This window comes from Lutra lutra, chromosome 3 (assembly GCF_902655055.1).
Source record: "Lutra lutra chromosome 3, mLutLut1.2, whole genome shotgun sequence".
Lineage (NCBI taxonomy): Eukaryota > Metazoa > Chordata > Mammalia > Carnivora > Mustelidae > Lutra > Lutra lutra.
Genome location: NC_062280.1, coordinates 50,181,942 through 50,253,731, shown reverse-complemented (window position 1 = coordinate 50,253,731; position 71,790 = coordinate 50,181,942). Strand labels below are relative to the sequence as shown.

Here is a 71,790-nt window from a genome sequence, read left to right as displayed (position 1 = left end):
TCATGCTTTCTTTCTCTCTCTCTCTCTCTCTCCTTCTCTCAAATAAATAAATGAATAAATAAGATCTTAAAAAAAAAGAAAGAAAAGGAAATGGTTGGGCTGTTTGTCAATGTTTGATTTTACGTGAATTTTAACTTTCCTCTTAATGACAATGATGATGATGAAACTAACAACACTATAGCTAAGTTACATTGAGTGTTTAAAAGGTGATGGGCATTGTTCTAAAGGCTCTACACATTTTCACAAATTTAGTCTTTATGACTTGCTCCACCCTCTCTACCCTACCCAGTGTCCTGGGAGCCTGAGGCTTATAGACAGCATTGTTGTAGTCACTTGCCATCTGGCCTTTAGGATGTCTGGCCAGTGGGAAACATGAGCAGGAGACTGGAGGGAGGCAGGAGGAAAGAGCTTGGGGTATGTGTTTCCTGGTCTCTTTTCTGCCAGTTGGAGGCAATTGTCTACATCTTGTGCGAAAAGATATACTGTTGTCCTGTGGCCTTCTGTATGCAGCTACTCTCTGGGTGCTGGTAACTGGTTCTCCCTTTGTGTCCCTGTGATAACGGTGTTCTGCCTGAACTTTTGCAGCCAGTCCCTTTATTAAACCTCCACCATTACCCTCCAGGGTTCACCATCTCTTTCCTTCCAGGATCCTGATTGGTATACTTGATTGATAATTTATAGAATTCTCAGTTCGAAAGAATTCTCCTCGGAATTTTAATGACATCTCTTTATTACTTCCAGCTTCCAGTGTTGCTGTTGAGAAGTTGAATAATATTTTGATTCCTGAATTTCTATCTTCCCAACTCCAGAATCTTCTCTTTGTTCCTGGTGTTGAGAAAGCGCACAAAGTTATATCTTTCCTTTTTTAAAGGAAAGATTTTTTTAAATTGAAGATTTTTTTTTTTGAAGATTTTTTTAAAATTTATTTTACTTATTTTTTTAAGTAGGCTCCACACCCAATGTGGGGCTTGAACTGATGACCCTGAAATCAAGAGCTGTATGTTCTACTGACTGAACTGGCCAGGCGCCACTAGTCTTTAAAGAGAGACTTTTCTACCACTATGTTGGACTGTGGGTTCTTAGAATCTGAAAGTTTATGATATTGTATACTGGGAATTTTTCTTGATTATTTCGCTGCTGATCTTCTCCCCTCTGTTTCCCAAGTTCTCTCTTTCTAGTGTTCATATTACCATAGGTTAGATGTGGAACTTCTTGTTTTACCCTTTAGTTTTCCTGATGTTTTCTCCTGTCTTTTGCATTCCTTTGTCTTTTTTGTTTACTTTCTGAGAGATCTACCTCACTTTATCTTTCAACACTTCTACTGAGTTTTTAATTTCTATTAACTTTTTAAAATTTTCATTTTTTTCTTCTCTTGGAATAAACCATTTTAAAAGTAGGAGTTTGTATTTCATGGATTTGGTAATAACTCCTTTGATCTGTATGAGGATATTGGTTATGTTGGATTTTGAAGTTTTCTTTTCCTTGCTTGGCCTCTGTTTCTTCCAAGTTCCTTTTTGTTCATTTGTTTTCATCATTGTTTTTCATATCAAATGCTTCCCAATTTCTGGTAACCCTTGAGTGTTTGCTCATATTTAAGGATTGGAAGTAAAAAACATGAATGGAAGCCCTGAGTACATGTGTGATTCTTGGAGGTCATGATCTTCATTGTAGGGGGATCTGGCTGAGCTGTGTTGGGAAACCTCTTCAATGTCAGTGTCTTTGGGTCTGAGCTCTTAGACTAGTCCTGTTTTTCAGATAAGGCTTTTCTAGAGACTTGTCTGGAAGGTATAGCCTGGCTGCCATATCTGGGAACTAAGGAAGGAAGACCGAGGGGTGGGGGTGGGGTGAAAAGACCAAGGCCTCATCATTCATTATGCAAATCTTTACTTAATCCCCCTCTCTTTAAGTACAGTGCCTCCACTCTCCATTATAACTGAATTTGTCCTGTCTGGAGATCCTCTATTCTGCCCCCTTCAAAGAAAACAAACAAAAAAACCCCCATGTTCCAGTCTTCTGTAGGGAAAACAGAGGAGCAGTGGCCAAGCTGATCAGGGTTAGGCCATGGATCCGGAAGTTATGATGATTCCTCAGCACACTTCCAATCAATCCTCACATTTTTACCACATTTACAAGTATATGGTACTATCAATTCCTAAACTCTTTTCCCTTTTTCTCTGCAGTGTAATGATTACTTCTCCAATTCCCTCACTTCTAGGGTAGGATCTAGCTTTCTTGGTCTGCTAAGTTAGTTGCCACTTTCACATCTGCTTTCTAGCTTCCAAAAATCTTCATATTAGATAAAGATCTTTTAAAATACATACATATAGTATCCTTTTAGAGGAGTTGCAGGAGAGAGAGAACATTAGAGCATTTGTTAAATCCACCATGTTTACCCATATCTAAAGGTGATTATGACTTCTATTTTTTTTTTTTAAAGATTTTATTTATTTGACAGACAGAGATCACAAGTAGGCAGAGAGGCAGGCAGAGAGAGAGGGAAGCAGGTTCCCTGCTGAGCAGAGAGCCCGATGTGGAGCTCAATCCCAGGACCCTGGGACCATGACCTGAGCCGAAAGCAGAGGCTTTAACCCACTGAGCCACCCAGGTGCCCCTGATTATGACTTCTTATGGCTGAAAAGAAGAGATCTTATTAAGCCTGCTCTTTGTCGCCCGTATACTTCATTTATTTATTTGTTAACAATTTTTTCTAAAATTTTAGTTGAAGTAGAGTTGACATATAAGATTCTCTTAGTTTCAGGTGTACAGAAAAGTGATTCGACAATTACATACATAATGAAATGTTCCCCATGATGTGTCCCATCTGTTACCCTACAGTTACTACAATATTATTGACAGGATTCCCTATATTGTATTTTTCAGGCCCGTGACTGACTCACTTTGTTTTATTTTGTTTTGTTTTATTTTTGCAGGCTTGTAACTGACTTATTTTATAACCAGTAGTTTGTATTCTCTTAATTTCTTTCGTCTATTTCACCCACCCTCTTCCCAGCAACCACTACTTTGTTTTCTGTATTTATGAGTCTGTTTCTGTTTTTGTTTGTCTGTTCATTCATTTGTTTTGCCCTTCTCTATACTTTAAAGCCGTCCCTTCTCCAGGACGACTTTATAATTGTTGAGATTGGTAAGGTGTATTATTCTTGCAAGGAAATGAGTAGTCTTGTGAAAAAGCAGGAGAGACTCAAGAATTCTTCTCTAATATTGCTGTGAAAGCACCATGTTAGCCAGTTAATAACAAGCCCATAGCTGGGCTGGATAATCTTGCCCTTGACCATGGCCACCAAGCAAACTGGCATTTTGTTGAGCACTCTTCCGTTTGAGTAATCTCCCAAGACGTGTATCTCCAGTGAGGGGGTAGTAGCCACCTTGGTCTTGACAGATTCAGAGGACATATGACTGTGGACCCTCCTATTGGATACTCTGTCCTGCATGCAAGGTTACAGAAAGAGCTGTAGGCCAGATTTATCATAGAGACAGAGGACTTGTTGTCCTGTTGAATGACCGTTGCCAGGGTTTCTGTTGCTCATCCTGGTCATAGAGTCCTCCCTGAGATTATTCCCCTTTCTCAAGCCTGGCCATCTGGCCTCCCATCAATTCAGTCAGCCCTGATGACCTTCTAATAAATTGTTCTTTTGCTTCAGATAGCCAGTGATGTTTCAGTTGCTTGCAAACAAAAGCCTTGACTGATAAACACAGCAACCATAGGAAGGCAGCTTGCAAGTGCCACAGGAGGCTGAGCAGCTAGAATGGATAGACACAAATTCAACAAGTCTTCAGAAAATAAATTTAAAACCCTTGCCCCATTAGGAATGGGTTACCGGCATTTTCTGCCTATGAAAGCAATAGTGGATTTTTTACAATCTCTGCTGCTTACAGTCTGGGAGTAGAGCAATGCTTACTTCTGCGCCTCTGAAATCCCATGTTAGTTTCATCAGAGCCAAAGAGAATGACTCACTAATGAGCACCAGATTTGCCTTTGTCTCAAATGCTAAAGGAATTGTTTAATAATATCTGGAGCAACCCCTGAGAACAACAGCATGAATCTAAAAGAGTCTGATAAATTAGGTAGGAAATGAAATTGATTTTCAGGCTGTCAGTATTCTATCATTCCTATATACTCAGTTAAATCTATAGGTCTGATTTCACTTATGGTAGGAGTTATATGATTTTGGCAGCAATCTAACATGCACACATAAAACATACCCTAAGATATCATAAGTATATAGAACATGATGAAAATGCTTATTGAAAAATAATTTCAAACAGTACAGAAATATAAAGTAGAACCTGAACATCTTCTTTTCTAAAACTCACCCTCCCCCAATCCTCCATCCCATTCTTTTCCCTTAATTTGTGTTAACAGATGTATGTGTTTTTCCAGACCTAGCAATAACTTTGTTCCTACATATCTCAACATACGCTTATAGAGCTGCATTTTTACATATGTGTAGCCTAATTATACATTTTCCTCTGTGACATGCTTTTTCCCATTTATCTGATGTATCTTAAAGATAATTTCATGTTAATACATACAGATTCTCCATTATTTTTATTTTTATTTTATTTTTAAAGATTTTATTTATTTCTTTGACAGAGATCACAAGCAGGCAGAGAGACAGGCAGAGAGAGAAAGGGCAGGAAGCAGGCTCCCTGCTGAGCAGAGAGCCCGATTCGGGGCTCAATCCCAGGACCCTGAGATCATGACCTGAGCTGAAGGTAGAGGCTTTAACCCATTGAGCCACCCAGGCACCCCTCTCTATTCTTTTTAAAGGCTGTATGGTATTATATGATATGGTGTTAAACACAATTACCTTGGGGTGTCCCACATTTATAAACTTAAGTTGTTTGGATTTTTCTCTATTATAAACATGCAAACATTGATATCCTGTGTTACGTATTTCTACATGCATCCAAGTATTCTATATGATAAATTATTCCCAGAAATAGAATTGTTGGTGAATGGCTGCAACTTTAACATAAATGATCCTGCCCCCCAAAAGTTTCGTGTGACTTTAATTTATATTTCTATGCTTACTCAAGCATTTGAGCATCTTTCCTCATGCCTTTGTTGTGAGATTGCCTACTTATACTATCTGTCCACTTAACTGTTGGGTTGGTTATTTCTTTCTTATTGATTTACTTGAATAGCATATTCATAGTAAACCACTTTCATGTTATGCAGTAGAAGTCTATAAAGAAATGGCAATTTCACCTCCTTACTCTCATTTTCTTCAATTGAAGCACTATAGAAGCCTCATGGCTTACTCAGCTTTTAAAATTGCAATGCCAAGGAGTCAATCAATGTCAGCCATATGCATTAATCTGCTTTGTCCTATATATCTCAAAATAATTAAAAAAGACAAATAAATGGCTAAACTAATTGAACATTCTCTAGATATCTCTTTTAAATTAAATACATTGGATTAACTTAAAAGAAGGTATTTGTAGACCTAGACAAATTTATTCTAAAAGTTATATGGAAAGACACAGGTACTGAAGTAGCTAAAACTATCTCAAAAAAGACAAAGAGGGAGGAATCACTCTACCTGATATGAAGACCTACTGTAGAGCTATCCTGGTCAAGACAACATGGCCCTGCCTGAGAGACAGGGCAATAGAACAGATAAAGAAACCAGAAGTAGACCCACACAGATATGTCAAATAATTTTTTTTTGGTCCAACTTATTTTTGACAAACATGAAACAGTAATTCAGTTGAGGAAAAATGGGCATAGACTTCCAACAAATGGTGCTGGAGAAATGTGACATCCCTAGGCCAAAAAATGAACCAAAACTTAAACCTCATATCTAATTAAAAAATAACTCAAAATGGATAGTGTACTCAAGGTAAAATGTAACAATAAAACTTTTAGAAAGAAGTAAAAGAGAAAATCTTCAAAATCTAGGACTAGGCAAAATGAAAGACTGGGTCTTTGACTGGGACCCCAAAACACTACTCACAAAAGGAAAATTTCATAAATTGGACATCACCCAAATGAAAAAAAAAAAAAAAAAAAAAAAAACAACCCCTTAGCTCTGTGAAAGATTCTGTTCACAGGATGAAAAACTGGGAGAAAACTTTGAAATCCATAGATTTGATAAAGGACTAATATCTAGAATATATAAAGAACTCTCAAAACTCAACAATAAAAAAAAACTCTACTAGAAAATGGGGGGAACTACATAAACAGAATGTATAATTCACTGAAGAAAATATACAGTTGACAAATAAGCATATGAGAAAGATGTTTGACATCCTTAGCCGTTAGAGAATGCAAAATTAAAACCGTACAATGAGATATCACTATTCAACTATCAGAATGGCTGAAATTAAAAATAATGACAACACCAGGCGCTGATGAGAATGGAGAAAAACTCGAACACTTATACATTGCTGGCAGGCATATAAAATGATAAGCTCACTCAGAAAAATAGATTTCTTATAAAACTACCTATGTAAAAGACAATCCTTACACTACGTGAAGATATTTGCAAGTCATGTATTTTTAAGATTTTATTTATTTGAGAGAGAGAGCACATGAACTGGGGGAAGGAGCAAGGCAGAGAGAAGAGCAGGCTCCCCACTTGAGCAGGGATCCCAACATGGGGCTCCATCCCAGCACCTTCTGGGATCATGACCTGAGCTAAATGCAGATGCTTAACTGACTGAGCCACCCAGACGCCCCTAAAAAAGAATGAATGTTTGATATACACAACAACTCGGATGAATCTCTAGGGGATCGCACGGAGTGAATAAAGTCAATCCCCCAAGTTCACATACTATGTGATTTCATTTCTAAAGTATTCTATAACAAAAATATTATAGAAATGGAAAACAGATTAGTGGTTGTCAGGGTTCGGAGTTGGAGGAGTGGGAAGCAGAAGGAGGTGAGTGAAGCTGTACAAGGGCAGTGTTAGGAAACGTTCTGGTGAGGGAACTCTCTGTATCGTGACTGTATCAATGTCAGTATCCTGGTTGTGCTATTATACTACAGTTTTGCAAGATGTTACCATTGAGGGAAACTGGTTATAGAACACATCCCATCTTCCTGTACTATTTCTTATAACTTGCATATGGATCTATAATTTTCTCAAAATTAAAAGTTTATCTAAAGGAAAAAAAAAAAACAACAAAACCCAGCACAATGAGGGCAGGAGTTTTGTTGAATATTTAACAGAAAACTCAATTAGTGAAAAAATTATGGTAGGTATCTTCAAGTCAGCTTTATATTCGGAAAAGTTCCTTCTTGGAAAGGAAGCACTCTTTTTTTTTTTAATTTAAATTTTTGTCAGAGTCACCCGGCGGCTAGCTGCGGTGAGATCTGGAACCTTTTGTTTTCAGCCTCATCTGCTTCCTGCATTCAGAGACAGCTTGTGACTCTCCCGTGAGATCTGGAACCTTTTGTTTTCAGCCTCATCTGCTTCCTGCATTCAGAGACAGCTTGTGACTCTCCTGTCTTGGTTTTGCAGGGCCTGGCAACCGATCGGGCTGGTTTCTTGCAGTCTCCACCCTCATCCTTCTGTACAGACTTCAGCTCTCCTTTCTCTGGTCTGCCAGGTCAGTTGTCCCGTCTGTTGGGTTGACATCCCTCCCCTGCTATTATCTCCTCTCCCTTTGCTTGTGGATTTTTTAGGTTTTCTTTAAAATAAAGTGGTGTTTTTTTTTTTTAACCAACATTTCAGTGAGGTTTTGGGTAACAGCAATGAGGGTAAACAGATGTTTTACATTTTCGTACTTGAATGGCAGTCCAAACTTTTTGTATTCTAATATAAATATAAATGGTGCTGGCTTCCAGATGGTCAAGCATCTGTATTCTTAGGATGTCCAAAGACAACTGTGGTGCTGTCGGCTAATTGTTCTCCACTAATAACTAGCCAACGGAATATATAGAATTGATCAATACTAATTCTGCTACTTGGAACATAGTCATGGATCACGTGGGTGAAGGATGTTCCCTAGAGATGGCAGAGCAACAAGGTCAGAAATTCGAATCCTTGGGGTGCCTGGGTGGCTCAGTGGGTTAAGCCTCTGCCTTTGCCTCAGGTCATGATCCCAGGGTCCTGGGATTGAACCCCGCATCGGGCTCTCTGCTCGGCGGGGAGCCTGCTTTCCCCTCTTTTTCTGCCTGCCTCTCTGCCTACTTGTGATCTCTGTCTATCAAATAAGTAAATTAAAAAAAAAAAAAAGAAATTCGAATCCTTGACACTGTAGGACTGTCACATCCTTATGCTCGGGAAATGGTGTGGGAGAGGAACTAACTTTCATATCAATTGTGCGCACTTTTCTCTTACTGCTATTTATTTGTTTAGCTTTTTGACACTAAACCAGTATATTACATAATAAACAACAATATTTTTGTTAAGAAAGTCAAGGATATGATATGACAACAGCCATATGAAAAAGAAAGGAAAGAGAACTCATGAAGAATTTTTTTTTCTTTGAGTGATTTTACATTTCGTTAAAACAAAACATTATTCCTTTAAGATTGAGAGTGGAAAATTTTTTGTTCTGCTTTTAGAACCCTTTCAAAAAAGATCTTTGTATCATATCACCTTGATTTTTTAAATATGAAAATGTTGAAGAAAAATATCATTATGTTCTTCTGGGTAGCTGATTAATCTTAGGTTTATTTATTATTACTAGTGAAAAATCGAATGATTTCTTAACAACCTTACATTTTAGTCAGACATGATATCATGCAAGCTGATTGCATTTTAAAATATAGCTTTTCTCTGGTGACTCAACATCTTTCTCATTTATTACTCCAGGATGTCTAGATTCTTGGGTTGGAAGATGATGTTAGACTAATATATTTTATTTAATCTTGGGTAAAAGAATTTAAAATGTTGATATAGATTTTATTTTTAAGAAATAGGACTGGATTACTTTTTTAAGCATGGATTTTTATTTCTTCCTTTATTATTTTTTGTGGACGTATAATTTACATAAAATGCACAGACCTAACATGTTTTGTTCAGTGAGTTCTGGCAAAAGAAGACATAGAACACTCCCAGCACCTGAGAACTTTTCTTCAGGCTTCTTTCCAGGCAATACCCTTCAACCATCCAGACTTAAGTGTTGTTCTGATTTCTATCATCACAGGCGAGTTTTGCCTATTTTGGACTTCATGTAAACAGAATCACATAGTGTGTGTTCTTCTGCATCTACGATTCTTTTTTTAGATTTTATTTATTTATTTGAGAGAGAGAGAGAGTGAGAAAGAGCGTGAGAGAGGAGGTCAGAGGGAGAAGCAGGCTCCCTGCAGAGCTGGGAGCCCGATGTGGGACTCGACCCCGGGACTCCGGGACCATGACCCGAGCCGAAGGCGGTGACTTAACCAACTGAGCCACCCAGGCACCCTGCATCTATGATTCTTTTGGTCATCATTATTGAGTAAGATTTCATGAGATTCATCTATGCTTCTGTGTGTGTTAGTGGTTTACTCTTTTTTAAAAATTACTGAGTATGAGGGACCTGGATGGTTCAGCTGGTTAAGCCTCCAACTCTTGATTTCAGCTCAGGTCATGATCTCAGGGTCCTGAGATGGAGCCCTGCATGAGACTCCATGTTCAGCTCGGAGTCTGCTTATCCCTTTCTCTCCTCATCTGCCCCTACCCCTGCTCACACTCTCTCTCTGTTTCTCTCTTTCAAATAAATAAAATCTTTTTTTTTTTTAAGATTTTATTTATTTGTCAGAGAGAGAGAGAGGGAGAGAGAGAGAGCACAGGCAGACAGAATGGCAGGCAGAGGCAGAGGGAGCAGGCTCCCCGCCAAGCAAGGAGCCCGATGTGGGACTCGATCCCAGGACGCTGGGATCATGACCTGAGCCGAAGGCAGCTGCTTAACCAACTGAGCCACCCAGGCGTCCCTCAAATAAATAAAATCTTAAAGAAAATAAAATTAGTGAGTAGTATTCAATTGTATGAAAATAGTACAGTTTTTCAATCCATTATCCTGTGGATAGGTGCGATTGGCAGCTGCTGTTGTACATTCCCAGTGATCCTCACCTCTTGCTAATCATACTCCTGAGAAATCCCTTTCCTCTGAGCATGGGTTGGATCTCATGACGTTCTTTGAATGAACAAAATATAGCAAACGTGATGGAATGTTGCTTCCAAGATTTGGATGTAGAAGACTTGACTTCCATCCCTCTCTCTTTCTCCCTCTCTTGTTCTTCTTGCTTGCTTGTGCTAATAAAGCAAGCTGCCATGTTGTGAGCTACCCTATGGAGAGGTCTACATGGCAAGGAACTGAGGGAGACCTCCAACCTACAGCCAGTGAGGAACTCTGACCATCATTCCAACAACCTGTGAGGAACTGAATCTTGCCAACAACCATGGAAGTAAGCTTACAAATAGATCCTTTCCCAGGCTGAGCCTTGAGATGACCGCAGCCCAAATCAACAGCTTCATTGAAGTCTCATGAGAGAAGAGACTACTTCTTTTTGCTGAGATTCTTGACCCACAGAAGCTATGAGATAATAAATGTTGTTTTAATCCATTGAGGTTTTGGATAGTTTTTTTAAATGCAGCAATGGGTAACTATTGCAATAGATATTTGGGTTGCTTCCAGGTTTTTGGCTATTATAAATAAGACTGGTGGGAACATTCTTGTAGTCTTTTTTGAACTTGTTTTATTCAAAATGTGTTTCCTGAAAATAGCACATAGTTGGGTCTTTCCTCCTTCCCACCCCCAGTCTGACAATCTTTATCTCTTTTTTTTAATCTTTACCTTTTAACTGGAGTGTCCAGTCTATTTCAACTTAATGTAATTATTGATATGGTTGGATTTAAGTTTACCATTTCATCATCTGTTTTCTATTTATTCCACTTGTTCTTTTATGTTTCTTTTTTCTTGCCTTCTTTTGGACAATATCAATCACTATTTAATATTTCATTCTATTTCCTCTATTAACATTTTTAGCTATAGCTCTTTAGTGTCATTGTTTAGCAGTTGCTCTAAAGATGATAATATCCATCTTTAATTTATCACTAACTTCAAATAATATTATGCTATTTGACAAACAATGTCAGACTCTATAACTGTGTGCTTCTATTTACTACCCCATCTTTTGTGGTGGTGTTGTCATACGTTATTTCTACAATATTCTGCTCTACTTTTTTGTTTTAAATATATTTAAAAACACAAAGTATGTTTAAAGCAAAAAGAATAGTAATGTGTCATGGGCTATAGATTGATATAGCAAGCATGATAGCAATATATATAACTTAAAATGACACCTCATATTTACCTAAGTATTTACTGGTTTTGGTGCTCTGTATTCTATCCTGGAGGTCCAGGATTTCATCTAATAACATTTTCCTCAGCTTTTACCTTAAAGAATTTCTCTTAGCATTTCTTGTAATGCAGATCTGTTGTAGAGAAATTCTCTTCATCTTTGTCTGCCTGAAGATGTCTTCATTTTTACTTCATTTTTCAAGGTTGCCGAACAGGGAGCCCAATATAGGCCTTGATCCTGGGACTCTGGGATTGTGACCTCAGATGAAGGCAGATGCTTAACCGTCTGAGCCATCCAGGTGCCCAGGATCTGTGGGGGGTCCTTTTGTTTTTGTTTTTAATTTAATTTTAGGGACGCCTAGGTGGTTCAATTGGTTAAGCCTCTGCCTTTAGCACTGGTCATGATCCCAGGATCCTGGGATGGAGCCCCGCATTGCATTGGGTTCCCTGCTCAGTGGGGACTCTGCCTCTCCCTCTGCCAGCCACTCCCCTGCTTGTGCTCTCTCTATATCAAATAAATAAATCAAATTTTAAAAAACGTTTAATTTTACAAGGACACCGGAGTGGTTCAGTCGGTTAAGCATCTGACTCTTGATTTCAGCTCAGGTCTTGGTCTCAGGGTTGTGAGTTCAAGCCTTGTGATGGGCTCTACAATGGGCATGGAGCCTACTTTAAAAAAAAAATTAAAACATCTTTTTTTTAAAGGATTTTAAATAAATTTGTGCTTTTTCATGACAACAGTATCTCCAGTGTCTCCTGAGAGTGAGTAGTCTAGATGCGCGTAAGTATTGTTGGTTCCCTGTGTAGACAGGACTTGGTGCCTAAATGAAAACAAGATGTCTGTGGAATAACTTCTGCATTCACAGGTTGGAAAACAGTTCTGAATAAGGCTGGCAGCGGGGTTTCTTCTCTGTTCCAGGTTTTATGGAGGTGCTATTCTTGTACTTTAAAGCAATGCCTGAGCCAAGAATGCTTGCAGAAAGCGTAAAGAAAGAAATGCTGAGGAGTGCAAAACCTGCAGAAAGCAGTCTTTCCAACCAAGTTAGTTTTGTCTCCATGGCCAATCATTGTCAATGTAATTAGATTACTGGCTTATTATAAATGAATATAACTCAGAAACAGCTGGATGGAAGAGCTGCAGAGGGCAATATGTAGAATGGTATGTGGAGCTTCCATTCCCTCTCCAGGTGAGGTGCTCTCCCTGCACTTCCATGTGTTCACCAAATTGGAAACTCCTTTGTCAATTCTTGACCACTAACTCCTCACATACTCATTTCTTTCTCTCCCTTCTTTATGGGGACCCAATGACTTTCATGTTACACTATTTGTAGTCCTACGGCTCTTGGATCCACTCTTCCATATTTGTAACTCTTTTTTCCTTTGTGTTTTCACCTGTGGTTGAGTTGATCCTTGCCTCTGCTATGTCCAGACTTCTGTTGAACCCATCAAATTAATATTTAATATATTTTTTTAAAGATTTTATTTATTTATTTGACAGACAGAGATCACAAGTAGGCAGAGAGGCAGGCAGAGAGAGAGGAGGGGAAGCAGGCTCCCTGCTGATCAGAGAGCCCGACGCGGGGCTCAAACCCAGGACCCTGGGATCCTGACCTGAGCCGAAGGCAGAGGCTTTAACCCACTGAGCCACCCAGGCGCCCCTAATATTTAATATTTTTAAATTTCAAACATTTCTAGTGAGTTTTTTTTTAAAGATTTTATTTATTTATTTGAGAGAGAGAGGATGAGAGAGAGAGAGAGCACGAGAAGAGGGAGGGTCAGAGGAAGAAGCAGATCCCCCACTGAGCAGGGAGCCCAATGTGGGACTCGATCCCAGGACTCCAAGATCATGACCTGAGCCAAAAGCAGTCCCAGTTCTTTTTTTAAAAATAGTTTTCATCTCTCTGAAGACATTCTCCATCCATTCATTCATATTCTCTAATTTTTCCACTAAATTATTGAATATATTTAACATAATTACTTTAAAGTTCAATCATTGGTGTGTAATTTCATATTTGGGCTTGTTGTGTTGACTATATCCTGTCTTGATCTTGGGTCACATTTTCTTGCTTATCTGTTTTGTAATTTTTTATCATACACCAAACATTTTGTGCAAAAAAATGGTAGAGACTAAAGTAAGTAGTATTGCTTCCTTTATCATGCTGCTTGTCTGGTGGGTGGAGTCAATCTGGTCTACGGATTTCACTTTTCCTCTCTGCTCTCCTAATAATGAAAGCAGCTGAGGGTCTCATCTTCTAGGATGGACTTATCACTTTCTGGAATTTAGTTAACTTAAGGTTTTTGTAGGGGAGTTGTCCTTGTTTCTCTGATTTTTTTAAATTGGGGTATATTTGACATACAGAATTATATTGGTTTCAGGTGTTCTACTATTTTTGTTGTTGTTTTCTATTTTTTTTCTACTTTGTAAATTAAATAAAATTCTCAGTAATGCAAATTTCTTTTGTCAATAGAGACATAAATTAGTTTTGTCCAATGGAGATAAAATTAGTTATTGTCCTGTAGATACTGGTCAGTTTTGTGTGTGTGAGTTACTTTGTTTCTGCATTCCTAATTGCCTATATCTGCGTCTGCACTTTGGATTAGCCTTTGAACTGTTGTTAGCTCCCCCTACCCCTTTTTAGAAATTTTCCTTGGATTCCTCATTAATTCATAAGTTAAATAAAAGTCTTTGCTATCTGTTCGTTTTATATATATTTGAGAGTTGCGACTGTATCCATTATAAAAATTCTTTTGTAACCTGGGCCACCTTCCTCTAGGATGTTGTTAGTCTGAAATCTTGTGCTCGGTCTTCTTCTTTAAGTTGCACATGGACCACTTTCTTTGCTGCAGTTTCTGGGCTTCTTGGGCACAGGCTTTCAATAGTATATTATACCTTCCGCTTGAGAATCAGATAAGTGTGCATTAAGCCTCACTTCCACACACCACTCTTTTCCTTTATTCTCTGTAACACTACTACTTAAGGTTATAAAAGGTTTTTAGATTTTATTGAAGGATATGGTAGGTAGCCACTGTCATGTGTGACTAATCAGGATTTTCTTGAATCCCTTCTTCATATTTTGCTAGTTACCCACAGTAGAAATCTTTCCATTTTAGTGGAAAATTCAAAAACATGATTTCCAGCTTCCTTGCTGCTGGGTGCAGATATGTCATCTGTATAATGCCAGTTAGATGCATCCCATGAGACGGGCACACAAATGAGCTACTTGGTAAAAGAGGCAGGACACAGAGGATCCATTTTACTGCCACAAAGCTGAGCAGAAGCAGTGTTGTTTGGGGGTTGGCTGCTGTGACCAACTTCTCAGTCATGACAGGTGTTGCAATGGTCTCTTTTAATAGGGCTGAAAGGGTGCAAGAGATCAGTATAATAATGGGCTTCAGTGAATCACACCCCCGTGCTTCTGTCCCTATTTCATGTGACCTTGCACTCACTTCAACAAGAAATGAGTCTATTTCTCCACCTTCTGGAACCAGGGTTGGCCTTGATCATCATACTGTGAAGGCACCTAGTTTAACCTATTGAAGAGTGTGGGACTTCGTGGAGGAGAAACAGTGCTTTCTAGCCAACAGTCAGCACTGTGGACTCAGAAATGCTGTGAAGGTAACTCTTAACTATGGAGAACAAACTGCTCCGGGAAGATCTCTCTGAGGAGGTGATATTTGAGCTTTTATCTGAAGGATGTGAAAGAACCAGCTTAATAAAGATCAGTGGCCAAATGTGCCACACAGATGAGAGGACTGGGATAAAAGTTATGGGGCGAGAATGGACTTGGTCTGTTCTTCAGGACCAGAAACGAGACCAAGAAGATGGAGCTAACAAGAAGGAAAAGCAGGCCATGGCCAGTACTGTGTGGTTCTGTAAGGCATTTCAGGAGTATGGCCTTTAGTCTTTGTGCAGGGAGATGCTATCAGTTTTTAAACAGGAGATATCATGATCAACCTAGGTTTTTAAAAAATCCCTTTGGAGTGTATTCAGAGAATAACTTGGGATGGGTTAAGAGGGACAACAGGGAGTCATGTAAGGAGGCCACCACAGTTGTCCAGGGAGAGGAGATGGGATGGTGGCATGGACAGTGCTGGTTGTGGTGGAGAAGAAGCAATATTTTGGAGGTTTGCTCTTGAGTTTGATAAGCAGAAGGAAGAGATGGGAGCTTTCAAGGTTAACTGAAAGAGTCCCAAGTCCTTTATTCACCTTCATTATCAGTTAAGCCTTTGTCAAGAAAGAAGAGTGTGTAGAAACAGATTCAAAGGTCTTGTTGCTAGCTGTTGAGTAGAATGTGAAGGTGGAGAATGCTGTGTGCTTGGACAGAGGTTGTCCATGGAAACGTTGAGTATTTCCTTGAGGAAGGGAGTGCCCTGTTTACTAATACTTGCTATGTCCACAGCAGATACTAAAACTGACCAGCAGAAGCTCCACAGAATCTACCCATGCCAGCAATACCAAAAGTTGAAGATACCAACACAAAAAGAACTTCTGGGCTTTATTTTAGGTGCAACAGTGACTAAGATGTGGAGACACCATGGGACATGACTAATGAAAGTAGTTTTGAAAACATTCTCTAAGAGAAGCATCAAGTTGTTGACCAGAGCACTTTTCTAGCCAAGCAGGAAAAGCGTGAGTGCCTTAAGGGCAAGGATCATGTCTCAGTCATCTTTGAATTCCTACTCAAACTTTAGCACTGTACTTGACATACAGTAAACCCTAAGGTTCAACATGTATTGAATGAATAGCTTAAGCAGAGACAAAAGCAGCCATAGTCTTGGATGGTACCCAGCCCCTTGTGCTCTGTATCTTCAACATCAAATTTGCGTCTTGTGGTTTGGCTTTGATCCTATAAATAAATCTCTCTTTCCTTGGAAACATGAGCTCATGGTCAATTTCTTCACTCCATTTGCTTGATTAAGCCCAATTCTCTGAAGTATATTTCAATATTAATTCATGTTTTTTGTTCTGTTGCAAATTTTGTATCATTTGATAATTTATCTCTACCTCAAGTCTGTTTGCATATGTTAATAAACATACTTTATAAATACTTTCTTCATTTGTTGAAGAAATCATAAACCTTAATTGAATAAAAATGAGAAAATACAAATAAACAAAGGTAGAAAATAAAGAGATGACTTTATTTGCAAAGGAACTTTATGTATTTATGTATAAGCTTTTTTTCTTGTACACACACACACATTGGGACAAAAATGCAATCACGCTAGACTTAATATTCTGCAATTGGATTTAGATACTACTTCAAAATATAATTAATAAATGAGAAGAACTTTAACTTTTATTTTGAATGATAGTCTGCTTATTTCCTTTTTTCCCTTTTCCCTGAGAGTAGCTTATTTATTTATTTATTTATTTATTTATTTATTTATTTATTATTTTCTTTGTAAAACTACTCTGTGGACCAAACTGGAAAACATGAGTGAAAAAAATCAGCTAAATAAGATGTCAGCCCCATGTATGGAGCAACTACGTAGAGAGGACTCAAGCATCTGGCCAGCAGCTGAACTAGATGACCTCTGAATTCTCCAGCTCTGAGATTCTGTGGCTGACAGCAGGTGGCAGGAATTTGTAGGTGGAAGGGACTGACAGGACTAATGTAACAGAATTGTGGGAAATTAGATTGGAAAGTCAGACTCAACCCAGTTGCATCTTTATCTCGGATCCAAGACCAGATGTGTAGGTGTGTGTTGGGAGAAACTTGTGGGAATGTATCTGCATAAAAGAAGAGTGCCAGGCCAGAAATCTTCTTCCTTTTCGTCTTCCTTCTTCCTCTTCTCTCTTTCCTCTTCCTCTTTTCTCTACTTTTACACAAAATGAACAAGTTCTTTCACCATGAAATGACTGGAACTCACTTCCCAAATAAGAAGGGGAAGTTCAATGTGAGATACCCAAATCTGTCTTCTCTTTTCCTATCAATCTGAAAACAGTAACTCTTTGTAAAAGCAATCACTGATTTTACCTACATTGTTCTACAATGTAATACAAAGATTCACATGCAAATACAACTAAAATTTTTTTAATACATTTTATTTTTTTAAGATTTTATTTATTTATTTGACAGAAATCACAAGTAGGCAGAGGTTGGGGGGGGGGGGAGCAGGATCCCCACTGAGCAGAGAGCCTGATGTGGGGCTCGATCCCAGGACCCTTGGATCAGGACCTGAGCTGGAGGCAGAGGCTTTAACCCACTGAGCCACCCAGGTGCTCCTCGACTAAAATTTTTAATTGCGGTAAAATACACATAAGTAGAATTTACTATTAACCATTTCTAAGTGTATAGTTTACAATTACTTTACAGTTTAGTGGTATTAAGTACGTTCTTACTGTTGTATAAGCATCATCACCATCCAGCCTGAGAACTCATGTCATTTTCTCAAGATGAAACTCTGTGCCCATCAAACAATAACTCTTCATTCTCCCCACCTCCCCCCCCCCGACAAATATGATTTTATTTTCTGTCTCTAAGAATTTGATGACACTAGTTACCTCACATAAGTGGAATCATACAATATTTATTCATTTCTGATGAGCTCTTTTCTTTTTTTTTTTAAGACTTGAAATAATATCTACACCTAATGTGGGGCTCGAACTCATAACCCCAAGATCAAGAGTTGTATGTTCTACTGACTGAGCCAGGAAAGCACTCCTTGACCGGCTTATTTCATTTAGCGTGTTCTCAAGGCTTATTCATGTTATAGCCTATGTCAGTATTTACTTCCTTTTTAGAGTTAAATAATATTCCATTTGTGCTTATTCATTCATCTCACTAAAATTTTATTTTATTTTATTTATTTTTTTTTTCACTAAAATTTTAAATGATAACCCTGTAATCCTCAGGATTCCATTATCCTGCTTTTGGAGCCTGGAAAAGTTACCACCATCCCACCTGAAAGTTTCCCAACACTTCCAGATTTTATTTCATACTTAGAATTCTTCTTCTTCTTCTTCTTTTTTTAATCCTCAGATATAGCTTCTGTTGTCCCAGGAAGTAAAGCATCTTAGGGCCAGAGCTGTGGTGTAAATAGGAAAAGAGTGAGGTCAGGCCCATAAACTGGTTCATATTACCTTGTTCCATGAATATTCTCAGGCCACGCCTCTATGGGAGGTACCACTTCAGTCACTCTGGTGGTCACTCGTCCCACAATGGCCAGATGCCCACTTAGCGGAGACAGTGGGCATATGTGCTGATATTGTAGGCTTAATACTAGTGAGGCTCTGGGCCACAAAGCCAAGTAGATGTTGAAGAGAAGTTGTGCATTTCAGTCACACACAAGTATTGCCATAAATCAAGAAACAGCAGAAGATTGTCAAGTAACTTTTTAGTCACCCCTCCCCCGCAGCCATGCTTCTGATAGTTTGGTTTTGCAAGCATGTCATCAATTAGCTGCAGAAGAGGACCAGGGAGACTGCTTCTTCTGATGTTCCTCCCCCGAACACCATGAATTTCCCGAGTCTCATGTTACCACCCATTTTTTTTTTAAGACTTTATTTATTTGACAGAGAGATCACAAGTAGACAGAGAGGCAGGCAGAGAGAGAGAGGGGGAAGCAGGCTCCCTGCCGAGCAGAGAGCCCGATGTGGGGCTCGATCCCAGGACCCTGGGGATCATGACCTGAGCTGAAGGCAGAGGTTTTAACCCACTGAGCCACCCAGGTGCCCCACCACCAATTTTTGGTAAGGATCTATCCATATGTTGGGCAGGGCACTGTACCACACAGAATGACGCAGTGAGAATTAATTTTCTCCCTTCAGACACTTCCACATGTTATCACAGTTGTCAAAGCAGATGAAAAATTGGGCTGCTGGTGAGTCATGCCATCCACCCTCTCCTACATGAGTCCAGAGAATTGATGTCATTTCTCCAATGATTTTTTGGGAAATAGTGACTTTTTTAGTGTTTCCCAGTAGTATTACTTTGGTTTGTGGCCATAAAACCGTAAGTTGGCTCTAATTTTAATCAGCATTTATAGAACTATTTTTTCCTTATTTTTTAAAAAGATTTCATTTATTTATTTGTTTATTTGACAGACAGAGATCACAAGTAGGCGGAGAGGCAGACAGAGAGAGAGGAGGAAGCAGGTTTCCTGCTGAGCAAAGAGCCCGACTCGGGGCTCGATCCCAGGACCCTGGGATCATGACCTGAGCTGAAGGCAGAGGCTTTAATCCACTGAACCACCCAGGTGCCCCTCCTTACTATTTTCTTCCAGGGTTCTCCTCGCTATCCATATGTAACATTTCTGTAGTAGTAGTGCACGTCAAGATGTTTCAGACAATAAAAGATTTTATACTTTTTCCCAAAAAATGAAACACAAAAGTATGAAATATGAGAAAGTGTATTTTCTCTAGAATTTCATGTTTCTACCATATCCAGGAGCTTCCCTTGTAAATAAGTTCTTTTTTTTTTTTTTTTTTTTTAATTCCAGAGAGAAGTTTATTACAAGGAAGCTAGTTTGGCTGCTTTGGGGAGTTGATGGAAGTCCATCTCTTTGAGTCATGGTGCGTAACTCAGTGGGAGTCGATTCCACACAGGGTTTCAGTGACGATGATCTCACTATTTTATGCCTCATGTCTACACTTTAATTTATGTACCAAGGTTGCTTTCCCTGATGAATGAAGTCCTGCCTACGGCACAATTGATCTTGCATTTTCATATGTCCCCTTTCCCTTCCAGTTAGACATGAATCACACTCTTCACACTTTGGCATGTGGTACTTGTTAATTAGTTCAACCAGTCAAAGATAGATTGTTACAGCACTTGTTACTTGACCTCTACAAGTGTAATCAGTAATAAGTGCATGTTAGCATGAAACCTTCAGGCAATAGTGTAACATTTCTGGACGAGACTGGCCTCCTACAGCAAGCATGTTGGTCCTGCTACTCTTCTGCCTTCCAGGTAGAGGTAAGGAAATAAACCTTTAGATACCATGAGACCAGAGTGGAAAAGGGATGAGCTCTCCTGAAGTCTCTTCCTTATAGGAATACCAAGATAACACCTAAGTTAAGTCTTTAGTAGTTGGCTGTGGGGCTTTGGTGTGGTCTAAGCCGTTTATCCTGTGCCAAGATGCTTATTAAAAATATTTGGATCCTCTGTGAAGCCCTGCTGTACTCAAGGTTACTTGGAGATCTGACTAAGAATGGGGTTGATGGTGTTCATAATTGATAAAATCAAGAGTATGACAAAAGAAGTAGAGCTTTGAAAACTTCGAGTCCTGGGTCTGCTCATGGTCCTCATGAACAGCTTTACTTGGAGTGCCGGTCAGATGAACTGTCAGTCTGGCTATACTTTTAAGCAGGCTCTGTTAAGTGGGAACATGGAACATTGCTCTACATTTGTGTGTACAAGTGCTATTTCCTTCCTGAAATGAATAGGTGTATCTGTAAGATGCACACACACACACACACACACACACACACACACACACAGTTAATTCCTTCAGTTAGTGCTCTAGTTTCATTTAAAATTTAATTTAAACCATGCTCCTTAGCTAGGTTACATGGACTCTTCAGGAATCTATGAATGGCAGAGGGGATAAGTCAGATAACTGAATTTGAATGCACGATTTTGTGTGGCTATAGATGTTTCTGGGAAGAGAGTCCCTAGCTCTTATCAGAGTCTCAAAGATGTCTGTCACTCCCTCATCCTCTACGTGGTTTGAAATGTCTGGGTTATGGGGCACCTGGGTGGCTCAGTGGGTTAAGCCACTGCCTTCGGCTCAGGTCCAGATCTCAGGGTCCTGGGATCGAGCCCCACATTGGGCTCTCTGCTCGGCAGGGAGTCTGCTTCCCCCTCTCTCTCTGCCTGCCTCTCTGCCTACTTGTGATCTCTGTCTGTCAAATAAATAAAATTTTTGAAATGTCTGAGTTATGAAGTGTATAACTCAGTTCTCTTGTTCTTGATTATTCTCAATTATTCAGTCAACCAGTTTTCATTAATAAATATAGGATAAGTGACTGTTTACGAGAGGTACTGTATTTGACATTTAGGGAGAGACAAAGATATAGTACAACTCTTGATTTCCAACTTTTTGGGACAAATTGCACAATAGTCCCTAAAAACCAATTAACAGTGGAGGGTTGTGAGTGTGCCTAGTAAGTGGAATGGGCAAAACATGCTAAAATAATTTAGCGGGGAGGCATTAGTGTCTCCTGGTTTGTTGGACAGGAGCTTAATGTTGAGCCTGGAGATGAATGAGCAAAGCCTGACTCTGGTGGTCAGCCAGTATACTCTGGGTGTTCAGATGTTAAATAACGAAATATGTTTTTGTGCCAATTGATTGCCATCTTCCTCCATGCCCATCCCAGTGTCTCCACTGCCCTGGCCATACCTGTCCCTCTATCAGGAACTTCTAACACTTTCTCCTCTCCTCTCACTTTCTTAGGATTCAGCAACTGTAGGACTTATGCCTGGCTCAGAAAGAATTCTCTAGGACACCGTTCCAGCTCTTTGGCTAGAGCCTTTCTGATGGCTCAGTGTCCACACTGATCAGTTGTTAATATTTTGGGTACCACCACTGCATCTGTGTTTGTTGGAAGTTCACTTGTATGACTGTGTGACTGAAATAATAAGCAGGAGTGGGAAAACATCTCAGGAAGGGGAGATGGTGGGAGGGGAAAGGAGCCCAGTTCGTTGATAAGAGCATTCTGGAGCTGGATAGCTGAGTAATTTGTTGGATACGGAGAAGGGGAGTAATAAATACTAAAGTTAAAAAGAAAGCTATAGCCAGCCTGTTGTGCAAACAGTTTGGGGTGGGGATCATGGAAGAAGGGTAGGTCTTGCACTCTGGAGTTTGGGCTGGGTATGTTAGATGTCATCGGCAAGGGCTAAGGTGTGGAATGACGTGATAAAAGTAACACTTTTAGGAGAATATTCTGGCAGTGGTGTTCAGGATGAAAGGACAAAGGGAATCGTTAACAGGGTAAATTCCGAATGTAAATTAGCCATCATGAAAATTCTCGGGGAACTGAAACAACCCACTGTGAATTTTAAGGCAAGAATGTGTGGAGGGAAGGAGACACTGACTGTGGCACAAGAATAAAGAACGTTTGAAGTGGGTTTTTTTGTTTGTTTGTTTGTTTGTTTTTAAAGATTTTATTTATTTATTTGACAGACAGAGATCACAAGCAGAGAGGAAGGCAGAGAGAAAGAGAGGAGGAAGCAGGCTACCCGCGGAGCAGAGAGCCCGATGTGGGGCTCGATCCCAGGATCCCGGGACCACGACCCGAGCCGAAGGCAGAGGCCTTAACCCACTGAGCCACCCAGGCGCCCCTGAAGTGGGGTTTTAAGAGAGCTGGGCCATCTCATCCCATTGTCCCTCGGTGGAGAGCAGATCAGGGTGGTGGCCACAGAAGGGAGCTCTGTGAGGAGCAGAGAAGATTGCATTGTTGCCTGAGGTAGCTTCAGGGTAGAAGGACGGAGGAGACTACATCACAAAAATGCCAGTCAGCAATTATGTCTTTCCTATGTAAAGTTCATAAGATAATATGACAAAAATAGTTGAGACAGAGAGAGAATGAATGGATCTTAGGCTTCTTATTTGATTGACTTGTTCTTACTTGTTCTGTCCAATTCTAGACCAGCAACAAAGCAAGTCTTGAATCCCTCCCCAGCACACACTGAGCAATCCTAGGGAACACCAGCAGGCCTTGTACAGTATACATCCCGGGTGGTTATGTATAATTGCCTTCGTGACCCCATGAGATCTTAAATTTTATTTAACTTGTTTAGATATTTTCTCCTACCCCACAATCACCCCTGAAAATCAATTCTTCTAATTGGAGCTTCAGACCAGTAGCCAATATTGATAATATTATTTTACTTTGCATTTACTGTTCAAACAGCATTTTTATGAATATTAGTTCATTAATCCTCACAAAACACCCTATATAATTGTCAGGTAAACATTATTATCTTCATTTTGCATCTGAGGAAACTGAGAAACTGAGTTTCAGAAAGTTAAAAGGGGATATGGTCAGAACTCACATTTTTTTGAGCAACTATTATATGCCAGACCCATTCCATACGCCCAAGTTCACAGAGCTAGGAAGGGTCAGAGCAGAGACTCAGCCTGGTTCTCCTGGTGGTTTTAAGGTAGTGACAGGCAATGTACCAGCCGTTGTTCACCCACCTGAGAAAACTTTGCTTTCAGTATTGGCACCAAAACTAGACTTCTTATTCTTCAAAGGGTTGGAAAACAGCTGAGGTCAACCTCCCAAAAGGCTTTAATATTTCCATTCCAATTCATAAGCAATAAGGGACCAACCAAGCAAGAAGATCCAAAGGACAATTTTTTGTTTTATTTTTATTAGGGATAAAACCTGTTTTTATTTGTAATTTTTTCTGGAGGAGTTTAAGGGCTGAAGGGATGAATTGCCTCTGGTTTTATGTTCCAACATCACCAAAATGCCCCAGTAGATATTATGTTATTAAAATGAATGCTGTGTGTGAGATCATTCTATCTTGGACAATATATTTAGAATAAATTGAAATGAATAATTAATGAAGGGGGAAAGAATGTTTCTCAGATACACTAGTCTTACTCTTACCTTCCCCCCTGCTGACTTCTCCTTACTTCCTCTTTCCAGTTTTTGCATCATCTTGACCTGTTCACCCCCATGGTTTATTCCTTCCTTTCCATTTTAGAATAGCTGTGGTGGCAGCCTCATTGCTGATAAGGAGCCATTGTTCTCTCAAGGAGACAGCATGGAAGACAGGAACAGCTGTTGCTCTTTCTACCATGAGCCCCTGGTAATTCCTAGCCTTCCGTCCATGGATGCACCCACCAGGCTGGAAAACAGGAAAAGAGCCCTATGTTCACTGGCTAAGCCAGGACAAGGAGAGCCCCACAGTAGACAGTACCCTTCCACTGGAATGACCATTTCTGGTCACTCTCTCTTCTTTCAGTGAACTGATTAGTCTACAGCTTCCCTACTCAGAGTACAGTCCAAGAACCAGAATCACCAGTATCGCCTACCAATGTCTGAAATACAGAACCTTCACCCTAAACCTGTGGAATCAGGATCTGCATGTTTGCAAGATCCTCAGATCCATATGGACATTAAAGTTTGCTAAGTATTAGTCTACTGGATGTCCTTTTGCCCACAACCACGTTTTCTCTTTCTTATAATTTGGTACACGCTGCAAGGAAAATCTACAAATATTGTACACTATACTGAGATATATCTTAGTGGAAATTATATTCTTATATCTAACTAGGTTCACTAATACCAAGAAAACAAACTTAATTTAAAACAAGATGTTGAACTCCTTTGCCTGTTATGTTATTTATATGATGATTCCATCAGTGACTTTCCTTGTTGCAATGATTTGACACCTCTTGTGGGTTACTATTTAAACCAAAGAAATAATCAGAAACAACTTACCAAAGCACCACCCCAAATCTTGCTTCTTGGCAATTTCTATAACTCCCCAAATAGCCCCTCAGACATAAACAAACTAGAAATTCCCAAATCAAAAAACAAAAATAGTAAGCAAAATAAATTTCTTCTAACATCTTTAAAGCTGTTTTTAAGCTGTTATGTTTATGTTTATTCATGTTCTCTTAACAGCTGACCTCCCTGATAAGCTACATTAATTTATTTGGAAGCTTTGCCTGACTGATTCTTTCTCATTTGGGAATTTTGGTGATAACACAATCAGAATTTAATATTTTGATTTTCCCAACATTCTGAGGCTATGTTCTTTTAAAACACCCTGAGAATCTCAAGATTCTTTGAGTTTTTTTTCTCTCTTGTGATTTTTAAGTTCAAGCCTAACAGTTTGGTTAATCCTTTCATCAGTTCAGCCTAGGAGAGTTCTGTCAGAAGAAATATTCGGTTTGCAACTAGACAAGCAAAGCAAGAAAATGCCAGCAATATTCTTAGATTTCTTTAATTTCCTTAATATATGATTGAAGTTTACTGTTTGCTGTCCTCCAGGCTTGGATATTAAGAGTTGATGCTTATTTTTGAGCCTCTAGTTCATGAGTAAAACACTTAATTGTTCCCCTTTACAGTGTTGTCAAAGACAGTAGCTTCATTTTCTAAATACTTAAAACAAAATTTTCTAACTGATCAATTATGTTTACATGATAAATGAGTGGCCCAGGGAAGATTCAAGAAGTTAATGTCCTTTTTTCTTTATTATTATTATTTTTTTAAAAAGATTGTATTTATTTATTTGACAGACAGAGATTACAAGTATTCAGAGAGACAAAGAGAGAGAGAGGGGAAAGCAGGCTCCCTGCTGAGCAGAGAGCCCTATGTGGAGCTCAAGCCCTGGACCCTGGGATCATGACTCAGCTGAAGGCAGAGGTTTTAACCCACTGAGCCACCCAGGCACCCCTATTATTATTATTATTATTATTATTTTCCTTGGATTAACTTTTGTTCTGTTTTAAGATTTTATTTATTTGACACAGAGAGAGAGAGAGAGAACACAAGCAGAGGGAGCCAGAGAGAGAGAGAGAAGCAGGCTCCCTGCTGAGCAGGGAGCTGAATTTGGGCTCTATCCCAGGGCCCTGGCATCATGACCTGAGATGAAGGCAGACAGATGTTTAATAGACTGAGCCACCCAGGCACTGCTTAACTTTTTTTTTTTTTTTTTTTTTAATGTTTGATCTATCTCACACTATTTTATTTACTTATGTAAACTTATTCATACATACTAATACGAAAACTCAGACAAAGGGGTTATAACATTGGGTCCAAATATTTAACTTCTCTTCTTGCATCTAACCACTAGTTAGAAATAAGTAGCTATATAGCATGTACTAGGTATAGTTATTGGACTAGTAACTATAGGTGATGGCAAAAAAAAAAAAAAGATTTTGTCTTAGAAGTAGTTCTTTTTTGGGGCGCCTGGGTGGCTCAGTGGGTTGGGCCGCTGCCTTCGGCTCAGGTCATGATCCCAGGTCCTGGGTTCGAGCCCCGCATCGGGCTTTCTGCTCGGCAGGGAGCCTGCTTCCTCCTCTCTCTCTGCCTGCCTCTCTGCTTACTTGTGATTTCTCTGTCAAATAAATAAATAAAATCTTTAAAAAAAAAAAAAAGAAGTAGTTCTTTTTTTTTTTCTAAGATTTTATTTATTTATTTGACAGAGAGAGAGAGAGAGAGAGAGATAGATCACAAGTAGGCAGAAAGGCAGGCAGCAGGAGAGGGGGAAGCAGGCTCCTTGCTGAGCAGAGAGCCCCATGCAGGGCTCTATCCCAGGACCCTGAGATCATGACCTGAGCCAAAGGCAGAGGCTTAACCCACTGAGCCACCCATGTGCCCCTTAAATGTAGTTCTATAGGTGGGAAGACAAAGGAGAAGAAATGTGTAAGAAAAAAAAATGGAAAAGGAAATCTCTTCAGTGTATAAAATGGTAACAGACACTATTTACTGAGCTGATCGTGCGTGGGTCAGGCACTGTGCTTAGCCCTTGACATGTACCATGTATCTCATTTTACAGATGAGAAAACCGAGGTGGGGGGAATTCTCAGTAACTTGAAATTGGCACTTAAACCCCCATCCGATATCAAAATCATGCTCCAGCTGTGTAGTATTGCTTGCTTGATAGAAGAGTAAGGAACAGTATACTTATTTTGCTTTACTTTTTAAAAAATCAGCTACTTTCTATTTTTTTTTAAAGATTTTATTTATTTATTTGTCAGAGAGAGAGAGGGAGAGAGAGCAAGCACAGGCAGACAGAATGGCAGGCAGAGGCAGAGGGAGAAGCAGGCTCCCTGATGAGCAAGGAGCCCGATGCAGGACTCGATCCCAGGACTCTGGGATCATGACCTGAGCTGAAGGCAGCTGCTTAACCAACTGAGCCACCCAGGCGTCCCTGCTTTCTATTTTATCTTTTCCAGCTTTATTGAGATAAAATTGGCATATAAAATTGTGTAAGTTTTAGGTGTACATCTTGTTGATTTGATATCCTCATATATTGCAAAATGATTACTACCACAGTGTTTCCCTTAACACCTTCGTCCCATCACATAATGACCGTCTCTTTTTGGTGGTGAGAACATTTATGATGAGCTTCCTTAGCAGCATTCATTTACTTTTATATATTTCAGTTGCAAACCTCTTGAATCCCTCAGGATCTTGCACAATGCTGGGAGTGTTATAAGTATTCTAATTTCCCCAAAGAGGAACTGCAAACCAGGTCACCAGAATTTTGGCAACAGTATTATAAGCTTGAGGTCCAACACCTTTTCTAAAAGGCAGGGCATAATATAATGGATTTCAGGTAGTTTCCTCATTTGCATGCCCACAAAAGTCTTGGTGCCTCCTTAAATTGTTTCATGCCTCTGGTTTTCACCGGACCCTTGGTTTCAGTTGGCCTCCTATAACTTTAAGAGTTAACTCAATCTCCACTTCTTCTATAGAAGTAACTGACTTCCCGAGATGGAGGGGTGAGGGGGACACCACTCCCTCCTTGGTGTTTCGCTAGTTCCTGTCTGTTACCTCTTCACAGCACACATTATACTGTACTACATAAGTGGTGTGTGTGTGTGTGCGCTTGTGTGCTTGTGTGAATTTATAGAAAAGCCTGGGAGGAGTTCCTTACCATCTGGTGGGGGAGGTAAATACGTAACGTAATAAACATCTCATATCACGCAATGCAGATTTACATGAGATGTCCAGGGCATCTCATGTGTGACATAATATTCACTGACTACTTTAGAGATATTCAATAGTTTTTATATTAGGAGATGGTATAATTTAGTGTAGGGAAGGAAAAAGTTTCCCTGTATGTTCTTAGGGTCCCTGGCTGGGTCTGAAATTTAAACCGACAAAGAGATTAGCAGGAGAAAAGCCTACAAATTTGCCTTTAATATAAGTTTTATGTGACGTGGGAACATTCAAAAAGAAATGAAGACCCAAGGAAACAGGTTTAATGAAGACTGAACAGTCCTGTAGAAATAATGTTAGATCAGAGAGCCTGAGGCAATCATAGTGAATTGGGGGAAACTTAGCAAGTCCCGATTGTTAGGATTCTTCTCAGTGCCCCTTTGTCGCAGATATAAGAATGTTCCCTTCCTCCAGGATAAGGGAAGGCACCTCTCACAGAAGAGTTCCATGACCTGTTTCAGAGGAGAAGGGTGGTGGTGGGGGGAAAGGTCAGAATGATCTTGCTTCTACTGTTTTCTCAAACTCCTCCAGTTTAAAATATTCAATACGCCATATTTTGAAGTAGCATGTCCTGAACCCCATCATTAGTGAAGCATCACTCAAACTGCCCTATTAGAAACTCTGAGATATTAATAGCTGCTCCACGAGAAAAAGAATTTGGTGGTCAAATTAGTTTGATAAATTCAAGGTTGAATAAAGTTAAACTGTTTAATGTGTGCTTTAATTTTTTTCTGCAGTATCTTTCAGAACTCTTACTGTGCTAATGTGCATCGTGAATCATCCAGTATGCAACATTTCCCCATCATATTTGGCCATGGAATTCTTTCTTCTCTAGGCACCGTAGAACACAGTGTGGAGATACTGGATTTCATGGTTGAGAGTAAAATATGGTATCAATGTCATCATAGATTAGTTGCTTGATTTTCATCACCTCTTTAAGCCTTCGTGTACTCATCTACATACGCAGGTAATTCCTATATTTCATACTGTTGGCAAAATACAAGAAGGTTATAAAATGTCCAGGAGTCCTCTGTAGATGAACAATTATGATTGTTAATAATAATATGTACAGCAGCTGACTACTCATTGTTAGACCCCCCCCCCCATCACTTTGCAGAGTTCTGGATCTGAAGACTGTCTCACATGACCCAGCTTTAGCATGTAGGTGGCCCAAAAAAGGCTTCCCTACTATCTGTTATCTTTTGCACTTTAACAGGATCTGAGTCAATATTAGATCAGTCCTCCTCCGGTCTGGTCCTAGTGCTTATCATCTGCTTATGAAAAACAAAAATAAGATAAAGAAGAAATAATGTTGAACAAGATAACCTCTAGAGTTCATGCACTCTAAAATTCTAAGGTGGAACGGAACTCATTCTCAAGTTGCAGCAGATGGGAGTTTTTTTTAAATACTTTCTAACTGGGCAGATGAGAACAAAAGTCCTTGTCATGCACTACTTTATTTTTTTTCACTTAGAAAAGCAACTTTATTCCCATCAGTATTCTTTTTTTTTTTTTTCCAGATTTTACTTATTTATTTGAGAGAGAGAGAGAGAAAGCACAGAGCGAGAGGGAGAAGCAAGCTCCCTGCTGAGCAGAGAGGTGGGGGAGGAGAGGTGGGGCTCAATTCCAGGACCCTGGGATCATGACCTGAGCTGAAGGCAGCTGCTTAACCCATTGAGCCACCCAGGCACCCCTCCCGTCAGTATTCTTGATATAAATGAATTTGACCTTTGTAAATCTGTTTTTTTAGACCACTGTATTGATTATTTTATATAACTCTATAGCACTATATCCTAGAATGTATCATTTTGACACATCCCCTCCCTGACCTCTGTTTATGAGCAAGTGCAGCTGTGAGGTGGTTCTTTGTGTAGGATTAAGAAACACTGAAGTTCTTGAAATAAGCCAGATGTTTTTGTTTTCAAAGGAAAAGATGACACTTAATGAAGCATTTATTTACAACTTCACAACAGAACAGAAGATTATAAGAAAACTTTCAAGAGACATGGGTCATAGAAACCAAGTGAACACGACAGCTTTCCCAACTTCACAGCCCAGAAAATGTTGCAAAAGACAAAAATTGACCTTGCGCTGGCTGTAAATATTTGTAGTTTGAGGTTAAAATGACCAATAAATTACAGTGAGAGTTACTATCTTGAAGAGGGACTTCCACTTTGACCTTATTTGGTTTCTATCCACTTTGTCAACTGTATGTCCAGTAATATACACATAAAAAGAGTGATTTTTAAAAACACGCCCTGAAATTAGTGTTTATGCAAACTTCAGGAAAATGTTTTGGATAATCTCTCTCAAAACAAAAAACCACTTTTATTTTTTAATTTAAGTATAGTTGACTTACTATAGCCTATTCATTTCGGGTGTACATCACAGTGATGGCCCCCATGATAAGCCTAGTTACCATCTGTCACCATACAGAGTTACTACGATATTTACTGTATTCCCTATGCTGTACATTGTATGTTACTAATTTGTTTGGTAACTGCAAGTTTGTACCTGTTTAATCCCCTTCACTTATGTTGCCCAAACCCCTTCCGGCTTCGCTACCTAACAGTTTATCTTCTCTATCAAAAGAGCCGTGTTTTAAAAATCGAAACTGAAAATACTCGTAACTCGTTAGTAATTATTCCCTGCAGACACCGTATTTGGTATTCCAAATTTGGTAACCAAACAGTGGTTAGTTTTAAAGAAAATCCCCACTGGAGCGGAGCTTTCTTTTTCTTCCCTTCTTTTTTGCCCTCTTTCTTCTTTTTTGTTTCAGGAACTCAGCTGTTCCTCTGAGTGACGGGCACACTGGGGAATCCGGCCGCGCCACCTCGGGGACCCTGGCGGCCCGCCCAGCCCGCGGGGCTCCCGGCCACTCGCGCGGGCGCTCGCTCCGCGCACCGCCCAGCCGGCTTACCCGGAAGGGCGGGCGCGCTGGGCTCCCGGCGCTGTGTTCCACCGGCGAGGCGGGTGAGTGGGCGCCCTGCCCGGTTCCCTGGCTGCCGGCCCTGCTCCTAGAGAGGCCCGCGTCGGGGGGAGGCATGGTCCGCGGGGCCCTGCCCACCGCAACGCCGGCAGGGCCCTGCGGGGAGCTCACGGCTCGCTATGGGAGGGGGCCGCCAGGATGGGGGTGGAGGCGGGGCGAGGCGGGCTGCGTCAGTCCCCCCTCTTCCCCGCCCACCCCGTCCCCCCTCCGCCCTTCCCCCTTCTCCCCTTTCCCCCCGCCCTACCCGCTGCCTCTGACCTAGTCGTTCTTCGAGCGGTTTGCTTAATTTCGGAAATTGACTTGTAAAATGGTCTGTGTTTCCCCACTGTTTCAGTAGTGTCTCTCTAGAGAGTTTAGGGAAACTTGATTCCTTAAGGAGATTTACTCTCCCAGGCCCGTGCAGGGTTTGGCAGTTGTGCCTCACTTTTCAGAATACCCAGGGATTTTCTCGAAAGAGATATCTAAAGGAGAATGCGATGTTTTTCTGTCTATTGACCATGCATACTTTAAAAAAAAAAAAAAAACTATATTTGTGTATAACCATTTTATTAATCACCCCCTCCTTTGTTCCATCCCCTCATTTCCTTTCTTTTTGCTGCCAGGCAAGCATGTGGAAAGATTCCATTCTGTCTCACCTGGGACAAAGAGATATGAGTACAGGAAGATAGGTGATGGTGGGTGGTGGTGATAACAATGACCACCAATTTAGTGGCTTAAAACCCGCAAGTTTAGGGACACTGGGGTGGCTCAGTCGGTTGGGCGTCTGTCTTTGGCTGGGGTCGTGGTGCTGGGGTCCTGGGAGCACGTCCCATATCGAGCTCCTTGCTCAGTGGGGAGCCTGCTTCTCTGTCTGCCGGACACTCCCCCTGGTGTGCTCTCTCTCTCTGATAAATAAATAAATAAAATCTAAAATAACAATAATAATAATAAACCAAACAACAACAAGCCACAGACTTATTATTTTAACAGTCTGTAGGTTACAAGTCCAACCTGGATTCCACTGGCCTAAAATTAAGGTGTCTGCAGGGTTGCCTTCCTTTCTGGAGGCTACTGGGGGGAATCTATTTTATGGGTTTTTCCCCCCTTCTTCTATATGTTGCCCACCTTCCGGAACTTAGTGATGCCCTTTCTCCCTATAAAAAGGCAACAACGCTGCATCTCTCTTGACCGTTATTCTGTTGTCACACCTCACTCTGACTTTGATCTTCTGCTTTCCTCTTTTACTTTTAAGGGCCCTCATGCTTATATTGGCCCTACAGATAATTCAGAATGATTTTCATATTGAAGTCAGCTTTAATTCAATCTTAATTCAATCTACAACCTTAATTGTAATTTGACATATTCATAGATTCTGGGGATTAGGCGTAGGTATCTTTGAGAGGGTCATTGTTTTGCCTACCATATAATGGCATAAAAGGAAGCCTATTAGCATACAGTCCACTCATGCAAAGAAGGAAAGTATCCAGACCCTAAATAGACCAGAAAAAGTTCTGGGAATATTTTGTAGTAGTAGACTATTTATATGAGTTAAATATATTGAGAATCTTCATTACAAGCACTTAAGAATATTGATTTTTTTTTTGAAGATTTTATTTATTTGACAGAGAGAGACACAGAGAGAGAGAGAGAGAGAGAGAGGGAACACAGCCTAGGGAGTGGGAAGTGAGAGAGGGAGAAGCAGGCTTCCCGCTGAGCAGGGAGCCCGATGCAGGGCTGGATCCCAGGGCTCGATCCCAGGCCTCTGGGATCATGACCCCAGCCAAAGGCAAATGCTTAATGGCTGAGCCACCCAGGCGCCCCAAGAATATTGATTTTTTTTTAAAGCAATAAAAAAATGTTGCCATTTCTGCTTTCTGGAAACGTAATAACAAACTTCATATGCATGGTATGTCCTGAACAGAATAAGATACCACACAATTCTGTAAATAATGAGAGTTTTCAGTGTGTTTGCTTATATTATGCTCTGAATAGATGCAAGGAGGAGTGGGCATGGTCCTTGGCCTCAAGGTCATGACCATCTAATCATGGAAAGTGACATGGGTACAAAAATAATTGAAGCTCTCTAAAAGAGCTAAAAGAGGGAGAAGTAATGTCCTGTAGGGGAATCAGAATAGGCTTAAAAAACTTGGGGGAAACTTGGGGTAGACCTTAAGAACAGTAGAATTTCATTGAGGTTGGGAGGAAAGGAAGGATATGACATATTAAGGGACAAGAGGGAGAAGAAGGACCCTGTGAGTGTTTAGTGTGGTTAGGGTACTTAGTCTAGAAGTTATCTAAATAGGACTAGAAAATTTTGGTTAGATTGTATAAGACCTTGGATGACTATTGGATGTCATTGTAAGGACTAGGTAGGTGGTTGGTGCAATAGGGAGGTACTGATACATTTTGAAATCATCTCAGACTTACAGAAAAGTTCCAAGTACAATACAAATAGCTTCTCTTTTTCTGGAATTATTTGAGAATAAGATTCTAACTTCAAGACCCATTACCCTGGAATTTCTTGAATATATATTTCCTACAAAAAAGGCATTTTTTAAAAAAGATTTTATTTATTTATTTGACAGATCACAAGTAGTCAGAGAGGCAGGCAGCGAGAGGGGGTGAGGAAGAAGGCTCCTACTAAGCAGAAAGCCCATGCGGGGCTTGATCCAGGACCCTGGGATCATGACCTGAGCCGAAGGCAGAGGCTTTAACCCACTGAGCCATCCAGGTGCCCCCACAAAAGGTATTCTTTATGTAACTAAAATTCAGTAACCAAAATCAGGAAATTAATATTGATACTTTACTGCCATCTAATCCTTGGATCCAGTTCACATTCTGACAGTTGTGCAGATAATATCCTGTATAGCAAAAGGACCCAGTTCAGAGTCATGCATTGCATTTAGTTATGATGAACCTGTAGTCTCCTGACCAAAAGAGTTTCTCAGCCGTTCCCTGGCTTTCATGAACTTAACACTTTTGAAGAGAACAAGGCAGTTTGTTTAATGTTTCCTCCTGCTGAGATTCAGATTATGTATCTTAGGCAAGAATATCATAGAAGTCATGCTGTGTTCTAAGTGCACTCTATCAGATGGCAGATGATTTTGACATATTTCATTATTTACTTTGATTATTTTATTATGGTGCCGTCTGCCTGGCTTCTTCAATATAAAGCTACTTCCCCCCTTTGAAATTTTTTTTTCTTTTCTTTTCTTATTTTTTTTTTTTTAAGATTTTATTTATTTGAGGGGCGCCTGGGTGGCTCAGTGGGTTAAGCATCTGCCTTCAGCTCAGGTCACGATCTCAGGGTCCTGAGATGGAGCCCTGCATGGGCTCTCTGCTCAGCAGGGAGCCTGCTTCCCCCCCCACCCCCCCACCCCCCTCCCCGTCTCTGCCTGCCTCTCTGCCTGCCTCTCTGCCTACTTGTGCTCTCTATCCGTCAAGTAAATAAACAAAATCTTAAAAAAAAAAAAGATTTTATTTATTTAACAGAGAGAGGACACAAGCAGGAGGAGTGGCAGGCAGAGGGAGAGGGAGGGAGAGAGCCGGATGTGGGGCCCTATCCCAGGACTCTGGGATCATGATCTGAGCTGAAGGCAGCCACTTAACCCACTGAGCCAAACAGACACCCCCCCTGCCTCCCTTTGAAATTAATAAGTATCTTATGGGGAAGTATTTTGAAACTAACTAGATGGACATTTTCTCACTAAAATTTCGGTTTGTGTATGTGTGTATGCATGTCAGTATGGACTCGTAGTTTTTCTTTTACTCAGTGGATTTATTTATTTATTTATTTATTTTTTAAGATTTTATTTATTTATTTGACAGACAGAGATCACAAGTAGGCAGAGAGAGAGAGAGGAGGAAGCAGGCTCCCTGCTGAGCAGAGAGCCCGATGCAGGGCTCGATCCCAGGACCCTGGGATCATGACCTGAACCGAAGGCAGAGGCTTTAACCTACTGAGCCATCCAGGTGCCCCTACTCAGTGGATTTAATCATTACTGTCATTATTTTTTTTATGCTTATTTTATTCTTAGACTTGGCTAGTGAGAACTTCTTCAGGCTGGATTCTGTGTTTGTTTGTTTGTTTTTAAATGCCCTCATCATTCTTTGAACACTTTCTTGCTTTCTGGCACCTTAAGGTGCTTGCTTATTTTGTATTTTTCCTGTCCCAGTCCTGTAATCAAACATTTCTCTGAAAACCCTTGGTGCCTTGTAAGGGAAAATGATATTAGAAACCAAATTCTTGGGTGTCTGGGTGGCTCAGTCATTAAGCGGCCTGCCTTCGGTTCAGGTCATGATCTTAGGGTCCGGAATCGAGGCCTGCATCGGGCTCCCTGCTAAGCTGGAAGCCTGCTTCTCCCTCTCCGGCTCTCCCTGCTTCTGTTCCGTCTCTCTCTGTGTCTCTCTCTGTCAAATAAATAAATAAAATATTAAAAAAAAAAAGAAAGAAACCTAATTCTTGGTGCTAGGTGTACTCATTGCTTCCAGGCCCTCTGAGCAGACAGAGTTAGGGATATATACATAGATACGTACAGTGTGTATACGTGTGAGCACACACACACATATCTCCATCTCTGTATCTTTCTCTCATTCTGTCTCATTGGAAGTCATGAGTTTACACTGATAGTTCCATTTCCCATCCACAGCATTCATTCTAGTTTTCTGTTTTTCTTTCCTCTTTTTTTTTTAAATTTTATTTTTATTTGACAGAGATCACAAGGAGGCAGAGAGGCAGGCAGAGAGAGAGGAAGGGAAGCAGGCTCCCCGATGAGCAGAGAGCCCGATGCGGGGCTTGATCCCAGGACCCTGGGATCATGACCTGAGCCGAAGGCAGAGGCTTAACCCTCTGAGCCACCCAGGTGCCCCTAGTTTTCTGTGTTTCTATATTTATAATTAACTTCTCTGGCAATGAAGAACCTCACTCCTTTTATCCTCTATATATTTACTTACTTGAAAATCTTCTTTATGTACCTTTGGCTGCTGGAAGCTCTAGGCTTATCTTGTGTATTTCCTGACCCATAGGTAGAATCAGCCATTGTTCCAGGGAACCCTGGTTCCCTTTATACTGGGAATAGGTTAGAAACCAAGATCTAGGTGCTCTCTGATCCCCTCTGTTTTTGGACATTGCTTGTGTTCACACTAATTTTTTGCCAGTCTTCTGTTTTCTTTTTTTTAAGGAGGAATAAATATTTTTCCTGTTTTTTTTTTTTCTATAGGAGTAGTGAGAATTTAGCTACTTGAAATTTTAGAGGATTATATCACAAACTGGTTATTAATGTGCCTTGAACGCAATAAAAACAGTTATGATATTCCTTGATTCATTTTTGATCTGGGACCTCTCCATCTCAGCAAATTCATATGCAGGCAAATGTTCTTTACTTTTTTGTGCCATGGATTCCTTCCCAGTCTGATAAAGTTCATGGACCTTTAAAAAAAAAAGTTTTTAAATGTATAAAGTAAAATATATAGAATTACAAAGGAAATTAATTATATTGAAATATCATTATCAGAATATTAAGCAAATTTTTAATATAGTAATATATATCAATATATTACATTATATTATAAGACCTAGTAGTGAATTTAATAACTGCCATAATTTTGAAGGAAAATTTTACACAAACTATATTTCAGGATATCTGCAATAGTTACGACTTTTTTTTTTTTTTTTTTTTTTATTTGACAGACGGAGATCACAAGTAGGCAGAGAAGCAGGCAGAGAGAGAGGAGGAAGCAGGCTCCCCGCCGAGCAGAGAGCCCGATGCGGGGCTCAATCCCAGGACCCTGAGATCATGACCCGAGCCAAAGGCAGAGGCTTTAACCCACTGAGCCACCCAGGCGCCCCTAGTTACGACATTTTATGAAAATATTTGTGCCGTCTTGGCAACGTTTGTCGCAGGTGCTGCAAATGCAATGTGGCTTGTTGCCTATATTCGTATTTGAAGGGAATGCTAAATTTCAACCAGAGAGTATTAGAAGTAAAGATGTAATTTTTTTCCTGTTCCGGTGTATGGACTAGGGAGCATCTGTGAAAACTCCAGATAAGAACTTCTGTACATGTAGGGACTCTTGGGTGCCTCAGTCAGTTAAACATCAGACTCTTGATTTCAGCCTGGGTCATGATCTCAGAGTCGTGGGCTTGAGCCTGGCATTGGGCTCCATGCTGGGTGTGGAGCTTACTTAAAAAAAGTTTAGAAAGGGGCACCTGGGTGGCTCAGTTGGTTAAGTATCTGCCTTTGAGTCAGGTCAGGATCCCAGGGTCCTGGGATCGAACCCCACATCAGGCTCCCTGCTCAGCAGGAAGCCTGCTTCTCCCTCTCCTGCTTCCCCCCACCTTGTGTTCCCTCTCTCGATGCCTCTCTCTCTCTGTCAAAGAAATAAATCTTTAAAAAAAATTTTTAGAAAGAACTACTGTACATGTAGAGGAGTTTGGCAGGGGTGCTTTTTAGTCCATTTACATTTGGGAAATACAATAGGAAGAATTGGATGTTTAAACTTTTTTTTTTTTAAGATTTTATTTATTTATTTGACAGAGATAGACACAGCGAGAGGGGGAACCAGGCGCCCCAGAATTGGATGTTTAAATCAAAATCTTTGAAAAGACCAAAATAGTAATCTTTTAAAATGGGGTACCATAGGGGCACCCTGGGTGGCTCAGTGGGTTAAGCCTCTGCTTTCAGCTTAGGTCATGATCTCAGGGTCCTGGGATCGAGCCTGCATCGGGCTCTCTGCTCAGCAGGGAGCCTGCTTCCCCCCTCTCTTTCTCTGCCTGCCTCTCTGATCTCTCTCTGTCAAATAAAATAAATAAAAAATCTTAAAAAAAAATAAAATAAAATGGGGTACCATATATGATTAAGATGTGAACTTCAAAGGAATATTAATAACCTGTCATTTTCTATTATTGTGTTGAAAAGCAAATGATTTTTAGAATGCTTTTATATATTTATAGGCGTGAAAGTTATTTGAAATATAGACTTTGTTCAAATATAAGCCATATGATAGTAAAGACTTTGATGATAGGAAAAAAGATACAGCAAAGAAGAGATGTTTCTTCTTCTGTAAAATAGTAAAAAGTTATTTCTTTCTTCTTGAATTTGTGTATATATACTATTTTTAAAAATATTTACTTTTTGAAATAATTAGGTAATCATGGCAGCCGATGAGGATAACAAAAAACAAGTTCTTAAGGAGCCTTTGTCAGATAAAGAATTTATGAAAGATGAACAAAGAGAGGTAAATATTACTATTAAAATTAATTTTTATCTATTAGTTTTGCAGTGAGGGATGTTTTAGATGTTTTTGCCCAACATTACTTTAAATTTGGGAAGATTTTAGAGTTTTCAAAATTTTTTTCTTCCATTATTCAAGCCTTGTGAAAACAATCATACTTCTGTTCTTTTTCTTACAACATTAGCTGTTTTTTCTTTCCCTCCATCCTTTCTTTGATTTGCACTCTGATGTTAAGAGCTTAGTTAGCAATTATCTGATCAGACCCAAGAGGAGATGGAGGCTCAGGTGGCTTAAGTCACTTACCCAGGGCCGTATGCCTGACATGTAAAGGGAGTGTGTACTTCGGGAATCCAGCAAAAACATTTTTTAATGCCCCCAAGTAACATATGTCCACAATTACAGTGCAGTTTACTTCTTCATGTTTTAAAGATTTATTTATTTACTTTAGAGAAAGCACATGAACAAGCCTGAGCTTGTGGCGAGGAGGGGCAGAGGGAGAGGGAGAGAGAGTCATAAGCTGTCTCCACACTGAGCACAGAGTCCAACACTGAGGGCTCAGTCTCATGACCCTGAGACAATGACCTGGGTGGAAACCAAGTTGGATGCTTCCCTAACTGTGCCACCCAGATGTCCCTCTAGTGCAACTTGAAAGTCATATTGTTGTCACATAGCCAGGAAAGGAGTTGATAAGATTTAGGTCTGGCTCTCAATCCTTGCTCTACTAGAAAAATGTCTAGGACTTTGGTCTAGTGTGAAAGGTAGTTTCCCTGCTTGTATAAAGGAGATAATAATACTTGTCAGAGGTAGGAGAATATGCAGGTGATAGTGTGTTTTTTTGGCTTTTATCAGGGTGATAGAAAGTTAGCTTCTTTAATTCATTAGAAAAATGAGGTCAGGGGCTGTTGAATTTTTGATGTTGTTTGATTTTTTTTTTTTAGAGATTAATTGATGAAATTGTAAAGGAAATACTCAGTTAAAGGAGGAGATCCAAAGGCTTGAAACTGAGTTACAAGAGGCCACCGGAAACTTCCAGGTACCTCTTTTTTTTCTTTTTTTTTTCTTTTTTTTTTTTTTTGCAGGGGGGACTTTTTTCAATGTTATTTTATTTTTTTAAAAACTTTTTTTTTCAATTATTATTAACATATATTTTTTGTTTCAGGGGTACAGGTCTGTGATTCATCAGTCTTACACAATACATAGCACTCACCATAGCACATGTCCTCCCAATGTCTGTCACCCAGCCACCTCATCCCTCACCGCTCCCTCCACTCCAGCAATGTTCAGTTTGTTTCCTGAGATTAGAGTCTCTTATGATTGTCTCCCTTTCTGGTTTCTTCTTGCTTCATTTTTCCTCTCTTTCCCTGTGATCCTCTGCCTTGTATCTCAAATTTCTTACATTAGTGAGATCATATGATAAGTGTCTTTCTCTGATTGACTTATTTCACTTAGGATAATACCCTCTAGTTCCATCCACGTCATTGCAAATGGCAAGATTTCATTTTTCTGAAGGCTGACTATTATTCATTGTGTATATATATCTATATCTATATATCTATATCTATATCTATATCTATATATCACATCTTCTCCATCCATTTATCTGTCGATGAACATCTGGGCTCTTTCCATAGTTTGGCTATTGTGGACACTGCTGCTATGAACATTAGGGTGCATGTCCCCCCTTTGGATCACTACATTTATATCTTTAGGGTAAATACCCAGTAGTGCAATTGTTGGGTCATAGGGTAGCTCTATTTTCAACTTTTTGAGGAACCTCCATCCTGTTTTCCAGAGTGGCTACACCCGCTTGCATTCCCACCAACAGTGTAGGGAGGGTTCCCCTTTCTCCGCATCCTCGCCAACATCTGTTTGTTTCCTGACTTGTTAATTTTAGCCATTCTGACTGGTGTGAGGTGATATCTCATTGTGGTTTTGATTTGTATTTCCCTGAAGCCAAGTGATGTTGAGGCCTTTTTTATGTGTCTGTTGGCCATTTGGGTGTCTTTGCAGAAATGACTGTTTATGTCTTCTGCCCATTTCTGATTAGATTATTTGTTTTTGGGTGTTGAGTTTGGTAAGTTCTTTTTTTTTTTTTAAGATTTTATTTATCCATTTGACAGACAGAGATCACAAGCAGGCAGAGAGGCAGGCAGAGAGAGAGGAAGGGAAGCAGGCTCCCTGCTGAGCAGAGAGCCCAATGTGGGGCCTCGATTCCAGGACCCTGGGACCACGGCCCGAGCCAAAGGCAGAAGCTTCAACCCACGAGCCATCCCGGTGCCCCGAGTTTGGTAAGTTCTTTATAGCTTTTGGATACTAGCCCTTTATCTGGTACGTCATTTGCAAATGTCTTCTCCCATTCTGTTGGTTGTCTTTTGGTTTTGTTGACTGTTTCCTTTGCTTTTTATCTTGATGAAGTCCCCAGTAGTTCACTTTTGCCCTTGCTTCCCTTGCCTTTGGCGATGTTTCTGGGAAGAAATTGTGTGGCTGAGATTAAAGAGGTTGGCTGCTTGTGTTCTCCTCAAGGAATTTGATGGACTCCTATCTCACATTTAGATTCTTCCATCTATTTTGAGTCTATTTTTGTGTGTGGTATAGAAAATGGTACAGTTTCATTCTTCTGTATGTGACTGTCCGTGTTCCCAACACCATTTGTTGAAGACACGTCTTTTTTCCTTTGGACCTTCCTTCCTGCTTTTTTGAAAATTAGTTGACCATAGACGTTGAGGGTCCATTTCTGAGTTTTCTATTCTCCTCCATTGATCTGTGTGCCTGTTTTTGTGCCATCTCAGGTAACCTCTTTAATGATTAGCATTGGTGGTATAGTGGTGAGCATAGCTGCCTTCCAGATACCCCTTTAATGATTTATGTATCACATTTTTAAACTGACACCATTTTTTCAGAAAAACCAATTTGTATATACAAAATTCACTTTTTAAAACATTGTGGTCATTGATGGCACCATTGTTTGTAATAGCCCCAAACTGAAAATAACTCACTGTTCCTCCATAGTAGAATGAATTATTAGTTTGGGGTGTATGCACGCAGTGGAATCCTGCCACAGCAATGAGAATGAATGGACTACAACTACGTGCAGCCACATGCACAAATTTCATAAATACAATGTTGAGCCAGAAAAGATAAAAGAGGGCACATCATTATACTTGCATTTAAATAAAGCACAAAAGGAGGATGTTAGCAGTTAGTATCCTGGTTACATTCGGAGGTACCAGGGAGCCCAAGGAGGCTTCTGGGGTGTTGGTCATATTCTGATTATTGATCAGGGGTTCTGGTCACAATGTGTGTGATCACTTCATAAAATTTCATCTGGCTGTTCATTTCTGATAATAACTTTTTTTTAAGGTTTTATTATTCATTTGACAGATAGAGATCATAAGTAGGCAGAGAAGCAGGCATGGAGAGAGGAGGAAGCAGGCTCCCTGCTGAGCAGAGAGCTGGATGTGGGGCTTGATTCCAGGACCCTGGGATCATGACCTGAGCCGAAGGCAGAGGCCCTAACCCACTGAGCCACCCAGGTGCCCCTGATAATACATTTTTAAAATTTATGTATATATTTTTGTTTTTCTATGTATATATATGTTCGCTCAAAAACAAAAAAAAAGATGTTGGTCATGATCAGTCACTTTTGGATCAAATTCTTGTCTTCTCACTAAGTTCCTTTATTGTTCTTCTCATCCAAGTAATTTAAATGAATTTTACAGTTAAAAAAAAAATTGGAAAAAAAAATTGGATGTATATCTTCACTGTTTAAATTCTCTCCTAAATTTTCCTGTACTTGAATTAGGCAGTCATCCTTTTTTTCTTCATAGCAACTTGTATTTTTAAAAAAATATTTTATTTATTTATTCATGAGAGATAGAGAGAGCGACAGAAAGACAGAGGCAGAGGGAGAAGCAGACTCCCCCAGGAGCAGGGAGCCTGATGCAGGACTCTATCCTAGGACCCTGGGATGATGAACTGAGCTGAAGCCAGGTGCTTAACCGATTGAGCCACCCAGGCACCCAAGAACTCACACTGTTAAAAAAAAAAAATCCTGTCTTTAGTTTTAATGCTTAGAACATTGTCACTTTTTGTTTCTGAAATGGGGGATAAGATACTGAATATCAGGAAGTGGGGTTCGCCATGTTTATGGGACTTAGCGAACACTGTTACAGTTCTGGTTACTTCTCAGACTGGAGAGGAATCACTTAATCCTACAACTCAAAGGGCCTTGGGAACGGAGCCAGCTCAGCTGATCCAATTTACAGAGGACTGAAACTGTGGTCTAGGGAGCATAGGTGAGTGGCTCCTGGCCAAGTGTGCCCAAGACCAGAATCAGGCACTCTAATTCCAGAAAGCTCTCGACTTTTCAGCATTATATTGAGTACTTCCACTGTGTTGGGAAAATCTCTGCTTTTTCTCAGACACTGCCAATTATTTTGAAATTGGATTTATGCTGATGAGAAATTCTATGTAGGTTATCTGTGAAGATACAGAACAAATGTGAGATTAGGTCAAATAACACTGAATATTTCTAACCCCTTTGTGATAACACAAACATTCTCTTTCAGCATATAAAATATGGGAAATAGAAATGCAAACAACAGATTCATTTGTGCATTTATGTATAATTGTATATGCCTGTTATTCCCAATGATTTTAAACAGATAACTACAACCATGTAAATTTATCTTTCAGATTACGAATTTTGCTGATAGTCTCCCTTCACATTTTTATAAATCTAAGTTTGATAATGGTTAAGAAGTTGATGGACAGGTGTTGGGTAAGGGGGAATTTAAATTTGATAAATGTTAAATCTTATAATTCAGGAGTCTTTGTTTTTGGATAAAATTATCTGGGTTTGCTATCAAAATAAACATGGTATATACTCTAGTTTATACTGCTTTGTAGTGAGAGTAAACGTACTGTCTAATGATTCCTTGGTAAGATAGCCTGTTATTGGTGCAGTTTTTTAAAAGGTGCTTATCTACAGGAATGATGTAGGCTTTAGAATCGAACACTATACAATATTGGCTAGTTTAAACATTGATTAGAAAAAGTGAGAGATTATGTATTTATAATTTAATCTGGGGAATAATATTAAAGGATCAGCATCTGATTACATTACTGAGTACTTCCCTAGGAAAAAGTCATTACTAAGGTTATTAAATAAGACCACACTGTATTTTTTTTTTTTTTTTAAAGATTTTATTTATTTGAGAGAGAGGCAGTGAGAGAGAGCATGAGCAAGGAGAAGGTCAGAGAGAGAAGCAGACTCCCCATGGAGCTGGGAGCCCGATGCGGGACTCGATCCTGGGACTCCCAGGATCATGCCCTGAGCCGAAGGCAGTCGTCCAACCAACTGAGCCACCCAGGCGTCCCAAGACCACACTGTATTTTGTGGGATTCTGAAATCAGTGGAGAATGAATTATTGGATGTTCAAATCACATTATCACAAGAAGGGCTTAAGTTATTTCTTGCCTTGATTTTAATCAAACATTTCTGTTTAAATTAGATTAAAGAAGATATTCCTGAAACAAAGGTGAAATTCGCATCGTTAGAGAATCCTGAGAATGACAGCCAGTTTTTAAATATCTCCTGTTCATTTCAAGTGAGCTCACAAGTTCTTTATGAGCTGCAGAAAGGACAAGCCCTTATCACCTTTGAAAAAGAAGAAGGTATGAGTAACGCTAAAAAATTTGACCATGTTACTTTTTGGAAAGCACGGAGACTTTCTTTTTTTTTTTTAAAGATTTTTATTTATTTATTTGACAGAGAGAAATCACAAGTAGGCAGAGAGGCAGGCAGAGAGAGAGGAGGAAGCAGGCTTCCTGCCGAGCAGAAAGCCCGACGTGGGGCTCGAACCCAGGACCTGGGATCATGACCTGAGCCGAAGGCAGCGGCTTAACCCACTGAGCCACCCAGGCGCCCCGAGCACGGAGACTTTCAAAGAGCTTTCTTAGATATTTGATCTATTGTTTTACAATTTTTATATCTATCATTTCATCTCATCTCATTGTGACATCTTGGGGCAGATAGGATTATCCCGTTTTATGATGAGAAAACTGAGACATTAAGTGCCTTGAATGTGATCACTTGTTCATAACATGATGCCTCTGGGACTCAAGCCCAGGTATTGTTATGTCCAATACCATCTTTCTTTCTTTTTTTTTTTTTTTAAAGATTTTTATTTATTTATTTGACAGACATCACAAGTAGGCAGAGAGGCAGGCAGAGAGAGAGAGGAGGAAGCAGGCTCCCCACTGAGCAGAGAGCCCAATGCGGGGCCTGATCCTAGGACCCTGGGATCATGACCCGAGCTGAAGGCAGAGGCTTTAACCCACTGAGCCACCCAGGCGCCCTCAACACCATCTTTCTACACCTGCTACCTCCAAGTGATGCTAGTAATAATGTTTTAAGCTGGCAGAGCTCTACTCAGGTCTCAGAGGGTTCTCACAGACATCTCATTTTATATTCTCACGACTCTGTGAAAGCAATATGATAGGAGAATTATTATTTACATCTTCTAACTAAGAAAACAAATTCTTGGGTGTTTAAGTGACTTACCTAAGAGCACGTTACTGGTGAATGGAAAAAGCCCAAGAGTCAGAGATTTGGGAAAGGGACCTGATGTTAGCTGAATCTGCCATGGTGTAGGACCCTGTTCAGAGCTGGGGGCACAATAGGACAGTCTGGCTTTCAGTGCCAACTTAGTCCATTTCTAGAGTGTGATTTGGGTTGGGTTCTTTCTTTCTTTTTTTTTTTTTTTTTAAGATTTTATTTATTTATTTGACAGACAGAGATCACAAGTAGGCAGAGAAGCAGGCAGAGAGAGAGAAGGAAGCAGGCTCCCCTTTGAACAGAAAGCCCGATGTGGGGCTCGATCCCAGGACCCTGGGATCATGACCTGAGCCGAAGGCAGAGGCCTAACCCTCTGAGCCACCCAGGCGCCCTGGGTTGGGTTCTTTCTGAATCTCAGATTTTTATGACAGCCTTTGTGGTAGTACCTACCTCATGGGTTGGGTTGAGTATTAAATGAGAAATGCTGACATAATATTTAGCACAGTGTCTGACACATAATAAACACCTAGTAAATGAGAGCTGTCGTTGCTACTCATTAGGAATTTTCCAGATAAAGAAACTGAAACTTAAAGAAGACAAAGAACTTGCTCAAGGTCTATATAGTTTAAAAATTGCAAAACTGAAAGTCAAACCCATGAGTATCCATGTGCCTTGTACTAGACCAACAGTGCCTGGAGCAGGCCACTCTTCCAGGCCTTTGGTCTTCTGTTTGTCCAGTTATGGTGTGGGGTCAGATGGTCTTAAGCTTTTCCAGTGCTCAGATTCTGATAATCTAGGATTATAACTTGTATCTCCTTACACCTGATATCTCACTATAGTCTGCAAATAAATATTAAAAAGAAAGGCATTCTAGTAGGTCAGCATGTGAACATACAGTTGGTTCACCTGTATGGGTCCACCCTGGATCTACCCTTGAGCTGAGGGCAGAGGAGGAGGCCAAGGGCGCTGTGTTGTCAGTTGGCAATGGTAATGGGGATATAACCAAAGACAGAAGCGAGGATTTGGGAGGCAGGGATTCTGTGCAGGAATTACCCGGGAAGGCTGGAACCAGGGTTGTCTTCAGAAACAGCTGCATTGCTGCTTCCATTCTGGGCACGGCTCTCAGGTCTTGCTCTCCTGGGACAACTTTGGGCTTATACACAATTAAACAGGAGTTGGCCTTTGATAGAGTTACAAAAGTTGAAACGCAAGTGGTCCTCTCAGCTGCATCAGATAACCAGATGTTGGAGGGGTTTGGGTGGGGAGTGTGGGAGGGAAAGGGCATCATCTAAGTATTACTTCATTGACATTTTCTGTTATTGTTGCCTGTTGTCATTAACAAAAAAAAAATTGTAATTCAAGTTATCAAGTCATATCATGGTACAATGAGTGCGAATTCCCACATGACAACACCCTGCCTTTTAGCCTATTTCTCTCTTCCTTCAGCTGTGATGTGTGTGCTGTCTGGTTGTCATAAGCACATGTGAGATTTATAAGACCGGGAGTGGGCATCTCTTATCGTCATGACAAATTAGAGTAAGCAGCTCTGTATTAACAAACTCTCATGTCACACAATTAAAAATAAATGCACACCCACATGCATTTTAAACTGAAATATAGTTGCTATCTGGAGTTCTAATGATTTTTGGCATAATTACATTACTGAGCCTCTTCCATTTGCACAAATAAATTGGATTTGATAGTTTTGTGATTGGTATAGGCTATCATTTTAGTAAAGTGATTTCAAGAGCATTTTAGCAAAAGTAGAAGTCCTCATTAAATATAGCAAAAACATAGAAAAGACTCACACTTTGAGAAGTTGACAAATGATAAATAAGATTGTCAGAATGCCACTGACCCACACAACTTTTTCCTACTTACTCAACATGGAAGAAGTTTCTGGCTGTGCTTTAATTAATGTACTAAGGGAATTCTGTCATCATTCTGTCAACAGGGGAATTCTAGAGGGTGTGTGCTGTGTTGAAATAATATATGAATTTGAAGGCTCACCAGGCTTATCTCTTAGGAAATGAGTCTAGAACTTGATGACGCTTTCTCATTATAGCTTTTTTTCCAGTTTTCCTGAGAAATAATTGATGCATATCACTAAGCTTAAGGTGTATGACATGATGGTTTGATTAATGTATATTGTGAAACAGTGACCCAGCAGGTGCAGCCAACACCCATCTTCTCATACAGGTGCAATAAACAGAATTCCCATAAATTGAACAAAAAAGGAAAAAAAAGGAAAAAACTTTTTTTTGCTTGTAATGAGAACACTTAGGATCTACTCTCTTAACAGTTTTCCTATATACCACACGGCATGTTGTACGTTACATCCCTGGTACTTTTTCATCTTATAACTAGAAGTTTGTACCTTTTGACTACTTTGTAATTACTGATGTATTTTGACATTCCGACATTAATATATTTATTTGCCACTTTGGCGGCAAGACCAATAACACTTGGAAGTCCTAGGAAAATTTTAAAAATTAGATCCTTTAACATGAAAGGAAAGTTAAAATTTTTAGGATAATTTGTTCTTAAACTGAAAACGAAAACGTTTATTCAAGTATTGGCAGTTCATACTCCCAAATAACTTTTCAGTTGCCCAGAACATCATCAGGATGGGGAAGCATCATGTGAAGATAGAAGATGTAGATGTGGAGGTTTTGGCCAAGCCAGTTCCATTAAATTCAGGAGTCAGATTCCAGGTAACATGGTGATTATTGCTTTCTAGATTTCTATCAGGTGTGAACACTTTTCTCACCCCTGTTGCTGAGTGTGGAATGATTTCCCAGGTTCATGAAGCATACTCTAAGGTGAAGATCAACGTTACTGAAATTCCTGACGGATTGCCGGAAGATCAGATGAGAGACAAGCTAGAACTAAGCTTTTCTAAGTCCAGAAACGGAGGCGGGGAAGTGCTCCGCGTGCAGTACGATAAGCCGTCCCGCAGTGCTGTGATCACGTTCACGGAACCTGGAGGTATTCGCCCAGTTAGGCAGTTACAGAGTGCTTTACCATTTAAATTATGTTCTGCTGTTTCTTTTCTTTTTTTTTTTTTTAGATTTTTAAAATTTATTTGACACAGAGAGAACAAGAGTGTGCACAAGCAGGGGGAGTGGGAGAGGGAGAAGTGGGCTTCCCATGAGCAGGGAGCCTAACTCAGGGCTCGATGGCATGACCCGGAGATCATGACATGAGCCGAAGGCAGATGCTTAACCCACTGAGCCACCCAGGCTCCCCTCTTTCTTTTCTTTCTTTCTTTTTTTTTTTTTTTTAAGATTTATTCATTTATTTCAAGAGTGAGAGTGAGTGAGCTGGAGAGGGGCAGGGGAAGAGGGATAGATACTCTTTTTTTTTTTTAGGGTTTTATTTATTTATTTGACAGAGAGATCACAAGTAGGCAGAGCAGCAGGCAGAGAGAGAGAGGGAAGCAGGCTCCCCACCGAGCAGAGAGCCCGATGTGGGGCTCGATCCCAGGACCTTGAGATCACGACCTGAGCCAAAGGCAGAGGCTTAACCCACTGAGCCACCCACGCACCCTGGGGATAGACTCTTAAGCAGACTCCATGCTGAGCCAGTTGTGGGCCTCAGTCTCAGGATCCTGAGATCAGGACCTGAGCAGAAGCCAGGAATGGGATGCTTAACCAAGTGCATCACCCTGGCACCCTTATGAACTGCCATTCCTAAAAGTGTTCCTTTTCTACTTCTTTTATTTGGAACTTATTAGATAGCATAATGAGAGAGGATTTTTTTAACCTTATAAAATTGTAGAGTACTGAAAATGATTTCTGGGAACGCTCTTGAGAAATATTACGTATAACAAGCACATCAGTCTTCCTGCATCCTCATCACAGGCCAGCCAAGGAGCTGGTGTTCAGAAGTGTATCTCCTCTGATCTGCAGCACGATTCTGGAGATAGACGTTATACTCATTCTATTGAGGTGGAAACTGAGTCCTTGGGAGGGCAAATGACTTACCCCAAGTTATAGTGGGTATGTGGCAGAGAAATCTAAAAATACATATGTCTAAGACTGTCACTTCCATCCCACCTGTTTTGACAGATGAGGGTCTCTTAGGTGGAGGGAATAGATTCCAGGGAAGACAAAGGGTGATTGGAAAGAACAGTTAGACATCTGCTCCCTTTATAGATAGAAATGGATCTTTACCAAATCATCAGAGGAGGGTTTACATTCTTATGATTAAAAATGTAGAATTCTACAGCTGCTTTTGTTAATATGTTCAAGTGATTCTCCATGTAAAAATATCTTGCTCGGGCGCCTGGGTGGCTCAGTGGGTTAAGCCTCTGCCTTCAGCTGAGGTCATGATCTCAGGGTCCTGGGATCGGGCCCTGTATTGGGCTCCCTGCTTGGCGGGGAACCTGCTCCCCCCCCCCCGCCCCGCCCACCTGACTCTCTGCTTACTTGTGATCCCTGTCTGTCAAATAAATAAATAAAATATTTTAAAAAATTAAAAAAAAATCCTGCTCTAGTTAATTCAGTTTGTAGGGTTTCCCCTGGGTCTGCACATATAATAGAAATCCAGTTATACAACTGAAAAGCATTGACTGTTTTTTCATAACGGAGTAATACATTCTTTTCAAAGAAGACTGAAATAAAAAAGAAGAGCATTAATTTAGCAGAAGTGGAGACATTTCATTAAACTTCCCTTTCTTCTACTATGTAGTTAGGTATGATTAGTTGAATGTCTTTCTAGATTTTTCTGGAATTGCTGGATCATGTGGTGATTTTGTGTTTAGTGTTTTGAGGAATGGCCATACCGTTTTGCACAGCGCTGTACCATTTTATACTCCCACCAGCAATGTCCCAGGGTTTCAGTTTCTCCACATCCTCACTGATAGGGACCTGTCCTGTTAATCACTGCACCATATTGCTCCTTCCAAATGGACTGGCGAGAGAGGAAAAACAGTGATAGGATATTCCTAAGAACTGTTTCTGTTCAACTTTATGCAATCGGAGACATTATTATCTTTTTCCCCTCTAGGAGAAAAATGCTGCTAAAAAGAAATCTGATTATTCTTTGTGTTAGAGGAACCTGATGAATTTCTGTTATTTGCCTTCATTTCTAGATGACATTCAGATCCCTCCTCTCTTTGGTTAACATCATTATGTCAGTTTACTGAATAATATCATGTATTAGTTACAGGATAACTAAGTGATTTTATGTATGAAATATATATTATAGTAACACAGTAATTTATTATATGTCTATATTATAAAAATGTATATGTATAGTATTCTTTTTTTTTTTAAGATTTTATTTATTTATTTGTCAGCGAGACAGAGTGAGCACAGGAGCAAGGGGAGTGGTTAGAGGTAGTGGTTAGGGGAGTGGTTAGAGGTAGAAGTAGGCTCTCTGCTGAGCAAGGAGCCCATTGCCTGATACAGGACTCGATCCCAGGACCCTGGGATCATGACCTGAGCCAAAGACAGACACTTAACTGACTGAGCCACCCAGGTGTACCTATATGTATAGAATTCTAATCATAACTTCAGTTATACTTCTTGAGAAATTGAGAAACTCGCTGTCTTGTTAGGATGGGCAGGTTACTTTTTGCAGATGATTATTGCATTTTATGTAGCTCAAGATAGATCTGTCTGAGGTCATACAGCTTTCTGCATTGACTGAAGTGGATAGTTCAAGACAGAAGGATCTATTAAGCCCCATTCTTATCTGGTCTTGTATTTTTCAAAATTATATACTGTGAAGTAGATTGCAGAATTTTCAAAAACATAACCACTCAGTTCACTGTTTACTGTAATGTTCTGTTTGAAGAAAGTTTTAACTTTGAATAAAAATGTCTATGATATAAAGAAGAAAATAATTTTTTAAAAATTTACTTCTAGTTGCTGACAAGATTTTGAAAAAGAAAGACTATCCGCTTTATATAAATCAAAACTGCTATAGAGTTACTGTTTCTCCATACACAGAAACACACTTGAAAAATTTTCAGGTAAAGTAATCTCTTTTCTTTCATTTTGGGGATTTATGACTAAACCCTACCTCACAAAAAATAAGGGAAAAGGTGTGAGTCTCTTACTGTTTCATCTTTAGTGAGCAATGTCAAAATAGTTTCTTCATATCCGCTTGGTGCAAAATAAGTTTGTCTTTTAAAAAAACATTTTAATGCAAAACTGTACCTCATTTAATTTCTTACATACTTTTTAAAACTTGGAATTACTCAGATAATGGTATAATATTTTTGTTTGTGGAGACATAGCTGTATTTCTCTCATGTGTCCACTATCCTTAAGAATAATTCTTCCAGAAAGCCTGCTTCTCCCTCTCCCTTTTCCCCCTGCTCATGTTCCCTCTCTCGCTGTCTCTCTGTCAAATAAATAAATAAAATCTTTAAAAAATATAAAAATAATTCTTCCTACTCATTTTCTCTGAACTGATTGTCTTTACCCTCAACCTATTCCTTTTTTCTGTTCCTACTTAGGTATTAAATGACACCCCCATCTACCTGGTTCACCGTCCTGAAAGCTACAACTCATGCTGAATTCTTCATTTTGCTTTATCTCTCGCATTCGTTTGGTCACTGGCATCTCTGACTACCTCTTTCATGGTCTTTCTGTCCATAGAGATGCCTGTCTTTCCTCTATTCATCATAATGCCACCAGCGTTATCTTTCTGAAATTCAGATCTGACTTGGATATGCTCTTGCATGAAACAGCTTACTGAGGCTCCTGGTCTCTTCTAAGGTCCAAAATATGCAGCAGAGCTCTATAAATCTAATGTTCTGCAATTCGAAGCTCTCAGAAAATTTTCTCTTTATCTTTTTAATTTTCCTTTTCAGGTGTTTTCAGGAATATCGGAGAGGACAGTGCTTCTGACTGGGCTGGAAGAACTTCAGATGACGGATATAGAACTTTTAGAGGATTTAGTTAGCATTCATTTCCAACGGGAGATGAACGGAGGTGGAGAGGTGGAAGTGGTCAAATGTTCTCTAGGTCAACCTTGCATCGCATACTTTGAGGAAGAGAGGAATGGAATGATCTGAATATTATTAGAGCCTGTGAGCCCAAATCACTGTCAGTATGTGACAAAAATGGATATCCCTTTTCCTTTAAAGAATGAAGTCTTTTAATTCTTTAGTGGCCATTTATTCTTAGATACAAAATATGTTTCTGAATTCTTCTTTGTTTCAAACCCTGTTGCATGCTTACCAATGCAGTAAGTGCACTATATTAAAAAGTTTTGTTTGTTCATAAATTATGTGGATTGGTGCAATGTCTGTTGAAATCAACCATAAGTGATGCAATTGTCCCCCTGCTGTGTTGGCTCATTTTGTAATGAGCATGTGGGCCAATTGTCTTTTGGCCCCAAGTCCACCAATATGCAGACTTGACTCTTAACATCTCCTGAAATAAACGTTACATTCAGCTGTTTGTGATTTCCATAGACTTGGACTTTCAAGGGACTTCAAGAGCAATGATTTCCCACTTTCCTGTTATATAGCATCTTCCCCCACAGGCCCAGATGTATTTTTCAGAGCTGAGTGTGGTCTTTCTTTCTTTCTTTTTTTTTTTTTTTTTCCAAGATTTTATTTATTTATTTGACAGAGAAAGATCACAAGTAGGCAGAGAGGCAGGCAGAGAGATAGAGAGAAGCAGGCTCCCTGTGGCGCAAAGAGCCCTATGCGGGGCTCGATCCCAGGACCCTGAGACCACAACCTGAGCCAAAGGTAGTGGCTAAATGCACTGAGCCACCCAGGCGCCCCGAGTGTGGTCTTTCTACTTAAAATTTTCTTCGCCCAGAGTGCCAAGTGTCCCCTGATTCTTTCCAAAACATCTTCTCCAAATAGAACTTGTAAAGACCATAATTTTCATTCATTTACACTTAAGATGGAAAAAGTAAGTTTAATGGAATGACACGCTTGGAATAAAGGGAGAAGTAAATGCAAAGCTAGAGGTTCATCACTCATCAGCCTAAATTTCAATCTGAAGACAAAAGCAGAGGCCCTGTGCTGTAGGGACTTACATTTTAGTTTGAGAGCCTCCCAGTTCATTAACATCCCACTGTTTGTAAGTTGTAGAAACTAAACTGTATGATGCGAGGTTCCTATTCAGAGAAGGTAAAATTCTCTTTGGTAAAGAACATTGGAACAGCTTTTATCCTAATACGGTGTGTTCCATAACGAGCCAAGAGCAGAAGGAAATTCATATTAAAGTGCTGGCAGAAATGAAATGCTTTAGAAAAGATTCTAAACCTCAATGTACCCAATGCTGCCCACAATCTAAAATAAAGGGAACGTTAAAAAAAAGAAAAAAGCTTGGTTTGCTTTTGATATTTTATTTTTAGGTTTTAAAGTCGTTATGCTACCATTAGAAGTACTCATTGCTTTCACGTGTCTCTTTAGAACGAGACATGGTACCTGGAAATTGGGTAGCGTGCACTCTTCATAGTCACTATTTTAGGGGGAAAAAATCTCTCATGTGTCAGTTGTTCTTTGGAAATAGTAAAATTATTTCAGAATATTAAGAAATTAAGAAAAGTTGAAAGAACTTATTTAATTTTGATTGATACAGTCTCATTGGCATAAAAGGTATCATTTTGAGTCTGTGGCAGGTTGCCAGTCAGAAAGAATTTTTTCCTAATATTTAGGATGAGGTTTGAAATAGTCACTTTTGTTGCCTTTGGGAGCTTCTTCAGGCAGTAGAACAGATAATTTAATTCAATTCCAAATATTCACAATGTTGTTTTTGTTTTTTTTTTTAGATTTAAAAAAAATTTATTTATTTGACAGAGATCACAAGTAGGCAGAGAGGCAGGCAGAGAAAGAGGGGGAAGCAGACTCCCTGCTAAGCAGAGAGCCTGATGTGGGGCTTGATCCCAGGACCCTGAGATCATGACCTGAGCCAAAGGCAGAGGCTTAACCCACTGAGCCACCCAGGTGCCCCTTCATAATGGTTTTTGATAAATATTTCTTCTTGTAGAAAATTAGACTTCTCCTTTAGGCTCCTTTCACCATTCCACCCTTGTGTGATCTGGCTAGATTTCAGAAATCAAGCATTGGCTTTCCTGCTTATTTCTAGAGTTTTAGAGATTTTACAGAAGTAAAGTTTGTCTTTGAAAATTTACCAAAAGAGGGACGCCTGGGTGGCTGAGTGGGTTACAGCCTCTTCCTTCAGCTCAGGTCTCAGGGTGCTGGGATGGAGCCCCACATTGAGCCCCACATCGAGCCCCGCATCGAGTTCTCTGCTCAGCAGGGAGCCTGCTTCCCCCTCTCTCTCTGCCTGCCTCTTTGCCTACTTGTGATCTCTGTCTGTCAAATAAATTTTAAAAAAAAGAAAAAGAAAAGAAAATTTACCAAAAGATACTATGTGACTATTGATTGGATATTAAGTCAGGAAACCTTAAATTGTGTGTCTTGGAAGAGATAGCTCCACTTATTTTGTGAAAAGACACTGTCAACATCAACATAGAAGTCAGAAAGAAGATTATGTGGAATCGCAAGTCCCTCTAGCCCCTGGTGGATTTATCAGTGGAGATGACCTAGGTTATGCTGTAATGACACCTCCCGAAGCTCAGGGGCCTCACAAAACAGAAGTTTAATTCTCATTCATGTTGAATGTGCAACACAGGTTGGTAGGGGAGTCTTTTTGTCCTCATCACTTAAGGCCCCATCTTGACACACACTTCCAGAACCATGGAGGTGAGGAAACATGAAGTCTGCAGAATCTTGCACCAGGAATTAAATATGTAATTTAGAAGTGACCATGTCTTTTGTCTCACATCTCATTGGCCAGCAATAGTCATCTGACCTCACTGGAAAAAGAGGGACTGAAAGACTCCTTCTTGTGAAAATGAGAACCAGATATAGTTGAGCCGGAATATTAAGGAATGCAGTCTTTCTTGTCCTACTGATCGTTAATATCTGGATCACTCTCCTTCATACACAAAGCACACTCCTACTCACCCATACCCCAGTGAGGAAAACCAAAAGTTCCATTAAGTCATGATATCAAACTCCAAGTGCATGAACCCTAGGTGGTATGTGGTAGTTTCTATATCAAGTCTGAACGTTACTTCTCTTTATCCAGAGACCCCACCCAGTGGTAGAGACTAGTGGAAATGGAACAAGAGAACTGCAACAAACTCTCAAATTTGGAAAAGGGGACGATTAGGGGAACATGTAGTGGTCTCTGGGCCGAAGCCATCTTGAAATCTCGCTGAGTAGATATATGCTTCATATACCTTGAGTGTGGAATTTTGATCAGGCCATCATTCTACTCTGGAAATTCTCCTCTTGCCTATTGACCTTATAGCTTCTGGGCATTCTTCTTTCTCCATTGTTCTCCTTTTTCATATCTGAAACATAACTTTCTTGGAAGCTGAAAAGCTTATTCATTCAGTACACTATCTATGACCAATGTTTGGGACCAAAATTTTTAAAGTTTTGAACCATCACAGTCTCTTTACTTCAGCTGGTAGCTAGTTAGGTGTTACATTTCAAAAACTTAATAGGCTTTGGGGTGCCTGGGTGGCTCAGGTGGTAAAGCCTATGCCTTTGGCTCAGGTCATGATCTCAGGGCCCTGGGATTAAGCCCCGAGGTGGACTCCCTGCTCCGCAGGGAGCCTGCTTCTCCCTCTGCCTGTTAGTCCCCCTGCTTGGGCTCTCTCTGTGTCAAATAAATAAATAAAATCTTAAAAATATATATATAATAGGTTTCTAATCTATTTTTTTTTAAATTTTAAAAAGATTTTATTTATTTATTTGACAAAGTGAGAGAGACCACAAGTAGGCAGAGAGGCAGGCAGAGAGGGAGAAGCAGGCTCCCTGCCAAGTAGAGAGGCCGATGTGGGGCTTGATCCCAGGACCCTGAGATCATGACCTGAGCCGAAGGCAGAGGCTTAACGCATTGAGCCACCCAGGCACCCCAGGTTTCTAATCTATTTTATTTTGGTCAGCTTATATGTGCTAATAGCTACACTGACTTTTTTTTCTAGACTCACGGTTTATTATTATTTTTTAGATTATTATTATTTTTTTATGGTGTTATGTTAGTTACCATACTAGACTCACGTTTTAAGAGTTGCTATAATTCTCTGCTTTCTTGGTCCTATTCTTCTCTCTGTCCCTTTACTTAATTGTAGGTACTTTGGTCTATTAGACCACTTGCAGTTTCTGTTGCCTGAGCCAGTTTGTCTAGCTGAAATGGTTTATTGAATTCAGCAGCCTTCAATTGTTTTTGTTGTTGTTGTTGTTCTGAGGGACTTTAATCTGTTCAGAGATCCAAAACTTGATTATTGATTTGATCTTTGCAATAAAGTGGAGTTCTAATCAGCCTTTGTTACTCAAAGGTTTTATCATTTGAGAATAGATGTATTGTTTCTTCCATCCTACATGTTCCCATATTTCCAGATTTCTCTATTCCCTTTCATTCTGGCCGATTCTTTTCTAAGCTCTTTTCTTTTTTATATTACGTTGTCAAATGCACTCAATAGTAACAGACATATGCTACTAATTTTGCTTTTTCACACCCTTTTAAAAAAAACTACAAGCTAATTAGGTACATAATCTGCCTTCCAAGCTATCACATGTGACAGCTTTACCAAATGTTTTTCCACTACATAATATGAATCGCCAACCTTCTAATCTCTGATAATTATTTTCTAATTACCTGCCCCTCAACCAAAGCCATGTATTTTGATTGTGTTGTGGATTGTCTTTTTTTTTTTTTCTTTTGAGTATAGCAATGCTCCAGAATACCAATTGTATATCAATCAGGATAAATTATATGATACCGATGTGGCAAATTATGTCTTAATTTCAGAGACCAGAACAAAATTTTACTCCTTGGTCCATGACGGGTCAACTAAAAGAATGCTCAGGGTAGACATTCACAGGGACATAACAGCAACCACAAACTTTTTTTTTTTAAGACTTATTTATTGGGGCGCCTGGGTGGCTCAGTGGGTTAAAGCCTCTGCCTTCAGCTCAGGTCATGATCCCAGGGTCCTGGGATCGAGCCCCACATGGGGCTCTCTGCTCAGCAGGGAGCCTGCTTCCTCCTCTCTCTGACTGCCTCTCTGCCTGCTTGTGATCTCTGTCAAATAAATAAATAGAATCTTAAAAAAAAAAAAAGAAATGAGAAGGTTTAGGAAAAAAAAAAGACTTATTTATTTATTTCAGAGAGAGAGAAAGACAGCAGGAGTGGGAGGGGCAGAGGGAGAGAGAGTTTCAAGTAGACTCCCTGCTCAGCACAGAGTCCGATTCAAGACTCCATCTCATGACAATGAGATCACAACCTGAGCGGAAATGTGGAGTCAGACACTTAACCGACTGCACCACCCAAGCATCCCAGCAGCCATCAATTTACTGCTGGATGTCATGCCAGAAGAAAAGAGCTCTGAAGGGTCTTGAAATAGCAATTAAATTCTTGGTCCTCAAATGTCCCTTTCATTTACAACTCAGCCAGAACTAAGTATATGGCCCCACCCAACCATAAAGGAGCTTGGATGTTTAATTCTACCGTATGCTTGGAAGGCAGGAAGCCAAAACTGTACAATGAATAGCGTTAATGATATCTGGTTGGTATTGAAAAAAAAAAAGATGCTCATTCTTGAAAGATACACAAAGTATAATCACACCCAGATAATGGTAACATTTTTATGTCCTCCTTTCCAATTCTTTTTCCCCAACCATATATCACATTTCATTTTGTGACTATACCCTATTTCTAGGGTTACTATTTCTCATTGTAGGACATAAAGATTGCTTCCAATTTTCAAATTCATAAGTGCTATGATGTAAATAAACCCTTTTGTATCCTGGAATACAAATGTTTTTCTGCAATTCTAATCTTATCTCACGGTGATAATTACTAGGTTGATAGGGTGAAGGATATCAATTCTTTTTTTTTTTTTTAAGATTTATTTATTTATTAGAGAGAGAGAGACAGAGTATAAGCAGGGGGAGAGGGAGAGGGAGAAGCAGACTCCCCACTGAGCTGGGAGCCTGACATGGAACTTGATCCCAGGATCTGGAGATTGTGACCTGAGACGCAGACAGATGCTTAACCATCTGAGCCACCTGGGAGCCCCAAGGATATCAATTCTTTCAAGGATCTTGATATATATGGCTGCAAGTGCTTTCCAGAAAGGAAGGCATCAGTGTACTTTTTTTTTTTTTTTTTAAGATTTTATCTATTTATTTGACAGAGAGACAGCGAGAGAGGGAACACAAGCAGGGGGAGTGGCAGGCAGAGAGAAGGTGCTCCCTGCTGAGCAAGAAGCCCAGTGTGTGTGTGTTGGGGGGGGCACCATCCCAGGCCCCTGGGATCATGCCCCAAGCAGAAAGCAGACGCTTAATGACTGAGCCACCCAGGCGCCCCTCAGTGTGTACTTTTAAGTACAATAAGGACAATTTCATTGCTCCCTTTCAGCATTGAATACTACTCCTTTAAAAATGATTTTCTTATTATGCTATTTTTAGAAGTCTTCACAATATATACCACATCTTATGAAATTAAATAATTAACAAGATACAGATGAAATATCGAGTAATGGGTTTCATTTTTGTTTTTTTGGTATCACAAATTAAAAACATCCAGGAAAATGTTAATTTCATTTCCTTAAGCTATGATTCAGAGCAAAGTGCAGTGAGATGGGAGGCCTCATAACTGGGGCTGTAAGAGATTAAAATATTTTTTTGGATGCTGTTTCAGTAATAAGCTGCTAGAATTATTTTGACCACATTTGGAGTCATGCTTGCTCAAGGATTTTTTTGGCACATTAGGGGAAGAAAAAGTTTTCCCTAACCCTCCTAGAGTCCCTGACTGGACCTGAAAATTAAACCAATAAAACAAAATTAACAGGAGAATAGCATAGACATGTATTTAATAATGTATTTAATATAAATTTTCTGTGATACAGGAGCCTTCATAAGGAGATGAAGACCCAAAGAAATGATTAAACCTGAGTGTTTTTATGCTAAAGCTGATGATGAGTGTGAAGTCATAAAAAGTCGAAGATGATAGACGAAGAGTGTTCGCTAAGTGTAATAAACAAAGGGAAACAGCAAGGCCTGTTCATTCAGATTCCTTTCTGTGTCCTTTTGTCTTTGGAGGTAAAGCTGTTCCTTTCTTCCGGATACAGGGATGAATGAGGGTTACATAAAACACCGGAGAGTTTTATGACCTGCTTCAGGGGAATATCAGAAAGTCCTTCTTGCACATGTCCTTTCTTTTATTCCCTCAGTTTGAAAATTCAGTATGCCAAGCTGTCATATTTTGGGGATAGCATTTTCCTGCGTCCCATCAGCACGTACAAGCTGGAATAGTTGGAACATACAAGGTTAAGGGTCATTCTAAGGTTCCATGGCACACATGGGTAGACTTCCTGACTCTAATCCTAGATCCCTTGTTATTCCCTGGAGAAGGTCCCAGCTTGGATCATGGTGCTCGTGTCCATTTACAGTTAATCTTTGTTCCCACCTCTAGCCCAAAGCACATCTTTTCTGCTTTCTCTCTTCATATGTTTGTCTTTTCTGGTTAAACAGAAGTATACAACATATGACCTTTTTCACTTTGTTGATGTTTTTGAGCTTCATCTTTGTATCACGTATTAGTAGTTCATCCCTTTTTATTGCTGAGTAGTATTACATTGTAAATATATATATATGGTGCATTTTGTTTATCCTTCAAGCAATTAATGGTCATTTGGGTTATTTCTACTTCTTGGCTATTATATATAATGCTGTTATGAACACTGGCAGTCTTAGTTTGGATATGATGTTTTCATTTCTCTTGGGTAGTTCTCAATGAGTAAAATTTCCTGGTCACATGGTAAATTTATGCTTAAATTTTTGAGAACTGCTAAACTGTTTTAAAAGGTGGCTGTAACATTTTACTTTCCCACCAGCGATGTATGAGAGTTCTCCTTTCTCCACATTCTTGACAACATGCTATTATCTGTCTTTTTGATTACAGCCATTTTAGTCAGTGTGGAGTGGTATGTCATTGTGGTTTTAATTTGCATTTCTTTAATGACTAATATGCTGAGTATATTTTCATGTGCATATTATCCATTCATGTATCTTTGAAAAAAAAGTCTATTATTCAATTTTTTGTCCATTTTTAAGTTGGATTGTTTTTTTATTTTTGTGTTGTAATAGTTCTTTGTATATTGTAGATACAGATCTTTTATTAGATGTGTAATTTGCAAGTATTTTCATGGTGTTCTTTAATTCTAGTGGACTATCTTAGAATATGCTAGGTGATATTGCTGAAAAAAATTCAGTAGCTTAAAACATCAGAACTTTATTTTTCATTCATATATATTTTGTTATGGGTCCAGGCAGTTCTCTAGTGCAAATGTGTTCTGCATATTGGCTCAGTGGTGCAGGTTCCCTTCAATGCATTCTTCTTTGAGCACCAAGGACAAGAAGAGAGCATTGGAGACTCGTGCTGCCAATGAAACACCTTCACCCAAATAGGAGACATGTCAGTTCTCCTCACTTTCACTGGCTGAATGAATGATACGGCCTTGACGAAATCAAAGGCTGAGGAAGGGCAATGCCTCCAGGTGCCTGAATTGAGAAGATCAAGCAACACTGGTGAGCAGTACTAATGTCTACCATGTGGGGGGAGACAAGTGAGGAAAACAATAAATATATGAAGATATTTTAGAAAGGGGTGATGCTATTAAGACAGAATGACAGGTTGATAGTATAACAATTAACTGGGGAGGGAGGAAAAAATTCAGACCCGGTAATTAGAAGCAGTCTCTTTGAAGAGGGGTCATTTGAGCTAAGACTTTAGTCACAGCAAGGGGTCAGGAAAGTGAAGATCAGGGAGGAGCTATCCAGCCTGGACAAAGAACCAAGGGCAAGGAGCGCCTGGGTGGCTCAGTCAGTTACGTGTCTGTCTTCGGCTCAGGTCATGATCCCAGGGTCCTGGGATCAAGCCAAGCCCCCACATCAGGCGCCCTGCTCAGCGGGGATCCTGCTTCTCCCTTTCCCTCTGCCACTCCCTCTGCTTGTGCTCTCTTTCTGTCAAATAAATTAAAAAGACAAAACAAAACAAACAATAACCAAGGGCAAGAAAAGTCTCCAGTTAGATGGCTTCTTGTGTGGTCAGAACAGAGGAAGTGAGGACAGTTTAGGGGGTCTAGCCATAGAAAGCAGATCAAGACCATTTTTCTTTCCTGGTGAGAAATGTAAATTTTATTTAAGGTGCCATGGGAATTTAAAGTAAAAAGAAAATAATAATAAATAAAAAAAATAAAACCAATGTGCAGTATTCAAATGCAATGGGAAGACATCAAAGTGTTTAAATAGGGAACAAACCTGACTTACCTTAAAAAAGAATTGTTCAGTGTGTGGTATCCAGAATGAATTGAAGGGGAACGAGGCTGGATGCGGACTTGATCTGGCTGGTGAAGGTGGGGTTAGAGAGAGTGTGTGTTTATGGAATGTCCTAAACAGAGCTAAGGAAAAGAGGAGTCACAGAAGACAAGTGAGTCATGAGCTTGGGTTCCTGGGTGGGTAGTGTTATTATTTACTGAGAGGGAAGAAAGGGTGGAAGGAGAGTTTTGCTTGGTCTCGTTAAATTTCACATGCTTATTACACATACAACTGGGCCCTTAGGTACAGGAATCTGAAGATAAAGTCTGAGTTGGGGAATTACATATAGATAACCTCAAACTGTTTAAAATTTTCATAGTCTTAGGCCATATAGATGTGCCATCAGCCATATAATAATTAGCTCTATTCACGGACTGAGTGAAAAACTTAACCAAAATGACACATATTAAAGCAACGCACAGTTGGAATTTGTGTACAGTATCTTCGACTTGGGCGCTGTAACTTCAGTTCTGAGAGTGGAACTGCTCAGTCTATGCATTTTCACACTAATTTCACACTTTAAATTTTGAAAGGGGCCCAAATCCTTAGAAATGGTTGCACCTATCTACGCTTGCAGCAACACGGACGCTTCCTCACACTCTGGCTAACACTGGGTATCACTATACTTTTTAATTTCGATCACCCTCATCGTGGAGAAAAGGGATCTCGTTATGATTTCAGTCTGTAGTTCTTAGGAGTGGAGCCAAGCTTCTTCACGTTTGCCAGCCATTTGCCTTTCCTCTTCGTGCTCTTTGACTGCGAAGCCCTGTAGGTAGATTACTCGTGTCCCCCTAGGTGCCAGACTGGAGTCAGACTGGCGTGGACAAGCCGGGGAGCTGTCTGTTGACAGGGGCCCTACGCTTTTCAGCCCGTGCCCTGTGTCCCTGGCCACAGCGCGACTGGCCCTGGGCTGGTAGGTGAGGAAGAGGAGGAACAGGTGTGGGGTGGTGGGAAGTCCCGCGATAGGGAAGCCGAGGGGGCAAAAAGGAGGTCCGGATTTCCACTGAAAACGGGACAGACACAGCACCCGGAGGGTCTCCGAATTACTGCCGGGATTCCTGCTGGCGCCCCTCCGGCGCGAGTTTCAAACGCTGTGAAACTACCCAGGCAGCAGGCGGCCCAGGTCGGGGCTTCCGCTCGCTCGGAGGCCGCGAGGCGCAGAGCAGGGGGAGGCCGTGGAGGGGCCGTCTTTTCTCACGTTGTCTCCGAGCTAGCCGCAGCCGAAACTGAAAGCAAAACCTGCCTGCGGGGCCCTCCCTGCGGCCCGCGCTGTGCTACAGTTGGGTGGGCCCTGCCGGCGGCCGAAGGCGCGTCTCTCCCCCGCCATGGCAAGTTGCTTTTGTTTTGCATTTTGCGGGGCAGGGTCGTTCCCCCCAGACGGGCGCGGAGCGGGGCCGGCGCGGGTGCGGGGCTGTCCCGGGCGGCGCGCGCGGAAACCGGGTGCGAGCGGAGAGTCCCCTGGCCCGGAGGCACACCCGCGGGTAGACGCGGCCCCGACCTCTCTGCACCTGCTCCTGCGGCGGTGCTGCGCGCGCTGTAAATTCACAGCACGGGGTGAGAGAGAGGCTCAAGTCCAGGGAACGCCTTGCCGCCGCCCGCACCCGGAGTCTCCTGCTCAGGGGGCACAGCTGTCTCGTCGAGAAGTCGCTTCACAGGCTGGCTGGGCCTAACTGTGGTTTCCCACTTCATGGGGGAACCCGAGCGGAGAGAATTACCCAGAAATGGAGGCCGCTGTTTCCTTTTGAAAAGGGCCGGCAAGAAGGATTCGAGCCAAGGATTCAAGTTGGGAAGGCATCCCGATGTCTTGTCTGCCTTAGTGGGAATTCTCTGTGGCCTTAGCTCTGTCCCCAAGGACAAGGGCTCTGTGTTTTCACCATCTGTGCTGGCTAGCAAGAACCGTTAGCAAGTTCAAGATTGAGCCTTCCGTGTTCTTTCCATCAAGCGCTTGAAAACAGTGGCAGGGCCTTTAACGGCTAGATCTAGTCCCGGAGATGCCAAAGCCGTTGTGAGGTTTCAGTACGATTTTGTTTACTGGCAGCAGTAACGGCAACGTCAATGAAAATAAACAACTAATTTTTTAAAAAGGAAATATATACGAATGCAGGGCATGAATCTAATTATTTCTCTCCAGTGCCTTACTTAAAAACTCAGTTTTTCTTTATAGCTTTTAGCTTTCTGACACTATGGTCAAAGTGTCTTAAGTATATCACTGATACTGGGAAAATGTCATCACCTAATAACTCTTGGCCAAAATGCTTCTCTTGTTTCAAAATCCTATATCTCTGTGGTAGTTCTTGGAGGGGTTATTTCCAAGAACCCCCTTTCTTAATGCTGGATAGAAGAGATTGGTAGTCGTCAGGGAGAGTTCCTTTGATTTCAAAGATAAATTAAATGCAGACACTTAAAGAAATATGGAATTAGTATCGTTGAGGGCAGAGGTGGAGTAAGATTTTCTGAATTTAAATTGATGGAAAGTTTTTCTTTGACATTGATGAAAGGCAAAGAGGAAGCTCATTGACAAGTCATGTAACCATTGAGATTGGTGTGGACCAGTCAGTGTTGTATAGAGACAAATCAGTGAAGTAGAATTCCTAAAAAATCTAAAAAATCTCTTGTCATTTCTTTTCCTCTGCTAGGAAGAACTATTTTGGGATTATTACATTATACCAATTGGGACTAGGATGGAGGAAAACATATATTTTTACTGTTTCCTATGCGATCTAGTTGTGAATATTTTAAGAAACTCTGTTTTCCTCTATTAAAAGTATTTTCTGTAACAAATATTTAATAGATCATTATAAGTTTCATTTTCAGGAGGCACTCCCTTTGTTTTATATGTCTCAACATGAGCCATTTTCATCCCCTGTCCCTCTGTCCTTTTGCTGTTGTTGTGAACTCTTCTTTTGCATTTTTAATTAAATTTGGCCATTAATTAAAATTTGACCTCAGCCTTTTTTATTCTTTTGCTTTCATTTCAAGGTGCCATTCGGATGGACAGGATATTATGTACCTAGACTGTTTCCTTGAACTGGGACGTCAAAAGTAGCGTGCTTGTCCTCGGTGAAGTCCTGTTCTGAGTACAGAGTCCTCTGAGCTGAGAGCCCAAAACATCTTTGTGATCTGTTAACCCTTACTCAGGCCCATGAGATATCCTGTCCTCCCTGGGGGTAATTTAGGATAGATTAAGTCTGAGCTTTGGTATAATCGGGTTGGACTACCTATGTAAGCACTGGGAGCAGCTTATGGGTCTACTCTCCTAAATGGGCTGAAATAGAAGCCCCTTATCTGGGTAAAATAAGAAGTTCAAAGAGAGTGAGCTCAGGGAGGTACCTACTGGGAGCTGGTACTCTGTGCTGAGTATGATGGCGGGGTCTGCAATAGCATATGCTCTCAGTAGTTGAATTCCAGCTCAAATATGTACAGGAGGGCAGGATTTACTCTACTGCATCCCCAGTATGATTGCTGGTTTTTTTTTTTTTTTTTAATGGTATCTTTTTTCTAATTCTGGCAAAAAAAGTAGAGATGTGTTTATTATTGGCTTATGTACTGTGGGACTACACAATCAACAAAACATACAGCCATCTCCAAACTACCATATTTGGTGGTTAGCTTGATTTGCTTTTAAACTTAATTTTTAAAATTTTCTATCTCTGATTTCTTCCTTTGGGACTGCTATTACTTTTGGGCCTTTCTAAAATCAGACAAATATTAACAAATACTTCCCATTTATAAAACAAATGAAGAGTTCACTTTTTACATTTAATTCTCAAATTCATGTGGCATATGATGTGAAGCAAAGATCTATCCTTAATTCTTTTTTTTCAAGTATCTGATCAACTGTACTAACACCTTTATTGAATAAAATAGCCTCTCCCTCGCTGGTGTGTGAAATGCCTGTATTAAGTTGAATCTTTATATTTAAAAAACTATCCTACTCTTTGTCTTACAGGCATCCGTTTTGGAAGGCAAGGAATCCAAAACTTCTGAAAGAACAGCTGCAGTTGCTGGTCATTTGGTTGACCTTTTTAATGATCAATTGAGGACCACAGTAATGAAGACTCACTTCCAAGATATTAAGAATGAAAGTGGGGTTGTTGGAAATGTGATAAATCCAACAAAAGCCAGGGGAGTTGCAAATGTGAGGTTCAAAGGAAAAAAAGGTACTTCCAAATCAAATTTTATAAACTTAGAAATACTTCTGAAATGAAATTAAAAACTGAATTTCATTAAAATGATTCATGGGATTGGTAAAGTTTAAAGTAGCTTTTTGAAAATATTATTCTATTCTGAATATAAAAGTGGTACAATATTGCATTAACAAGAATATATGTAAAATGGTTCATGATAAAGTTGGTAGTAACTGCCAAATTCTTTTTTTTTTTTTTAAAGATTTTATTTGTTTATTTGACAGAGAGAGATCACAAGTAGACAGAGAGGCAGGCAGAGAGAGAGAGAGAGGGAAGCAGGCTCCCTGCTGAGCAGAGAGCCTGATGCGGGACTCGATCCCAGGACCCCGAGATCATGACCTGAGCTGAAGGCAGCGGCTTAACCCACTGAGCCACCCAGGAGCCCATAACTGCCAAATTCTTGAAGACTTCTTTCCTATATTTGGAATCTCTCGATCTTGGGAAAAAAAGTGATGCATTTTGTTGTAGAAAACTTATAAAATACAGAAAAGAAATCCCCACAAAAATAATCTATAATCTCACAAATTAGATGACCGCTTTGGGAATTTTCAAGTGACTTCAGCAGTATCATCATACCATTTACTTCTCTCTGTTCAAACCAACAAAAGGATATTTTAACATAGTGTTGGCTTTATCACTGGTAATGGACTGGAGAAATATGGCTTGGATCTGAGATCAGATGGATCCATTCTGTTCCTCATCTCCACCCCTGACATAGGTGAGGATGTTGGGTCTGCAGAACATATTCATCCCTTCAGGCTCATGGAGAGGGGGCAGCCTTCTCAACAGTTCAGTGACTAGCAAAATAAATTGCCAGAGAAAGATGAGCCTCCATGCCAGGATCTTGGAGGTAAAATACCACATGGTATTGGGGGCAGAAGAAAAGACCTTGCTTTGCTTGAGGGAAGATAGGATCTAGAGAGAGACCTAAGAGACTGTGGATTATCAGGGTACTTTTATCTGTCACCATTCATTCATTCCTTCCTTCCCATTGGCAATGTTCAGGTAGCGATGGTAGGAGGGGCTCCTTCTTATGGCTCTTACGGGATTATAGTGTTTTTGGAAGCTAATTTTTCAAATATTGAATTGATAACTCAGAGAGAGAGAAAGAGAAGGCTCATTCATTCATTCACAAATATTTGTGAGTGCTTATTATTTGCCAGGCCCCATTCTAGGCCTTCTGGATACACCAGTGAGTGAAATAGGCAAAATGTTTTCTTTCCTGAAGCATATATCCATGCTGGATAGATAATAAAAAAGCAATAAATGAGTATATATTGCATTGGGTGTTTTATTAATTTGCATATTTATATTTATTTGTGTTTATATATTAAATTTATATATTAATTTGTGTATATTTACATATAATTTGAATACTATGAAAAATATAAAACAGAATAAAGGGATGGAATGGGATGGAGAGGGCTATTTTATTAGATAGAATGGATAGGGAAATATTCCCTTTAGGTGACATTTGAGCAGACACATGCATGAGGTAAGGGAATGTGCAGATAAGGGTCAAGAACATACTAAGGCAAGGGAAGGGCTGGGAAAACCTTTGAGAGGGTAGCATGCTGGGCATTTTGAAGATAGCAAGGTGGCCCGAGTGGCCGGAGCAGAGCCAGTAAGGAGAGAGTAAAAGGAGATGGGTCAGATGGGTGGCGGGGGCCAGTATATATGAAGCAGCCTATAAGTCAAGGCAAGGTGTCTGGATTTTATTCTAGGGGAGAGGGAGGGTTTTGAGCAGATGACTGACAAAGTGTGACTACCTTTTCTTGGGTGATCCCTCTGGCAGTGGTGTGGAGAACAGGAGCTAGTAGTCATTGCTGGTTTTGACTAGGGTGTTAACAGGGCTGGTGATTGAGACCGAGTGGCCATTCACGATTTGCTGACAGGTTAGATGTCATGTTCTTAAATGTGGAACACTGGAGGAAGAGTACTTTTGGGAGGGGGATGGTTATCAAGAGTCGAACTCTGGTCATGGAGACGTTTATTTGCATAATGAAGTAGAGATTTCCAAAAGCAAAGGAAAGTCAAGGCCAAAGATAGAATTTGCAAGATACATCTAGAGATAGTATCTAAAGCTGTGGGATTGTCAAGATCAACCCTTGACTGGGTGTATGTTTGCTAAGAGATACAAGTCCTAAGACCTAAGGCATGCTAACATATAGAAAATGGGAAGAGAAAAAGAATTAGCAAAGGGCACAGTGAATTTTGAAGAAAACCAGGATAGTGTGGTATCCGGATTCAAGAAGGTGGTCATAATTAACAAAGGGAGAATTTCCTCTTAGGTTTTTGTGTTCTATTCGTATATATGTATACATATGTATACACACTTATGTGTTTTAAAAAATAAGATTAGGATCATAGGTACACAAAAAATGAATTTTAAAGTAAAAGGGAAAACTATTTAAATGTTGAATTTAAAGGAAAAATGTAGAAAAAAATAAGGTATGTGAAATAATAGAGTTGAAGATTTTTATTATTAATAATTTAAGTAATTATTTTAGTGTGTCATCCCACAAACACTTCTGATGGCAATGTTTCTGCTTATGTGTAGAGAATGTCAACAGAAAACAGGAACACTGTCAGGTAGAAAAGTCTGGATCTACTCAGTTCACAGACCCTCATTTCAGTGAAAAGGTAAGGTATGATACTGGCAGTCCTGGATCCCCTCCCTCCCTTCCCTCGTTCCTCCCTTCTTCCCCTCCTCCTCCTTCCCTTCCTTCCTTCCTGATTTTAATTAATTAATTAATTAATTGATTATCTGAAAGAGAGAGAGTCAGTGAGAGAGAGAGCATGAGCAGGGGAAGGTGCAGAGAGACAAGCAAACTCCCCACTGAGCAGAGAGCCTGACATGGGATTCATGGGGTTCGACGCAGGGCTTCATCCCAGGACTCTGGGATCATAACCTGAGCTGAAGGCAGCCACTTTACCAACTGAGCCACCGAGGTGCCCCCTGGATCATGTTTCTTCTCTGTGTTCCTCACACAGGAGACACAAAGCACTCTCATCTCGTGATTCCTACCAAAGAAAATGCACCCTTGCTAACCTGAGTCATTGTTAAATGCCAAATGTGTGTCTTTTTTTTTTTTTTTTTTTAAGATTTTATTTATTTATTTGACAGACAGAGATCACAAGTAGGCAGAGAGGCAGGCAGAGAGAGAGAGGAGGAAGCAGGCTTCTTGCAGAGCAGAGAGCCTGATGTGGGGCTCGATCCCAGGACCCTGGGATCATGACCTGAGCCGAAGGCAGAGGCTTTAACCCACTGAGCCACCCAGGCGCCCCTTTTTTTTTTTTTTAAGATTTTTATTTATTTATTTATTTGACAGAGAGAGATCACAAGTAGACAGAGAGGCAGGCAGAGAGAGAGAGAGAGAGAGAGAGTGAGAGAGGGAAGCAGGCTCCCAGCTGAGCAGAGAGCCCGATGCGGGACTCGATCCCAGGACCCTGAGATCATGACCCGAGCCGAAGGCAGCGGCCTAACCCACTGAGCCACCCAGGCTCCCCCAAATGTGTGTCTTGAAATGTTGTGCTTATTGCCTGGCCTATTTTATGTTTCTGGGTATTCCTTTTGATGCTTTCAAGCAAGCGCTTTTATGCTCATATGGAGGATGTCAGTCATCTACCTAAAGACTTACTTGGGGACAAAAACCCAATTAAGATGAACATTAAAAAGATTTTTAAAGAGGCAGGAGAGGTAGATATAAGAGGAAAGAGTTAAAATTCATCGGTTTAAAACTATTCACTAAGAAACTCAGGGTTCTGGGTAGCTTCTGATGAACGTCGCTAGAAGGGCTTTCTAAGGGGACCCCTCCACAGAGAACTAGAACAGAGTGCTAGCTGTACTTATAACAGTGTATGGGTTTTGCTTAAGGCTTTGTTTGAAATAACATTCTGTCTCTAAAAAATATTTGACTATCTCTGTTTTTGGAAATGCAGTGAGGGACTATGAATCCCAAATTGAACATTGTGAACTTGATGGGTTGTGGGATCTCTTTGATGGGCTGCTCTGGCACAAGAAACTAGTCTATGCTGGGCAGTCGGGGCTTGGTTTGGGGTAACTGCTGTGGAGACAGAGAGAGTGGCAGAAAAAGAATGTGTTTATGTCATCTGCTTGAACTGACAGCGCTGTTTTAATTTCTGTTTAATTTTAGGTCTTCAGCTCTGTGGAAGCTATCCTCGATCTTTCTGTTTTTCGGAGTCAAGTCCCTCTAGAAAGTCTGGTAATGGATCTAAAAAGGAAAATCCCAACTTTACGCTTCAGTCCTTTGGAGCCTAATGGAAGAATCTCCGTCCAAGGATCATTTCTGGCTATCCAGAAGCTCAAAGAATCTTTGCTATTAAAAGCAAGTTTTCTTTTAGAAAAAAATGGGAATTTTATCAGTGAGGGGAAAAGGCCGAATAGGCAGAACCCCAGAAGGCATCTCCAGAGAAGAAGCTCCTCAGAGTCGCTCAGGTCCTCAGTACCCGAGGCCACCAGGAGAGGAGAAACGCTTGTTCTTGACACAGATATTTTCCTCTACCTCAAAAAGAGCAGATTTTACAAAAACACATTGAAAACCTGTCATGTTTTCTGTGAGGAAAGAGTGGATGGTGAAATTACCACAATTTGTATAAAAAATGCTCAAGAATGTTCTCAGCCAAACAATGAAAAGGTTGTAAAAGCACTTTTTGAGGAATATTCACTTGCTCTTCACTTTGAACTGAGAAAGGAGACACTCACTTTGAAAGGAAAGGGAAGTAAAGATAAAAGAAATATTAAACTGGCATGTGAACAACTCAGTTCAAGGTTCCCTCAGGTTCAGATTAATTTTTATGAGACACACATTGACATTATAGGATCATCTTCTGACACAAACTTGTTTAAAAAAGAGGTCACGGAATTAATAAGGTTAGAAAGTTAGACCATGAGATCTCAGCAGTAGTAATGACAATGGCAGTTGCTTTTCCTCACAGAGTAGTGAGCAGTGTCTGACTAGCTTTACACACATTATCTCATTTAATCCTTGCAACCATCCTTCAGTGTAGACATTGCTATCCTCATGTTGTAGGGGAAGAACCTAGGATTTGGAGAGGTTAAAACTTTTGTCTGGAGTTATCCAGTGGGCAAGGAATGGGGCTGGGGTTAAAGTCGGCCTATCTGACTACAAAAATAATATTTAAGGCTTAAAACTTTGAAAAAAAAATCTCTTTAAGTTTGGAGAAATCTCACTTTCTCTGTACCCCCAAATTCTCAGAAAGAGAAATAGCCTTAAATCTAACACAGATGATGTTTGGATGATTGTTATGCCTTTGGCCATTTCATAGCATTTACTCCAAATAGTTTGTTTACTCCAAATAGAATTAGAATGCTGGCAAAACTCACTGGAGGAGCTACTTTGATTGAAAGTACTTCTGAAGCAGGTAATCATTACTTGACTAAATCTGATTGGTACAAGGCTGCTGGACCATGTGGGACATTTTTATTGTTGCTTATTTAGCCTAAGTACCTACATAAAATGCTGGTTCTCTTAGAATTGTGAAGAATTACAAAGTATAGTGTCTTTTTTCTTTATTCCCCCCCCCTTTATTTTATAATTACATGGCTAAAGTAATAGCATTTGAGGAATAAAAACGTAGGTGTTTCCTTAAAGATGACAGAAGGATTTGAAAATTCATTACTGGAGAAGGGAAAACAAGAGCTTTTAAGTTATTTGGTTGTCTATGACTCCCCTGAATTTAACTTTGGGATAGTTTCAAGTGCCTGGGGCACATTATCCTAGGATAATAAAATGTATACATCTTGCTCATCTCAAAGTAAATAAATGTGGGGGCGCCTGGGTGGCTCAGTGGGTTAAGCCTCTGCCTTCAGCTCAAGTCATGGTCTCAGGGTCCTGGGATCGAGCCCCGCATCAGGCACTCTGCTCAGCAGGGAGCCTGCTTCCACCCCCTCTCTGCCTGCCTCTCTGCCTACTTGTGATCTCTCTCTCTTTGTCAAATAAATAAATAAAAAATATTTTAAAAAAAGGTAACTAAATGTGATCATGATGATGTGGACTGTTAAATCAAAAGAAAAGCATAAGACAAATTTCTCTATATGCTCTCATTTTTCTTAGCCATCTAAATCCCAAATATTTCCATCTTTTAAGATATGATATTTCATTGTTGTTTGAGTAAACTTTTTTTTTTTTTGTCACGGCAAGCTGCTGTTTATATCAAATACTCAAAAAGATGCTTCATTTCTATTTTGTTGCTAGGAGTTTGTCTCAGTCTGGGTCCAATCAAGAGGGAGAAGGCCCACGGCAATTTGAATAGAGAGAGTTTAATATAAAGAAGTGTTAACTATTATAGGGGATTGGAATAATGAGGGATTGGCTAGTAAGAAATAAAGAGAACTCTAAAAAATACAGGAACAGCAGATCTAAGAAGCAGTTTAGATACCCGTGGAAGAGTCCCCTACCTCCCATCCCAGGACTGAGAATTTGCTGGAAGGTTTGTGCCAGGGGATCTTGCTGGAAATCCATCCTCTAGCTTGCTGGAGGAAACTGTTCAGAGGAAGTGTTTTACCAGAGACATTCTATTACACAATGAACTG

The 71,790-nt window shown here is 40.2% G+C and overlaps 2 protein-coding genes and 1 long non-coding RNA gene across 7 annotated transcripts; 2 read left to right on the top strand and 1 right to left on the bottom strand.

Annotated features, from left to right (window-relative positions):
• The first annotated feature begins 30,730 nt into the window (after positions 1–30,730).
• On the top strand, positions 30,731–51,890 carry NMI (N-myc and STAT interactor). The gene is given in 9 exon segments (XM_047721705.1): positions 30,731–30,862; positions 38,004–38,093; positions 39,029–39,050; positions 39,053–39,123; positions 43,604–43,766; positions 47,257–47,363; positions 47,451–47,637; positions 50,523–50,629; positions 51,475–51,890. Coding segments are annotated over 8 exon segments (945 nt in total). The 5' UTR covers positions 30,731–30,862; positions 38,004–38,009; the 3' UTR covers positions 51,679–51,890.
• LOC125095377 (uncharacterized) lies at positions 37,599–49,312 on the bottom strand. Its single transcript, XR_007125859.1, has 3 exons — positions 49,064–49,312; positions 46,061–46,067; positions 37,599–37,617 (listed from the first exon to the last, which is right to left on the bottom strand). It is a non-coding gene; the product is annotated as an uncharacterized LOC125095377 (long non-coding RNA).
• Positions 51,891–60,052: 8,162 nt separating the features above from the next.
• Positions 60,053–71,107, top strand: RBM43 (RNA binding motif protein 43). 5 transcript variants are annotated; one of them, XM_047721704.1, is made up of 4 exons: positions 60,053–60,237; positions 64,976–65,186; positions 67,774–67,856; positions 69,371–71,107. In XM_047721704.1, exons 2-4 carry the CDS (start codon positions 65,078–65,080, stop codon positions 70,118–70,120), a joined length of 942 nt encoding a protein of 313 aa, XP_047577660.1. In that variant the 5' UTR covers positions 60,053–60,237; positions 64,976–65,077; the 3' UTR covers positions 70,121–71,107. The 5 variants fall into 5 exon arrangements, with proteins under 5 accessions (XP_047577660.1, XP_047577659.1, XP_047577657.1 ...); XM_047721703.1 differs by lacking the exon at positions 60,053–60,237 and adding an exon at positions 61,815–61,943; XM_047721701.1 differs by lacking the exon at positions 60,053–60,237 and adding an exon at positions 61,960–62,354.
• Positions 71,108–71,790: the final 683 nt, after the last annotated feature.

Coding starts and splice junctions, on each gene's coding strand:
- RBM43 (XM_047721699.1), top strand. CDS start 63,438: ATGGAATTAGTATCGTTGAGGGCAGAG. Junction 63,465..64,975: donor TAGTATCGTTGAGGGCAGAG/GTGGAGTAAGAT, acceptor TTTGTCTTACAG/GCATCCGTTTTGGAAGGCAA. Junction 65,187..67,773: donor GAGGTTCAAAGGAAAAAAAG/GTACTTCCAAAT, acceptor GCTTATGTGTAG/AGAATGTCAACAGAAAACAG.